The sequence below is a fragment of the Narcine bancroftii genome, chromosome 3 (genome assembly GCF_036971445.1).
Source record: "Narcine bancroftii isolate sNarBan1 chromosome 3, sNarBan1.hap1, whole genome shotgun sequence".
Classification (NCBI taxonomy): Eukaryota; Metazoa; Chordata; class Chondrichthyes; order Torpediniformes; family Narcinidae; genus Narcine; species Narcine bancroftii.
This window is the reverse complement of record NC_091471.1, coordinates 121,395,891-121,467,979: the sequence shown is the minus strand read 5'-3', so window position 1 is coordinate 121,467,979 and position 72,089 is coordinate 121,395,891. Positions and strand designations below refer to the sequence as shown.

The 72,089-nt window shown below is 40.7% G+C and overlaps 1 long non-coding RNA gene across 2 annotated transcripts; it reads right to left on the bottom strand.

Annotated features, from left to right (window-relative positions):
- Positions 1–16,056: 16,056 nt before the first annotated feature.
- LOC138756213 (uncharacterized) lies at positions 16,057–64,877 on the bottom strand. 2 transcript variants are annotated; one of them, XR_011352868.1, is made up of 3 exons: positions 64,789–64,877; positions 32,083–32,254; positions 16,057–16,152 (listed from the first exon to the last, which is right to left on the bottom strand). It is a non-coding gene; the product is annotated as an uncharacterized lncRNA (long non-coding RNA). The 2 variants fall into 2 exon arrangements; XR_011352867.1 differs by lacking the exon at positions 16,057–16,152 and adding an exon at positions 18,734–18,920.
- Between the last annotated feature and the right edge of the window lie 7,212 nt (positions 64,878–72,089).

The following is a 72,089-nucleotide window of genomic DNA, read 5'->3' as shown; positions in this document are numbered from 1 at the left end:
GTCACCATAATACCCAAATGTAAAACTGCCCAAAATACCCAAATGCAACTGTCAGGAGGCTACCTGAAAGTGGAGAACCTGTACCCAAGGTGCACTTACAGGGGAGGTATATTCTTCGCTTCTGAGCGCTCCCCCAGGCACATGAAAGCAGCAAGGCAAAGTGGCTATCAGCTTTCAGATGCCTAGCAGCGGGCAGGCTCTTGACAGTCAGCTGGCGACCCACTGATTCATCCTCCCTGCTGCCGACAGCTACCCTCCCCACTGCAGTCACCTACCCTTCCCGCTGCCGACAGCTACCCTTCCCACGAGCCGCACATTACATGTCAAAGAGCCGCATGTGGCTCGCAAACCGTGGTTTGGCCAACCCTGGTATATGCAGTTGAAATGTTGCAAGTGTGGACATCTGTTTCCTTTGTAAACTAAGAATCTATGGCTGACATAGTATACTTAGGAATGTGCTTTGTGTGCAGAAGGAAGCTAAGAGTTGTTTGTTCTCCTGTATAAAAATGTGCTGTCGGCCTGCACAAGGCAAATTTCTATCCTGGTATAGATCAGGACAGTCTTTCCATGATATCACATAATAAACCTCTCAAAGCAAACTCTGAAGTCTACATCTGAGTTATTGTGCAAAGAAATTTCCCCAACAGTGGTGTACCACCATGAACAGTCCCTTATAGGGAAGCTGTAGGGGTGGCGTGTGCATGCCTCTCCAGACAAAGATGTACTCACAGCCCTGTAAGTCCTTAGGTACAAAGGGTGTTGTTGTGCCATGACGGGATGTTGGAATAAGTGCCAATTTACCGAGATGCTCACGCAGTTTGTTGAGGTCCTACGCTCAAGCTGTGGGCACAAACTTTCTGGGTACCATGAGTGGAGTGCCATATACCAGCTCTGCTGATGAAGACTTCAGGTCCTCTTTGGGCATTGTTCGTATGCCAAGCAGCACCCAGAGTAGTTTGTCTACCTATGGAGGCATGCCATCAGGGCGGCCTTTAAGTGCCTGTGGAAGCACTCGACTAGGCCATTTGACTGCAGGAGGAAGGCCGTTATGTAGTTAAGCTATGTTCCCAGCAGATGCAACAGTGTGGTCAACAGTGTGGATGTGAATTGTGGACCCCTGTCCGAGGTCATGTGGGCTGACTCGCTACCCAGTTGGAAAGAAAGGCATGACTTTGTGGAGGCACCTGCAAGGGAAATTGCCTCCAGAAATCTCGTGAACATGTCCACCATGGTAAATAGGTACCTCAATCTCCTTGACATCAGTAGGAGGGCAACAGAGTCTACATACACATGCTCAAATCACTGCTGTGATGGCTAGAAGAGTTGGAGCGAAACCTTCACGTGCCATTGAGCCTTAGCAGTTTGGCAGTCTGTGCATGTTCTGGCCCAGTACCCAACCTGTTTTCGGAGGCTGTTCCACATGAACTTTTTGGAGTTAAGCCGAATTGTTGACTGGATGGAAGGGTGGGCTAAATTGTGCAGGGTGTAAAAATTGTGGCACTTCCATGCAGCGGGGACGATGGGCCAAAGCTGACCTGTAGATACATGGCAAAGGAGTGTTGGACCTCTTGGTACGATGGTGATGTTTTCCAGGCAATTGAGACCACAGTCCTGTATGCCGGGATCTCAGTGTCCTTTGCTGAGCCTCAGCCAGTGCTGTATAATCTATCCCTGAGTTAGGGAATGCCCCATTGCATGGAGGTGCATGACAGCGTGTTGGCAACTACATTGCTCTTCCAGGAGATGTGTCTTATTGTGGTGGTAAACTTTGAGACATAAGAGTGGTGGCGTTGTTGGTGGGTTGACCATGGGTCCAATACTTTGATGAAGGTGAAAGATAGAGGCTTGTGATCAGTGAAGACAGTGAACTTCCTTCCTTCGAGGAAGTACCGAAAGTGCAGGATGGCCAGGTACAGAGCTAGCAACTCCCTGACAAAAGTGCTGTATTTGACCTCTGGGCAGTCATAGGTTCTTGCTGAAGAATGCTGGGCTTCCATTGACTGTCGATGAGCTGTTCCAGGATGCCACCCACCACCGAGATGGAGGCGTGAACAGTGAATGTGGTCGGTACACCCACTTAAGGGTGAATCAGGAGTGTGGCATTTGCCAAGCTGTCCTTGGTCTTCTCAAATGCCATTGCCGTCTCTTGCGTTCACATAATCTCCTTGGCCTTGCTGGACATAAGACCAAACAGGGGTTGCATGGTGCGGGCTGCCGAAGGTAAAAAGCAGCGGTAAAAATTCACCATCCCCACAAACTCTTATAGACCCTTAACATGTTGGGCCTGAAGAACTGGCGGATGTTTTTCACCTTTTCCAGCAAAGGGAAAGTGCCGTGGTGGTTGATGCGGTGCCTTAAAAAGTCGATGGTAGGCAACCCAAATTGGCAGGGTTTATTGCGAGGCCGAAATCATGGAGGTGGTGACAGAGCAGATGGAAGTGTTGTAGGTGTTCCTTTTGAGAGTGGCTGGTGATGAATATGTCATCCAAGTAAATGTACAAAAACTCCATGTCTCGCCCCAACAAGTCCATCAACTGTAATCACTGCATGATTTCCATCTTCCTGCTGACTTAGGCACCATTTGGAGCAGGAAGGTCCATGGGCTGTCAGATCTGTGTACAATCCTCATCTCCTCCATCTTCCAAAACTCCTCTTTTGCAAGGCAGAGCTTGTCAGGCAACAGTCTGCAGGCCTGGGCATGGAGTGAAGGTCCCTGCGTGAGCATGTGTTGTGACATGTCATCCTTGGGTGTTGCCAAAGAGAACTGTGGTGTTATGATATCTGGAAACTGCAAGAACACTTGTGAATTAGTTCCCTGAATATATTAAGGAGTCTACTTGGGTAGCTTGTCCTCCCCCAGGAGAATGTCTGAAAATTCCTTGTATCTACTAACAGTCACCCTTTCAACTCAACCAGCAGTGAGCGGGCTCTGAGGAAATCTGCTCCAAGCAATGGTTGGGATACTGCAGCCAGTGTGAATATCTAAGTGAACTTGTTAGCCCCAAACCACAGTGGCATGGCTGGAGTACCATATGTGCAGGTGACACTGTTGTTTACTCCTGTCATTACTGGCCTTGTTTATCTGTTCCACATATTGTGGAAGAGGGAGGACACTGATTTAGGCTCTGGTGTCCATCAGGAACTTGCGCCCAGAGTGCTTGTCCCAGACAGAGAGTAGGCTGTTACAGTAGTTAGCCGTCGTAGCCATTAGCAATGACTGGCTGTGGCATTTTATGGAAGTCCACATGGAGATGGGCAATGGTGTACTCTGGAACCCCAATGGTGGTGGTAGAAACACCAAGAACCTGCACTGGTATCATCCCTGTTCGAGGATGCATACAGCCTCGCTGCTAGGGTGTGTGGAGCCTGGGCCCTAGGGCATGACGCAGCACTAATCTCAATGGTGCCTCCACCTTGCCTCTTCATGCGACAGAACATCTGAGTGGGTGGCCACCTTGTGGGGGTTGCTAACATCCTCATCAGCTTGCATGAGGCAGATGTGTTTGGGCATCTGCTCTAGAAAAATTTGTTCAAAGAGCAGGCAGGGCTTATGGCCATCTGCCAATGCCAACATGTCACTTATTAAAGCCAATGGTGTGCAGTCACATAGGCTGTCCATGTGGAGAAGCCGCACAGCTCATTCATGGCAGGAGAGACTGAACGTTTGGAGGAGGAAGGCTTTAAACATCTCGTACTTGCCGTTAGCCTGTGGCTGTTGTAGGACATTGATCACACGACCAGCTGTCTCCTGGTTGAGGGTGGTGATGGTGGCGTCTGCAACCCTCTGCCTGATTTGGAATTGTGCCTCAGCTTGTTCAAACCAGACCACTGGCTGAGTTGTCCAAAAGGAAGGCAGTTTGAGTGAGACTGCACTTTGTGAGACCGCGTTGTCCATGCTGGATCGAAAATCTGTTAGGCCCGTTGGGATCACCAATGTAGTGTGTTGCAGTGAGAGAAAGGAGCCTGACTCGAGTGGCATCCATTTGAAAAACTGTTTACTTGTTCACACCCTTGCATTTTAAACCCCCATGCATCTTGGGGCAGAAATGACATCACCTTCCAGCCCACAGTCAGATCTCTCCCAGTTACTGACATCAACAGTTCACCCATGACTTTCTGAGCTGGTTTGAACTGTGCTTAGAAGAGCCGCCACAAATACATTAATTGAGAAGGCAGAGAATACTACTGGCCAAATTCTGGAAAATGGTATACATATGATCACCATGAACAAGGTGGACTGAAGGACCTTTTTCTCTAAATAACACAAAGAATCTAAGAATTATGTTTAGCCTTACTTAATTGAACTTTTATTGGTCTTATTCAGAAGTTGCCAATGAGATAGGTTTGAGTGCACTTCAAGTGTAATATAATTCACTCTGAGAATTGAAAGGTACATTTATGGGTGTTCAGGCTGATGAATTGAATTGAATTGAAATGCACATGTACCAAGAGACAGTGATTCATCTTATTTTTCATGTAATTCAGGTAGGTTAACCTACAATAAGAAAGTCTATAGATAGAACATATAACATTACAGCATATAATAGGCTCTTCAGCCAACAATGTTGAGCTGACCTATATGTACATACCAAAAATAAACTAAACCCTCCCTACCTCATAATCCTCTATTTTACTTTCATTCATGTTCCTGTCCCCAATCATTATAGCTCTTCTTTTCTTTTCTCTTCCCTTAGCTGGAAGGCCAGACTCTGCTATAACCCTGACTACTACAACTTATCCCTGATAGATCAGCCAATAGAGAGATTTAAATGAGCACCAATTGTTTCTGCTGTTTTTTTAACCACTCCACCTTTTGTTTCAGTCCTGTTCTCCCAGTCTCCTGGCAAGATGCTGTGATTGTAGTGCAATATGCAAAGGTGCTGGAGAAACTTAGCTGGTTACACAGCATCCATAGCAAGTAAAGACATATCTTCATCAAAGTATGAGCAAAAAGCAGGCAAGCGCCTGAATAAAGGTGGGGGGAGGAGAGGAGAGGAGAGGAGAGGAGAGGAAAGGAGATAAGAAGAGTCAAGGGGAGGAGCACAGGCTTACAGGTCATAGGTGGATATGGGTGGGAGGACAGTAGAGAAAACAGCTGAGATGTTTTTCTCTATCTCTGAATGGAGAATGAAGGAATGGGAGCTGGAGGAAAGAAGAGAGGAATAGTGAAATATAGTGAGAGATGTGGAGGGGCTGAATGGAAACTGGAGGTTGATGTTAATGCTATCTGGATGGAGAGTGTGCAGATGGAATATTAGGTGTTGTTCCTTCATTTTATGCCATACATAAAAAAGGAAATGGTTATCCTTTATTTCATACAGATGCTGCTGACCTGCTTAGTTTTCTAGCATTTTTGTTTATTACAAGTTCACCTTTACATATGTAGTGCAACAATTATTTTAAAAAAACACAAGCATAGGGTGTGGTGTTAAAAAATACAGTTGAACAATGGAAAGCATAATCTTTTTCTTATGAGTTATCCAACCAGCATGAAAGAAACTGTCCTGGAATCTAGGAAGTGAGTGCTTTCAAAATCATATTTCTGTCCAACGAGACAGGAGAGAAGAGGTTATGATCAGGGCAGGATGTAATCTTTAATAGGTTGGCTGCTTTCTCAGGACAGTAGGAGATGAAGATGGAGGTAAGGGAAGGGAAGGTTGGCTTGGATGATGGCCTAAGCTGCATTCTCAACTCTACAGTTTCTTGTCGCCTTGAGCAGAGCAGGTTTCATATCAAGTTTTCATTCATCTGGTCAGGATACTTTCTATGGCAAATCTATAAAATTTGGTAAATGGATCTGAGATCAGGCCAAATGTTCTTCAGCTATGAGGATATAGAAATGTTGGTGCACATTCTTTGCCTCTTGGCAAGATCAGAACTGGTTGTCAGTGAAATTTACACCTTAAAACCTAAAGTTATACACAATCTCCACTTCAGAACCATTAATACAGACAGGGTCATGTGTTTCACCCTTTTGCCTGAATTCAATGACCATATAACCATATAACCATATAACCGCTTACAGCACAGAACAGGCCAGTTCGGCCCTACTAGTCCATGCCGTAACAATCCCCACCCTCCTAGTCCCACTGAGCAGCACCCGGTCCATATCCCTCCAGTCCTCTCCTATCCATGTAACTATCTAGTCTTTCCTTAAATGTAACCAATGATCCCGCCTCAACCATGTCTGTCGGAAGCTCATTCCACATCCCCACTACCCTTTGCATAAAGAAATTTCCCCTCATGTTCCCCTTATAATTTTCGCCCTTCAATCTTAAACCATGCCCTCTAGTTTGAATCTCCCCCACTCTTAATTGAAAAAGCCTATCCACGTTTACTCTGTCTGTCCCTTTTAAAATCTTAAACAACTCTATCAAGTCCCCTCTCAATCTTCTACGCTCCAGAGAAAAAAGCCCCAGTCTGCACAACCTTTCCCTGTAACTCAAACCTTGAAATCCTGTCAACAATTTTTTGTTTTTTTTTAAATTTTTCTGACATTGAAGGACATGCATGATATTATTCCCCTATATTCTCTATCTCTGTCTTGCACTCCATCTCATCATTATTTGCTACAAAAAATTGAGTAATCTGCAAACATATAAATAGAGTTAATGAAGTATTTGGTCCTACAGTTATTTGCAAAATGCAGCATTGTGAAGCAATGGATGATTGTGGAGAAAGTTTTGTCATCAATGCTACCTATTCTTTTCTTCAGGTCAGGACATAAAGGGTCCAGTGTTAGAGTATGGTGCTGAAGCTTAACCCAAGAGTTTGGAGAGGGGTTTGTTTGGAACTATTGTTTGAAAGTGCAGCTATAGTCAACAAACTGGAGTCTAATAAAATTGTCCATGTTATCTAGATGTTCAGGGCTACATTTATGGTTGGGGAGATGGCATCTGCTGGGGACCTCTTGCAGTGGAAGGCATATTGTGTGGGATCAACATTCTCTGAGATTCTGTAATTAATGTGAGCCATGCCCAGTCTCCTGGAATGCTTCATCCTGATGGACATCAAAGCCACCAGACAGTCATCATTGAGGCACATTGTCTTGTATTTTCTTTGACAGCTAGATGGTACAGTCTTCATTAGGCAGGTGGGAATTTCATATTGTAGTAGTGAAAGGTTGAAGATGTTCATAAATACTGAATCTGCTCTATTTCCCAGGACATGAGCAAGGACCCCATTTGGCCCAAACACCTTCTGCGAGTTCACACTCAAACTGGCTCATATGACACCTGTGATGGTAATTGTGGGTAAAAGCGTGGATGAAACTATCATGATTGCTGACAACAGCTCCCTGACCTTTTGTTCTGAGTAAGTGGAGAATGTATTGAACTTGTCAGGGAGTGATCCATCATTGCTTACTATCTTGACCAGCTTCACTTTGTAACCTGTAATAGTAGGCATGACTTGCCAGAATCAGTTAATGTCTGTGAGGCTTCTCTGGGATTTTCATTTGGTCTGGTTTGCCTCTTGGCATCATAAGGGCTTGTGGAGGTTTACCTGGATTTCTTGTACAAATTAGGATGGTGAAAGACATTATCTAAATTCAGAATGACTTTTATTGACTTTCACTCATAACCTTCTGTCTTAAGCAATGTTTACTTATGAAAGAAATGGATTGAACCAACTCATGTACCAATTAAGTTCATGCTCAAGTAAACACAATAACTCCTAGTGATATTCGTGTAACCTTCAGGAAGGGAAAACGAGAACCAAATGATTGGGGTTCAGAGGTGGAGAGGATAAGCAAATTTAAATTCCTGGGTGTCACTACCTCAGAGGACCTTTCCTAGACCCAACACACTAATATCATCATGAAAAAAAACATTCCCTTCTTCCTCAGGAATTTGCGGAGGGTTGTTATGGTTTCAGAAATGTGGACAAACTTCTACTGATGTGCAGTGGATTGTAAGCTGACTGACTGCATCATGGCCTGCTGTGGGAGCAATAATACCTCTGAACAGAAACCCCTGCAAAAGGTAGTTGACAGAGCATAATACATCACAGGCAAAAGTCTCCCCATCATTGAGAAAATCTACATGGAATGCTGCTGTCGGAGAGCAGGATCAATCATCAAGGACTCACACCAGCCAGGAGATGCTCTGTTCTCACTGTTGCCTTCAGCAGATAGGTAAAAGGTATCTCAAGATGTACCACCAGCTTCAGGAGGGATTGCTACCCATCCACCATCACACTCCCAAAAAACAAACTCAGAGTCTCATTTAAGTACTCTTAATTAGCACATTATTTATTATTGAATGTTTTTTTTTTTACATTGCTCTCTTTTGTATACATATTTTATTTTGAGTAGAGTATATTGCACAACTGATAAGTCGAACTTCTGCCGTGCCTGCAGGAAAAAGAATCTCAAGGTTGTATGTGATGTCATGTATGTATTTTGACAGGATGGTATTAGTGGTCGCCAGGAGATGTCTAGTTGTTACATGGAAGTCCAACTCCCCCCTTCTTATTATTCACTGGAATATGGACATGCAAAGTTGTGGCCCCTGGAAAATATAACAATTTAGAAAGAAATATGACATGTTTGCTAAAATATGGCAACCTTATTTTATCATACTGGCTTAAGGATATAATTAACTTCCCCAAAAAAAGTTTAAATAATATAGTTAGGTTAATAGCGTTGAATTCCTGAAGATCAGGCTATGGACTAATTAATGAAGACATGCTCAAACGCCCTTCTTTTCATTTTGGACAATTGATTATTTTTAATGTTAGCAGTTTGGGGGATGGGGTGTGGGGGGTGAGATTTGGGCAATGATATAATTTTCAATATTTGTAATTTTAAAATATTTATATAATGTTTGTAATAATGTTCTGTATGAGTCTTGGAAAATTAAAATAAATATTCAAAAAAATGTATGTACTCTGACAATAAATCTGAACTTTGAATGTTTTCAGGAAGATTGATTGGCATAATGTGAATATTGAATTTCAACTGTAATTACTGATCAAACTTTTAGATCTTTTGCAAGACCTACAAAGATTTTTCATTTTCTTTCATTTAACCATACAATTTCGCCATCTTTCATTCAGAAATAAGTCCATTTTAACTATCTATTCTTCAACTGTGTCAGCATTTACTGCACTAGGTGGCAGTGTGTTCCATTAGTTAACAAGTCTATTGTGAAGGACCTGATCTATAAATTAGCATTTAATTGTATCTCTTGATCCTAGATAACCATTTCTACAGAAAATATCTACATAGATCTAAATTGCTGAGACACTCCATCAAAATTTGCCTATTCTTTCTTCTTTTTTTCATTTAAAGAGAACAGATTGGTACTATCTCCCTTGATAGCTGACTAATTGTAGGCCTGGATACTTATTTATAATCCTGTCTGAGATATTTCTTACTGGTTTTCATAACATTGAATCAAACCTCTTATTCACTGAGACACATTTATGGGAATGATATCAATAAGTAATGAGTCAGTCATAACTTGAAAAGGCTGGTAAATATTAATCCTTATTCTTGACTCTTCTTGTGGACTCTTCCTTGATTAGATGATGTTCCAGTGTGTGTGTGTCAGTCAAACTAGCAAGAAATGAATGATTGAATATTGCTAAATTGCCAATTTGTTTAAAAAAATGATAGTTAATTAAGCAATATTAGGGAAAATGTCCAGGTGTACACTTCATATTGTGAGGTTAAACTGTTGAGGCCGTGATAAAACAAATGCAAGGGAGATTTCTGGAGATCTATTTTAATATCACTAATGAAAGCTACTGCTCAAAATCTACTGTGGGCAGCACGGTTAACGCAATTCTGTTACAACGCAGCTACCAAGACTGAGGTTCGAATCCCACACTGTCTGTAAGGAGTTTGTACATTCTCCTCGTGTTTCTTTGGGTTTCCTCCGGGTTCGAATCCCACAAAGTCATCAAGGAGTTTGTACATTCTCCCTGTGTTTGTACATTTTCCCCAGGTGTAGGTCAATTGGATGTACTTGGACAGCATGTGCTCGTGGGCCGAAAGGGGTTGTTACCATGTTGTATGTATAAAATTAAATTGCAATTATGTTGCACCTATATTATGAACAACAAGCCTTACAATGGGTGGCTATAATGAAGAATGCTGCAGAATGTGGCAAACATAGTTAAGTCTATCTCGGGCATCGATCTCCCAGCCATTGGACATCTATGTGAGGTACTGCCTCAAGAAGATTCCATTACTCTGGTCATAACCTGACTTCATTTCTCCTTTCAGGTAGAAGGTACAAATGCCTGAGATTCTGTATGTCTTAGTACAAGTGCAGAGGTTTTCCAACAACAATCAGCGTCTTGAATTCCCCATACCACATTCAGTCTCCCCCTAACCATAAACTACTCCAGGACCTACAAAAGATCTGTCTTTTTCCATTGCAGCATTACTTTTTTTTTTGCACTAACTGCAATTGTGAATATTTGGCTTTCCTTTTCTATTTATATCTCTTTTTCTGTCAATGTTATATTAAGATTATTTCATTTTTACCATTGTACATGATGTACCTTACATACCCATCTTGCTGCTCCAATATACTTTGGCATATTATACTTCCATAAATGACAATAAACTCTCATCTCATTTCATCTCATTTCAAGTATATCTCTCTGGACATCCTGTAGGTCATCCTGTTTGGTGTCTTCTTAAATCAGTTATAGGACTTAATCCTTTCCTGAAGCTATCTTTGGGTTATATCTAATTGGATAAAGAGCCATTTAGGCTTTGATCAATTTCATCAGGTATAAGCTGGTCAAACTAATAGTCCTCAAGTAAGTGCTGGAACATGCTATGGGAAAAGTATATTATTTTTAATTTTACTCATTGTGAAGTTAAAAGGACAATTTCCCACACTGGTGTTATACATTTCTTATCTGAGCCATAGCTCATCTGGAATTATTCTACCTCAGTAAGGTGGAATGTCTTAGAACAGATGACTGAACATAGTTCTTGACAAATAATCTAGTGGTTTCCTGAGTGCTGTGCTGCTGTTTTCTTGGCGGATGGTGTATATCTGGAAACTATTGGAGATACTTAAAAGGAAATTAGATTCATTTTTAAACATTGAGATATTCAAGGTTTTGGAGAACTGGGGCAGAGCAGCAGTTGAGGCAGTAGATCTATGACAATATTGACTGGTATAATGAGTTAGAGGGGAAAAGGGGGGTGGTCAGATGGCTTATACTACTCCAATTTTCTTCTGTTCTTGTGAAGCAATACTTTATTTTGGGAAGTGATGACATTCAGATTTTCTTTTTAAATTTAGAGAAAATGCACAGTAGAAGGTCCTTCTGTCCCATGAGCCCACATTGTACAAATAAACCCATGTGGCCAATTAACCTGCTAACCTTGTATATCTTTGGAATGTATGAGGAACCCAGAGCACCAAGAGGAATCCCTCGCAGACATGGGGAGAACATTCAAATGGTTGTAAAAGATCCAAAGGTACTGTGAATCATCCCTGTTACTTAACATTAGGCCTTGAACCAATCCAGATAAAGTTTGCCAAGTCTCCAAATTGTACATTTTACTCAGAACTTTTCTTAAAATGTTTGCAGAAACTATGTTAAACAACAATAAATAAAATGTAGAATACTACCAACAATATAATGCATATCATAAACTACAATGTAATGATGCAATATAAATGATTAAATGATGAACTACTCAACCTTCAATAAAGAGCCACACACTGCTGGTATTTTACTCTAACAATGTTACATAGCTTCTTATCCTTAACTCTTGCTATTATTTCAATTCTCAAATTGCCAGTCTTAACTCTGATACTAGATGAAACCCCCCCCCAGCTGATCCCACATTGCCCCTACCCTCAATCTGTGCAAGCCATTGGGATCTGTCTGCAGCTTCTTTGTAAGCTGTTTAGGCTTCTTGTCAAATCACTTTTCATGGTCCATTCTTTCATAATGAAAAAACAAAATTATTATACCCATGTCAATTGATTATTGCAAACTTGTTCCTTTGTGATTGTCCCTTCCCTGGGTTGATTTTTTTCCCCCTTATATAAATAACCCCATGCATCATAACCCAATTAGGCCTGTACCATTGATTTTTTATAATTTTTTTTATTTTTTACGCAATAAACCATATTGATGAAAATACGTACAGAAATTTTTCTCTTGAATATATACAGTGTCATTTTCTCCCCTTTTCCCCCCTCCCTTCCCTCCCTCCCTCTCCCCTTCCCATTTATTCGAAGTTCAATCTATAAAATACACTAAATCCGTTAAACAATGTCGTCACTTAATAAAATAAACAAGGAATTTTTATCTTTTACTTTTATATACTGAGTCAATTCATTTTGTTGTCTTCTCTTTCTGTCATTTTAGGTGGTGGAGGTTCATGGTAGGATTTCTCTATTGTATTTCATGTATGGTTCCCATATTTGTTCGAATATTGTGATGTTATTTCTTAAATTATATGGTTTTTTTTCTAATGGAATACATTTATTTATTTCTATGTACCATTGTTGTTTTCTCAAGTTGTCTTCTAATTTCCAGGTTGACATAATACATTTTTTTGCTACAGCCAGGGCTATCATAATAAATGTTTTCTGTGCTCCATCCAAATCGAGTCCAAATTCTTTATTTCTTATATCACTTAGAAGGAAGATCTCTGGGTTTTTTGGTATATTGCTTTTTGTGATTTTATTTAATATCTGGTTTAGATCTTCCCAAAATTTTTCCACTTTCTCACATGTCCAAATTGCATGTATTGATGTTCCTGTTTCCTTTTTACAGTGAAAACATCTGTCTGATACTGTTGGATCCCATTTATTTAACTTTTGGGGTGTGATGTATAGTCTGTGTAACCAATTATATTGTATCATGCGTAACCTCGTGTTTATTGTATTTCTCATGGTTCCGGAGCATAGCTTTTCCCATGTTTCATTCTTTATCTTTATGTTTAGATCTTGTTCCCATTTTTGTTTAGGTTTACTTCGCTGCACTATTTTCTATCTCTGCATTATCTGTTGTACTTAATTATGGGCTGACTTGTTTGGATAGCAAGCAAAATAAAATTATTCACTGCATCTCATGTCTGTGAAAATAAGCAATTTAATTCAATTCCAATTCAATTTACTGCAGGCTGTCTGGTCATTATTTTTGGATGCTTGTGATGTGCAGCCCGGCTTTTGCCTCCCTCATTACAATTGTGATTAAACATCAAAACATTACTTAATTAGTGGCATGGTGCTTTGGGGATTCCAAAATTATAAAATGGTGGCATATAATGCAAAACCTTTTTAAATAATTATGATTAAAAATTAGTCACAGCATGTTGTAGAAAAAGATGTAACTGCTTTCTTTCAAGGCAATCTTGGTAGCCTGTCCATCCAGGACAAAAGTACTGAGCAAACTGTTTGGAGTTGTCAGCTGATAAGACTTTGGGACTTGCTGGATTTCAATTTGAGATCTTAAAGGAAGTGACTAGTGAGTTGTAATTTCCAAATGTGTAAAATTACTGAAGCATTACACAGTGGAGAGAGATTCAAACTTGTATCATTTGGTGGTCATAATGGTGGCAGAGGCCAAGGTGACTAGCTACACTGACCATAGGCGAGGTGGCAGTTATTGGGAGAACAGGAGGGAGAAGTTATGGTGATGGAGGCTGGGTATGACTTCAGTGAGCTCAACAGTAACCAGTGTGGGTACCGAAGTCAAGACGGTAACTGAAACTATAGAGTTCACTTTTACCAGGACTATGCCTGACAGCATGGAGCAACTACTTGTGCTGAAAATCCATCCACTCACAATGACTAATTGACTCCTGGAATGGCAAGAAGCTGCTGTGAATGAATCTGATTTAAAGTGCCAGAAACCCAGTCTGACTGTTGTCAAGATTAATCTTCAAAAGTGCTGGAAAAACTCAGCAGGTCACACCAAATCCATAGGACAGAAAAGGCAATCAAGTGTTTGGGCCTGAGCCCTTTGTCAAAAATATAAATGCTTTCCATTTCCCCCTACAGTCTGTACTTACGTTGATCGCCAGTCTACTTTTATCTTCTATCCTACTTTTCTTTTTTAAAATATTTTTTAAATTTTGTTTTAATATTAGGATATAGAGGAGCAATCATTATCAGACTCCTACTTTTCTTTATCAAATTCTCAACTAAGTTCTACAATACTCCCAAGTCTTAAACCAAGTTACTTCTGACAAGTAAATAAATAGTTTTTTAATTGAATACTATCTTTAATTTCTCTTGATTAATTCACCTTTCTTTTGGAATTTTGCATTTTAAAGGGATATTTTACTTTTTTCATTATTTCAGTAAATCCCAAACTTTGCATGTTCATTGTCATACTTGCATTTGTGTTCTCATTCACCTCCAGCCGATTCTCCTTTAAAGCCTTTATAATATCCTTTGTTCATATTGTGGTTTGCATTGACCGACCACACAATGTAAAATCCGGAAAAATACCCAAAATATCGTAATTAATAGTTTATCAATCAATTAATCCACAAAATAAGAAACAAAATAACTTGTTCACCAATTGCTTCCTGATCCAGACAAATATTTTTGCTCATTCCATGAATTCCATGCTTTCATTTGTTCCTTCCATTCAGAGGTTGAACTCTTTTGTTAGGATGTAGGGAGAGCCCAATCAAAGATCTGCTAGATGTTTGCAGGATTTGGCCATGACATTTACAAGTGTCTGTCAGTTGGTCAACCATATCCTCCCTACCTGCTCAAGCTTATGCAGTGGTATGACCACCATGCTAATTATGAAAGAACTATGGGGATTTCAGCTGCTGACTCATCTCCAAAACATGGTGATGAACCTGGAGATACTTCCTGCACGAGTGCTGGTGCTACCAGTCTGGACACAACCAAGAGCTGGCTGATTACTGAAACAGTAAACTGCTCCAAGTTATGTACAAAAACAATCCCCTGAGATTTTGCGATGCAACAAACATAATAATCTAACAATTCACCTCTTGCCCTGCATTGCTTGTTAAACTCTGCACCATGGTGTTGTTCATGCCATTTGGAATTATGCTTGAATTATTGAACTCATTTCAAAGTGTTAATTTGACTTTGACCTTTCAAAATGGCAATGGTAGCTCGAAGACATCATTGAGTCAAAACAGGCAATGTATGTCTTTCATTCAAGGGCACAATATTTCATGACTTTTGAAAGCAACATAAAGTAAAGAGAGTGATATTCCTAAACTGCAGGGCTTTATTGATTACATACAATCAGAATTCTGAAGCAGCTTCTCTCGTCACCATCCTGGACTTCATTTCAAGATTTTTCACCTGTTGACTAGTTTTCCTGTCCACTCACCCTCACCACAGGACCCCATTACCTGATGAATCTTTGGAGCCTCTTTGCTGGGCTGCTTTACAAATCCTACCAGTTTGATGGCAGCGAAGCCTTAGATCCAACACTGGAAACATAGCAGGGTTTACAAAAACAAAAAGGAATGTTATATTTCTACTCCATATGCATTTTGGATAGCATTCATTTTCTTCTTATATGCATGTTACACTCTATACTGCAACTTCCTGAAACATGAAAGTCTGCAGTCTGTGGTGGAACACTGTAATACATGTAATACATGTATTGCACTGGTTGGCTTGCCCCTTATACCATACAGCCTTGGATTTTGGCCAACAGCGTGTAAGATATGCCTGTAAAGTTCATAGTGATTAAAGCCTATTAATCTTGACTTCTGGTTTGTTGGGTCTAATTAATGGCACTACACGGACACTGTGATTATAGTAAAAACACACCGAAATGCTGGAGGAACTCAGCCGGTCTTTTCAGCATCTGTAGGAGACAAAGATATATTACCGATGTTTCAAGTCTGAGCTTTTCTTCAAGGAATAAGCAGAATAAACCAGATGCAGTAGATCTTAAAGTGTCTCAGAGTTCAAACAATGCTGGCTGGGGGATGAATCCAGACCAACAAAAAGTGTTAATTGGATGTGATAAAGATCAAAGAAAGAATTTATCATGTTTGTGAGAAAGGAGAAGGAATGGAGAGACAGATAAGTAAAGATGACAGAGGAAGATGCTTACCATTGTAAACCACTGTGTGTATATGTTTGGCTGTTTGGTCACACACATTGGCCGACTTTGCATGTGGCTCCTCCCACCGACTCCAGAATGTTCCACAGCTCCCTGCTCAGTGCAGAACAGTAGATCAGCATGGGTGTACTTTGTTCTAGAGCTAATAAAAGCTTATCAATTTGTTCAACTTTAATCTTTTGGAGTTACTGATGGTGCATCACTTACCTTGACTCTGCTTTGTTCCCCTTGGTCCAGGATCACCCTACCTACATCCTGGACATGCATCACTTCAACAGCTTCCAGTTCCCTGAACTGGATTGCCTTATGTTTTCCATGGATATCTAATCCCTATACACCTCAATTCCCCATACTGCAGGCCTCAAAGCCCTTCATTTCTTTCTGAACAACAAATCAACCAGTATCCCTCCACTAACACCCTCCTCTGGCTGGAAGAATTTGTCCTCACCCTCAATAATTTCTCCTTTGACTCATCTCCCATAGGACCAGCTATTCCTGGCTTCATACTGTCTACGTGGAGCAATCCATGCTACAAACCTACATAGGCAAGGCCAAGGCCTCTCAATTCTTCCTCCGCTACATCGATGACTACTTTGGTGTAGCCTCATGACCCATGATGAGCTCATTGACATCATCCACTTTGCTGCCAACTTCCACCCTGACCTCAAATTCACTTTGTCCATCTATAGCAACATTCTCCCTTTCCTCGATCCCTCTTTCTCCATCTCAGTATGAAACTCTCATCAGTCATCTTCTATAAACTCAACTCCTATAGCAACCTCGACAACATCTTTTCCCACCTTGTCCCTTGTAAGAATTTCATACATTCTCTCCATTCCTCTGCACCCAAGATGAGGACTTACATGCCAGATCATCAGAGATGTCCTCCTTTTTCAAACAACGTGGTTATCCCTCTACAACCATCCAGTTAGCACCAACTGCATATTCTCCATTTTCCATGCATCTTTCTTGCCCCCCTCCCCACCATGCACAACAAGGGCCGCATTTCTCTTGTCCTCACCGACCACCCCACCAGCCTCTGCATATAACACATCCTCATCCATCATTTTCACCACCTACTACATGATCCCACCACTAGACACATATTTCTCTTTCCTCCCCTCTCCATCTTCTGCAGGGACTGCTCCTTCCAGAACTCCCTTGTCCACACCTCCCTCCCCACCAATTGCCCCCTTTGGCTACCCCTGTACCCCCTAACCCTTCTTCCTCTATTGCCTTTCCCTATGTCTGGCTCTCCATTCTATCTCCTTTGGCACAAACAGGATAAATTCTTACCTCATCCCTTATTATATGCAATTAACACCTTTTGTTGGTCTGGATTCCTCCCTGATCCAGCATTGTTTGATTTCTGAAACTTTCTGAGATTTTCTGCTTCTGGCTTATTCTGCTAATTCCTTGAAGATGGGCTCAGGTCCAAAACATCAACACTATTTATATGTCTCCTATAGATGCAGAACAGACTGGTTGAGTTCCTTCAGCATTTCAGAGTATTTTACGGTAACTTCCTTCCTCGAGCTCAAGAATTTCAGTCATTTGTTATTTCTAGTTCTTTTTACAGGCTGAATAATTTCTATCACCTAATAGCATGTCAAATGCATTTTGCCAAAATATCTCCTTCACAATGCAGAAACTAAAGAAAAATAAAAGATTTGGCTGACTATCTTTGGAACAAACCATGAAAGGAATCTCTTGTGTGGTTAATATTGCTCATCTGGAGTCAGTGCTTTTGTTTACTGTCAAGATTTTATTCCCATGAATAACTTCAACAGAATTTCACAAACTACAAAATACATATGTCAAAATGTCAGTTCTTTTCTTTAATATTATTTTAACACCCTGCATAATTTAATGTAACAGCATGAAGCATCCTCTGTTTTGAACTGATGCTGAGTATTAATCATTTAGATGTGAAATTAGAAAATTAAATGTGTGATACAATCTGCAACAAACCAAAATATTATGACAATTTTATTGTAAAATAGAATTTATAGTTTCAAAGTCCATAATTTGCCAAAATATACATCAGTTCAATTTTGACTATGATATGTTATAATATCCAAATAAATAATGTTCCCAATTATTTTTTTAATTATAACACCAAAGAGGAAACTTTAAAAAATGTGGTTTATTATTCATTAATATTTATCATCATTTATATATTAACAGGATTATTGATTTCCCGCATCCAGATTTTGCTGAATTATAATTGCAAATATGGGGAAAATGGGAAATCTGGTACACTTGTGTGCCTATTATTTAACAAAGCAGTAAAACTCCTGGGATCCATCACCTATGGAGATTGGTACCTTCCAGATAAGTGAATTTTCTCTTTGTTTGTGATTGTGTGTAGTGTGATTGATGAACTTACTGCTACGGGAGGATCATTTTAAACTTCCATATTTTTACTTATTTATTTGCTGCAATTATTTTTGCTGGTTGGTTGAGGCTGCTGGTGGCTTGAATTCCAGATAACAGGGATATTGACCAAGTGTGGCCAAATGGTCCGGTTCTATTCTCACCAGGCAGCATCAGTTGGAAGAGGCAAATCGAAAATTGAAAGAGATCATGGCCTTGTCAGCCAGTGTGCTCCAAGTCACATGGAACAGCAGGAACACTGAGTAATCAATAGATTTTTGCCTGCCTGGTATGTGTGAGTGAGCTTGCTGGAAGAACTGTTGTTCAGGTAGAGCAACAAAACAACCTCTGCCTTTTTGCCTCCAGTGCTTGCAATTGTCCGCTTCAAATGAGCTTGATCACAGTGGTGCTCCTATAGTAGTGATGCTCAATCATATTAATCCTTATCCGAAATCCATTCTTCAATATTTAAGTGCATTCCCAGCCTAATAAAATTCAGAAAAGTTTTTAATTATATCAAGTAACTTTGAGCCAAAACCTTTCTTACTGGCATGTACAATAACAGCTGTGAGTATTGAGTACCACTGAGTTGATTGAGACCCATCAATTATAATTATGTACTCACTTTCCTTCTGGTGACAGGTTTCAGGAAATCAGAAAAATCAGGGACTTTATGTTAATCTTAAATGTGTGTTGACTACTGGTTTCAATTGAATGGTTGCTAAAAGAAACCAATAGGAAAAAAACCCTCTTCTATAAACTCAACTCCTATAGCAACCTCGACAACATCTTTCCCACCTTGTCCCTCGTAAGAATTTCATCCATTCTCTCCATTCCTCTGCACCCAAGATGAAGACTTACATGCCATATCATCAGAGATGTCCTCCTTTTTCAAACAACATGGTTGCCCCTCTACTACCATCCACTTAGCACTAACTGTATATTCTCTGTTTTCCACACATCCTTCCTGCCCCCCTCCCCATCATGCACAACAAGGACTGGATTTCTCTTGACAACAGGAAAAAAAGGGTTGCACCCAGAAGGGATACTCTTGCTGCAAGAGGTTGGAATTAGCATCGCGATGGGCTTTCAATGTCATCATATTTAACCCACCACCACCTTCCACATCTCCCACAATCTCACCTTCAGCCAAACCCATGCATTCCTCCCAGTTAAAAATCACCTTCATTGTGTCAGCAAGACAACAACTAACATGTAAACAAAAAAGATGTGAAAAATGTAAATAAACAAGGATAAATAGAAATATATTTCATTGCCTTAACAAGTATCTCTCCATCACCATGTTATAGATCATGTCTGGTTCTGCTCTCCAGTCATATTTATCAAATTTATATATGAAGTGCCAGTTGATGAAGTAGACAAAGATGATGTGGTCAAACAATAATCATGGCTTTTATTAGCAGAAATTCATGGTACAATAATGAAAGACAATAGGTGCATTTACAGTTATATCCAAGGGGAGTGTCCTTAACAGTAGAGATAATGCACAGCCAACGTTTGTACAGCAAGGCTCGCCAGAGGGGAGACAGGCAGCTTGGCAGACATTCACCACAATATAAAACACTGGGTGAGCTACATTCTCATACCAATTGATCATTAATTCAAACAGAAATTGTAAAGTCTTTACACATACATACTGGAGGTCTGAAATTAATATGCTTTGATAATGAAAAGGGACTTTGAGCAGATCATCATGAAATGTGCCAAAACACATTTAATTTCTGATCTTTTCTTTGGAGCAGTGGGAACATAGGGTCATTGTAAATCTCATCATGCAAGTGGTTGAAGGAGAGACTTTATTTCGGCCATTTTCCCAGAATAGTATTGAAACAAATGATATTTGCAAACAAGTACAGAGTAAAGTTGAAGAGCTTAGGCAATCAGTTTATTATATATAAAATTGTATCCTTCTGTAATAAATTTAAACTGGATTTTACACAAAGGTGACATACTGATGTTATTTTGGCCCGGAGGTTCGTTGTGCTTTCACTGCCAGATATAAATTTGTGTATTAGGATGATACTCTCGATTTTAATCATCTCTCAGCACCAAAAGGGGGTCTGGCTTTTCCTCAAACTCTACCTTATTGCTGATAGGCACTACCAGTAACCACAGAGACTAGACTGAGGGAACGTGAGACTTTAATATACAGAAGAACCATGCAGGCCCGGATCCAGGTATAGGAATGGAGGAAAGGGAGAAGTGGCTCGACCTTTATGGCCCAGGCCCATGGGGGAGGAATCATAGGGTATGAGTCATCAGTGAGCTGGCCAGCTCCATATATATAAATATATATATATATATATATATATATATATAAATATCTATATACAACCGACAATGATGACCATATACAATGGAGGTAACAGATCGTCACAATCCCTCAACAGGCATACATTCCAGAAGTTCCCACATTAATGCAACATGATGATCCAAAAACTAACCAATTTTTGCCACTGACCTGTACCAGCTTTTCAATTGAATTATCCAACTAATATCATTCCATTATTCTTTTTTCCTGTTACACTGCTTCCCTTTACTCAATTCCTTTGTGAACATTGTGATTGATTCTTTGTGTCCAACAAGACAATTGTTTCCTTCATATTGCTGCATGGTCTTTTGTCAATCACATTAAACCTCTATCCGTTGTTAACTAAGCATTCTGTCACTGTGAAGGTTTTTCCAAAGATATCCTTTCAAGATTATGAATATTTGTAATCATTTTTAAAATTATTATATCTTGCTTAAAGTTTCCTCACATAATTGAGGCCTCCAATCTAAGTACCTAGTAGTAAATCCTATCTGGCTTCTCTCCAATCATTAATCTCTTCCTTCAATAGACCACTGTTCCCACTTGATTCAAGAAACTATCACATTTCAGTCCAAATATATGCATAATTACAGACTTAAATGTCTACTGACCGGTGGGTCTGTTATCTACCAACATGAGAGGCTGGACATCAGGCCTATTTTACCAGTCAGCTTTGACCCACTTTATTTTGTTCATTGTTCAAACAGATAGCTGGCAAATGTCATATTCCTGCTCTTCACTTGGCCTTCAAGCACCTGGATGCCAAGGACACCCATGTCAGATGACTGCTCATAGACTACAACTCTGCCTTTAAAATTACAATCCAAAACAAACTCATTTCCAAATTTTGGGATCCAGACCTCAGTGCCCCTCTCCTCAACTAGATTCACAACCTTCTGTCTAACAGACCACAATCAGCCAAGATGGGTAAGAATATTTCCTCCACTATCACACTCAGCATTGGCACCCTTCAAGGATATACACTCAGTCCCCGACTATATTCTCTCCATACCCATAAATGTACAGCCAAATATTGTTCCAATTTTATTTTCAAATTTACTGATGACACCACAGTTGTAGGCCATGTATCAAATAACAATAAGACAGAATATAGGAGAGAGATTGAAAGTCTAGTGGCAGGTGGCCAAGATAACAATCTTTCGCTCAGTTTCTGTAAGGAGAAGGAGATGATCACTGACATCAGAAGAGGAGGAAGACATCACACCCAGTCTACATTAATGGTACTGAAGTGGAAAGAATAAATAGCTTCAAATTCTTAAATTTCTTCACTGACCTCGCCTGGGCAAACACATTGAGGTGACAGTCAAGAAAATGCACCTATGTCTCTACTTTCTTAGAAGATGGAGTAAGTTTGGCATGTCACCCTTGTCCTTCAACAACTTCTACAGGTGCACCATCAAAAGCATACAAGCTGGATGCAATTCAGTACAGAATGGACCCAGCCTGCTGAAGAGTGGAAAAAGAGAAATAAAGTGAAAAATGCAGCTCAGAAAATGACCCAAACTTTTCACCCCTCCTTGAACTCTATCTATATTATTCACTACCTGAAGGCAGCCAATGTAAAGATGGACCCATTCTACCCAGGATACACTCTGTTTGCTCCCTTCCCATTAAGGAGAAGGCTCAAAAAAGTGTATGCCAACTAGCTTAGAGAGTTACTTTCCCTCAGCCAATAGGCTCCTGAATGAACCTCACTGTGCTATCTGCTTCTCTTTCTTGGGACAAATTGATTTTTCTTTTCAATGAAACACCAAACTCTGTAAATTGTGCTCATTAAATTGCTGAATGAATGTTGAAGATAACTTGTTAGAATGCTCATAGAAAAGCCCTTCTCACTGTACTAGGTGCAATGAAATATATAAGCTTAAACTTAATATCCTCCTTGAAGTGTGATGTTCAGAATTAAACCAAAGAACGAAACTGAAGCTTCAGCTTTGTTTTGGAAACATTTTGACATATTTTACTTTCTTTTAAAATCATTTAATAAAGCTAAGGTTTTTCATAAAGCTTTATCTATTGACCTGACGCCTCCACAGATTTGTGTCTGCATATCTCTATTTCTCTTGCTCATGCATCATATTTAAAATATTTCCATTTAACTTGTATCCAGATGAGATATTGAATTAATGTCTGTCTATTTGTGGTGGGGGGTGGTGGTGGTCGGGGGGAGGGGGTAGTGAAATAAGTTGAGCCACTGAATAAAAATTAGTCCCTAAAATTTGGAAGAAACTTCTTTACCAAGATATTAATTTAATTTGAAATTTTCTGCCACAGAGAACAGATTAAGTCTGTAGCACAGATACATGAAAAAGGCTGGAAGAGAATGAAAGGGATGGAATGGAGAATTACACTGATCAATTCAGAAGACTGGAGGAGAATGAGTGGAATAGGAATTGAGGAGTACACATCAATTTAGAAGGCTGGAGGAGCAAGAGGGGGATGGGACTGAAGGATTACACTGATTGATTTAGATGAGGAAAACAGAAAGAGCCTTAAATGGAACATAAATTCTAACTTGCACTAGATAAGCTGAAAGGTCTTTTTCTGTGTTTCCTATCCTATATAAACCTTTATATTGCCTCTTGCCAATTATTTCTACTTGGAGGTGGTCATTCCAAACATATATAAACTAAGTTACATCTGCTGTGGTTCAGTCTATTTCAACTATCTGTCCAAGTCCTCTTGAAGCCTGCTTCGATTCTCGTAAAGCCATATGAACACAACCAAGACTTTTGACCCACTGAGTCCCTTCTGATCTGCAACACCCATTCACACTAATTCTGCATTAATCCTATATTGTCTTCAATTCTCCCATTGACCCAAATTCTACTATTCTCATGTCATTCTAAGGGTAATTTAAGGCTAATTAACCTATGACCCTACGTATTTTAGATGTGGAAAGAAATGAGAGCCCTTGGTGGAGTTCCACACCATCATAGAGGGATTGTGCAAACTCCACACTGACTTACCAAGGTCAGGATTGAACCTGGGACCATGGTGGTGTGAGGCAGTGGCTCTGCCAGCTGCTCTATTGTCCTTCCCTCAACCTGTAAAACACTATATATCTAAATTCAGATCTTTACAATTTATAACTTATTACAAATAACATTACTAGCTACTCCCTTGGAATTGGGGATGACTTGTTCCCCCTCCACTTCAATGACAGCCAATGGGACCATTGTCGGACAGCAGGCAGCAAGGGTGCTTGAAAGGAAGATAATGCATTATATCATTTTGCTGGACTTCTGTGTACATTTAAAAAAATATTTTATAAAAAAAATTAGATCATACACGTAGTCAAATACAAAATTAAAAAATACAAATGCCCAAGTAGACAATTTTTTTGCTGCCATAAATCCCTCCACCCAGCCAAAACAAGTGTGTGAGAAAAGAAAAAAGAAAGAAAAAAAAGTAGAAAGCAAGGTAAGAATGGAAAAAAATTGAAGGTCTTTTTTCAAATAAAGTATTTATCTTTCTAGTTACTCCACCTCTCTTGTACATTCCTTCTTGATCTTAGAAGTATATATTAGAATTTGTCCTCTTAAATATGCTTTCAGCATGTACCATATAATAAGTTTATCAGTAGTTGAATTGCAATTGATCTCACAAAACATCTGAACTTGTCTCCTAATAAAATCACAAAAGTCTGATCTTCTCAACAGCAAAGAATTAAGACACCATTTATAGACTGATACTTCTCTATCTGACATCATGATAGTCAATATAAGAGGTGAGTGGTCTGACAAAATTCTTGCTTTATATTTAGAATCCATGATCCTACCCTATAATGGGGCTGATGTCAAAAATAAAATTTATCCTATAATGGGAATCATGTATATTTGAATAAAAAGAGTAATCTCTTTCTCTTGGATGAATCCTTCTCCAATCATCCACTAAGTTCTACTCTCTCATTATTCTCAATGTGGCTTTTGCTCCTTTTGTCCTTATCACTGCCCTTGTTGATCAATCTAGAATTGGGTCCAAGCAAACATTGAAAACTCCTCCCACTAAAATATTTTCATAGGCATCTGCTAAATTAAGAAATGTTTCATGGATGAATTTTTCATCATCATCTTTTTGCGTATATAGATTCATAAGTGTCTGGGATTTAGAATATATTTGACAATGGACTATCATACACCTAGCTGCTGGATCTGTTAGTATGTCCTGTAACCTAACTGGAAGGTTTTTCTGCATTAAGATCACCACTCTTCTTGCTTTTTAATTGAGCGAGAATGCAAATAAATGGCCGACCTAGTCCCTTTTTAGTTTTTGATGCTTTTTCCCCCACATAAATGTGTTTCTTGAAGGAATGATAGATAAACTCCCATCTTTTTTGATATACGTTAACACCTTTTAAAAATCTCTCCATTCAAACCATTGACATTAAAACTTGACTGTATTATTCATCTCAACAAAAGCTCATTATACTCTCCCCATCCCCTCTCTCCTCGAGCCTTCTCCAAAATGTTGCTTATTCTTTTTCTTCCATGGTGAGAAACACAGCCTCCAGCAAACCAAGTAGGAAAATAAAAGAAAGAATATTGTTAAAATAAACTTAACATAACTTATACTGTGTCCATAATAATTAAGTAACCCTGCCCCCCTCACTAGCATTGTTAATATAGTATACAATGCTATCCCCCAATAATGATAATTACTCAATCTTTTTATACAAGAGTAATATCTAAATTAAAGAGAAAAATGCAAAGTTGTCATGAATTAATCACTCCACTGGTCTAACATTCTGAAATGCTTTCACAAACTCTGCTGCAAGTTTAAAGTCTGGAAAAAAATGTATTTCCACCACCCGGCAGAATGATTTTCAAAGTTGCTGGATGTCTTAGCACAAACTTATAGCCTTTCTGGCAGAGAGAGTTTTTAACCAGATTGAGTTGTTGTCTTCACTTCAACAGTACACTTATACCTGTATAGAAGAATACTCTATTTCCTTCATATTCCAGTGGAACTCCTTGTTCTATTGTACCTTTCACCACTTCAGCCAGTATTTCTTTTCCCTGTCTTGATGCCTTAAGCATTTAATCAATATAGAACATGGTTTTTGATCTGGTGCTAGTCGTGGCATAAGCAATCTATGTGCCCTTTCAAATTCAATATTTTGTCCAACCTTTTCTGGTCCCTGCAGTTTGGCTATCCATTCTTTGAAAAATGAATAGGATCTGGACCTTCCATACCTTTTTTAAGTCCAATAATCTTGATATTATTCCTTCTACTAAAATTTTCCAGTGTATCCAATATTTCCCACATTTGGTTCCATTCAGTAGCTCATGTATCCGTTTCATATTCTATGTTTTCCACTCTTTCCTTTACTTCTTCCATGCCATCTTTTACAGTCGTAACTCTTGCATCCAAGTTACCCATGGCAATTTGCATATTCTTCACAACCTTAAGATATTTGTTTGTTTTTTTTAATTGAAATTCTCAGTTCTCTCAATTCTCTCATTATAAGTTCAAGGGTATGCTTAGTGCTCTCTGAGCCTTTTGGCTCTTTACCTTTACCAAGCAGTAGGGCTTTCTTCTGTGTGGCTTGTTGTTCTACTTCCTTTGCACTGTTATCGCTGTCCAGTGAGTCAGACTCCTCTTCCATGTCCTGTTGCAGTGGTTGGAATCAGTTTGTACTAGCAAAAGCACTAGCTGTGCTAGCAGGCAGTAGAGATGTACCTCCAGTCACTTCAATGGGCAAGCTACTCATGAGAGGGGAAGATTAAACTCCAGCCCCAGCCTTCATCTGGTCAGCAGGCCTCTGGTCCTGATCTCCTATGACTGCCCATTGGACTCTGGAAGACCCTGCAACAGATTTTTTTCCTCTTTGGTGACATTCTTGAAGTGTTTAGACAGATTTTTTTTTTCTTCAAGGTTGTATTTTAAAATGTCATTTTATTAACTCTTTTTAATCACTTTACTGGGAGGGTCAGGGTCTTGCTTCCTAAGCTTGCCACATCTTGTGACCTCCACTCACTTCTGTGTGCTCTTGGTGAAAACATGCAGATTTTACTATTGCCCTTCTCTACATTTTGAGTAGCAGTCAGTGTAAATACCTAGAAATCAGAGTGGATGATATATTTTCTATAATGATGGTTTGTTGCACTCTCTTGCCATGGCAGTGTAGAGTACACATTTTAGGAGCTTTGTTTCAGGCAATGAGGATATTGTGATTTGCCAATCAAAACCAGCTGATTGTAACAATTGCCTCAGTGCTCGGGATGTTGAGTTGGGATATGTCAACAACTACCTAGAATTCATGAACTCTACCTGACATGACACATACATTTACAGGAAATTATGTATAATTTTGAGCTTAAAACAATCTGACCAAATTAACGGACACTGTAAATAAACTGCTCACCCATGATACATGGATGAATTGAAACAAAAAAAGGCATCAGAAAGTGTGGCTTTGAAATAATCTTCTGAATGTGGGTAAAAGTAAAGAGCTGATTAAAAACATTGTAAAGTTAAATTTGGTACACCACAAGTCTGGTTGCTTGAAGATCAAGTGATCATAGGATGATGAAATATCATTTGTTTTAGTGAATAACAAAAACAAGGGAACTAAGAAGAGTGGTCAAAACTGAGAGATAAAACCATCAAAAAAATAAATAGTTTAGACATGTGCAATGGGAAATGGATGGTTGGTTGACCTACCATGGACTGATTATGCAGGATGCAGGCCGAAACTTTGAAGTAAGAAAGGCAATTATCTGATCAGCTGCTTGGATATTTGAATGGGAAGGGCTGATCATTCCTTGTTCAATTTCAAGTTCAAGTTCAAGGTTATTTATCATCTTGATGCAGAAGAATCAAGATGAATCAGCATTCTCCAGTCCTCAGTGCAAAACACTACAGATATATGAAGTAATTGGGTTGAAGATGTCCAATTTATGAACAACCCGTAGTTATGAACTGGCAAGGCTACCAGAAATAGAATGGTGTTCATTTCCGGTTCGAGCATGGTTGAGTATAATTTAAATTCAGATATGACACCTTCCCATCACCCTCCCCCTACTCCAACAAAGTCCCCACCCCCTCCCTCTGCTCACCCCGAAGCAATCGCTACTCCACTCGCTTTGATGCGGCCAGCACCCTGCTTGCTCCCCACTCACTCTGATGTGGTCACCACCCCCCCCCCCACCCATTCGCTCCATGTCAGTGGTTGTAAAATGCTGGAGTCAATTGTGAACAATGAGATAATGGAGTACTTAGAAGCACATGATGAAATGGAAGGCCAGCTTGGCTTTCTTGAAGGAAAATCTTGCTTAACAAACCTATTAGAATTCTTTGAAGAAGTGACAAGCAGGCTGGATAGATGCAATTCAGTGTATTTTGTGTAATTGGATTTTCAGAAGGCCTTTGACAAGGTAGTGCATGAGGTTACTTAACAAGGTAAGAGTCCATGGTATAACAGGAAACATACTAGCGTGAGTAGAGCTAATTGGCTGATTGACAGGAAGCAGAGAGTTGGAATAATGAGATCATATTCTCTTTGGCTTCCAATTTCTAATGGTGTTCCACAGGGGTCCATGTTTTTTATGTTCTATATTAATGATGTCGATTATGGAATGAATAGCTTTGTGGCCAAATTTGAGATGATACAAAGGTAGGTGGAGAAGCAGATAGTGTTGAGGAAATAGGGAGACCATAGAAAAACATATAAATGAGGTAAATGGGCAGAGAATTGGCAAATGTGGGAATAAGTGCAGTCATGCACATTAGTAGAAAAAAATAAATGGGCAGACTATTTTTTACATGAAGAGAATATTGCCAATACCCAGATCTGGGAGTGCACATGCAGGTTAGCTTGAAGGTAAGCTTACATGTTGAGTTGGTGGTTGTAGAGCACGTCAAAAGAACCAAGGACTTGTTGATCCAAACCAAGGCTTTTATTAACTAGAAGACTGGAGCATATTACATGTAGGTCAACCAGTCCTGAATGACCTGGTCTGGCTAGGAGCAACCCTTTAAGACCTGCTAGTAGGCGTGGCTATGCTCTCAGCCAATCACATTCATCCTATACTACAATCTGTATATATACACATTGGTGATAGAATCTGTACTGTCACAGTGGTGAAGAAGACAAATTCAATGCTGGCATTTATTTCAAGAGAAATATAATATAAGAGCAGAGATAGGATATTGAGGCTTTATAAGACAAGGATGTGGTATCATTTAAAAGGGTTCAGAGGAGGTTCACAAGAATGATTCTGGGATGAAAGTTTTATCATTTGTGAAGCATTTGAGAGCTATTGGCCTGTACATTTTGGAATTTATGGAAATGGGGGTATCTCATTGAAACATTTTGAATGTTGAAAGACATGGACAGAGAAGATATAGAAAGGTTGTTTCCCATGCTAGGAGAATCTAAGACTTTAGATTCACATTCTGAATTGAAGGACACTCACTTAGAACAGAGGTGTGAAGGAACTTCTTCAGCCAGAGGATGGTAAATCTGTGGAATTTGTTGTGGGGGTCAGGTCATTGGGTGTATTTAAGCAGATATTGATAGTTTCTTAATTAACCAGCTCATCAAAGGGAAAGGGGAGAAGAGCAGGCAGTGGGGAAGAGAGGGAAAATGGATCGCTCATGATTAAATGGTGAAGCAGACTTGATGGGCTGAATAGCCTATTTCTGCTCATAGATTTTATGGTCTTATGGTTTTAACACAAGAGCAACTCCTGGGATTTAGTTAAAGGCAGGACAATAAAATGGTAAATGCTCATGCTTAAAAATGCTTCTGAGTTCCTCTGTTCCTCTTCCATCTAAAGAGACACTTGTTGGAAGAAATTATTATGACAACAGAGCCAAAGAGGCTATTTGACCCATTACAAGATCTCATACCAACTCATTAGTGCTTGTCTATTCATGATTAACAATATAATTTAATTCAGAGATATAGCCCATGAGACTGTGCTACCCAAATACACCCATGTGACCAATATATTAAGAATTTGAAATGTTCTGTTATTTTGAAGACTTTTGTAGCTTCTGACTAATGGGCATCCATTGCCATCCATGCTTTATGCAAGCAGGCAGTGGGGTGCCCATTAATAGCGACAGAGCCAAACCAATCTGCCTGAAACAGGCAAATATTTTAATAAAGCTGTGTCTCTGGGTTCCACTTTCTTTCAATCTTAACCTTAGCTAACTTTCAAAGGGAAAGTGGTTTTCTAGGACTACTTGTTTGTGATTAACTGGTCTGTATTCCCAGAAAAAGACATAGGTAGCAGCAAAATCTTCTAAATTAAAAGGAATTTTAGAGATGAGTATGTATTTGAAATATCAAAAACTGTTTTTTTATATATATATATCTTAAGCATTGCACTTTTTCTGACTGTGCACCACATAGGTGCATAATATAAGATCATGGATCACATCTAGCCCAAGATATTTGGTTTACTCAGAGACTCCAACCAGGCAAGCTAGATTGGATAGATGGCATATCTCACTGGTCTGCTCAAATGACTTCCAGATGGATAATAAACCACATATTACAAGTTAAATACCTAAAAATATTGTTGCTTTTTCATGAAATTTAACTCTCCTCTGCAATGAACAACATCTCTTGTCAATTAACTGGAACTCAAGTATTCATCTGGGTGACTTTGTTGCTTCGATTTGTCCATATATCTCAAACAATCAAAAATGGTGGTGCATGAGGTTGCAGTGGCCCTTTGGGTCGGTACAACTGCAAAATTCCCAACCCATTACCTATTGTTTATGATTGTGTAACCCTAGAGAAACCAGATTACAAACTGGAGGATTGGATTGCTAAGATCCTGAGCAGGTTTACTTTACTGAAGAAAGTGATCCAGACTGCAGCAAATCCCACAACCGATTGCTGGAGATGCATGGGAAGCTGTCGGAAGCAGTGTGCATTAAGACAGAAGCACTGCAAGCAGGCCAGCATCAGGGCTGCATCTGAACCAGAGAGAACTGCAGGTCTGCTATACTCTTATTACAGAAACATGGCTTCAGGACTCCATTCCAGACTCAGCTTGATGGCCTTATCTTCTTTAGGGTAGATAGAGATGTTGCTGCTTCTGGCAAGATTCAAGTGGTGGGTGGGGGGGGGGGGGGGTGCATCTGTACATTCACCTCAGTGAGAGCAGAAGCACAAATATCTCTTTTGTAAAGATGTCCTGCACAACAGAGATAAAATACCTGATGGCAAAGTGCAGACCCTACTACTTTTGGCCATAATGATTACCGCAGTTTATGTTTGACTTTCAGCAAATGTGTATGAAGCTTTCTGGTGCCATCTGTGAAGCCCAGACGTCCCACCCTGATGGTATCATGATTGCTGCTGGCAGCTTCAATCACACCAAGCTGAAAAAATGTTCCGCACGGTTTCAAAAATATGTCACCTTCACCACCAGAAGAGAGAGCTTCCCAGGTCGAGTGTACACCAATATCCCTGGCCACTCAGTTCACACATCAGTCCCGATAACCTAACCCCAGCATACAGACTGCCGGTAAAATGAATAAAGCCAGTTCGCAGGGAGATCAGGATGTGGTCTGGGTGGGGGGGGGGGGGGGGGAGGTGGGCAGGCGGGGAACAGCAGTACTATAGATTGGCTTTGAGACTGAATTCTGGAACTGTTTCAGGGAAGTGGAGACCTACAATGGCTACACAAACATCAAGGAGAACATGAACTAAGTAACTGGTTGCATTGGCAAGTGCATCAAAGAAGTCATGGAGATCAAATGCTACATAATCAAGGCTAATCAGAAATCATGGTGGTACACAGAGGTCCATGTACCTCCCAGAGCTCAAGATGCAGCTTTTAGAACATGAGATAGGATGGCACTAAGATCAGCCAGAGGTGAACTTTCCTGTACAATCTGGAATGTAAAGCACAGGTACACACAGACGTTCCTTGATGATTGCTGCTGTTCTCTGACAGCAGAAATCCCCGTGAATGTTCTCAACGGTGGGGAAGGTTTTTACCTGTGATAACCTGGGCTGTGTCCACTATATTTTGGAGGGCTTTACATTTAGTTGTATTGGTGTCCCCATACCTGAGCATGATGCAGCAGGTCAGCACACTTTCCACCAAGTGTCTGTTGAAATTTGCCAGTGTTTCTGATGCCATACAAAACCTCTGCAAACTCCTGAGGAAGCACTAACGTGCGATCTTTGTCTTCTGTTGTGTCATCTGCAAACTCGATGACACTGTTGGAGCTGGATCTAGCAATGCAGTCATAGGTCAGGAACAGGCTGAGCACACATCCTGACCAGTGTTCAGCATGACGATGCCCTTTATTCTACTACTTACCTGGACAGATTGTGGCCTTTCCTTTAGGAAATCCTAGATCCAACTGCAGAGAGGGGTGTTGAGTTCCAGTGAAGACAACTTCTCCTCCAGCCTGAAGTCAGCAGCCTGATGTATGAGGTGTTGCTCACCAGATGTATCAGGAGAGAGTGAAGTGTCAAGGCTATGACTTCATCTGTCCAACATGCATTTAAATACAAAATATTTGTTATTTTTGAATCTCAATTCTCTCCTTAGTTTCAATAATAAGTATTCAAACTCTGTCAAGGCTTATGCATGCAATTAAATTTTCATGTAAACATAAATATCACCAGAATTCAGTGCTCATACTGGAATTTGCTGCTTTCAGTTTTATTGGGGCTTTAACAGCAACTATTCAAATGTGGCAGAATTAAACTGAAATTTGATCTGTTGGTGAGCTGGCCTTTGGGTGTTTTAATCAATTTTGTTCACAAAGATACACTCACAGTCAGGTTGATTCCTTAAAATTCTCTTGACCCCATCCCTCTGCCCAATTGTGTCAGAAAACTACATCATGGGGTGAATAGAGAATGGGAGCTCAATTCATGGGCTAAGTATTATAAAGTTGCAAATGCATATCTGCCGAAGGCAATAGATATGGAATAATTTACAGTCTATTATTAAAAAATATTATGCATAAGAAAGTATATAGGATATTATCCAACAGTGATTCTTATTTACTGTCTTATATTTATCAATGCCTGACTGAATGAACAATAGCAATAGCATCATGGCAGGGAAGAGGAAGAAAGTATAACTTAGTTCCAATAAACAATCACCACCATCTAAAATTGTTGTAATTTGACACTGCTTCAAATAACTTCAGAAAATAGTTAACCAAAATTCATAAGCTGCTCATGTTACTCTTTTGATAATAAAAATAGTTTGAATCTGAATGAATACTTTCATTGTAATCGTGATATTGCTTATTTAATGAAATGGTCCAATGCTTCCAAAACTAAAATGATTCAGACAGAAATTACAAATTTTATGATAAGCCATCAGTTCTTTTTGGATCTATGCCACTGTATAATTTTCAGATAATTCATTTATATTTTGAGCACATGGGTTAATAAAATTAAATGTTATATCATTCAGCTAGATGGAAAATGAATTCGTACAATAGAATTTTAAAAGCTTTTGTGAGTAGCTGAATGGAGAGCAGTCATTATTATTCCATCACCTTTGTCCACAGACTTTGTATTAGGGTTTTCTGTGGAATGAGTACCGGTTAGAAATCTATTTTGGCACAACAAGTTATTGCAGGGCCATCCAGGAAATGTAGTTCTTCTTTTACAAACCAAACAATATAATTTTTATTAATACAGTGAGAGTGTGAACCTGTAAATTGGGAATAGTTAATTCAATACTAAATCATCTAGAATAAACAAAATTGGGAATGCAATTGAGGACAAAATTCAATGAAATAAGGTTTTCATTTGTATTAAAAGGAACAAGCAAAATTAGAACCAAAGATTGCACTGCTCAGTTATTTTTTATTCCCAATTTATTTTACTAATTGGTCATCTGTAGTTCAGGTTTATTGAGTAATTTAAAACATAATAAACTTTGTAATGATAAACTTATGCATGCCCAGTCGAGTAACATCTGATCGCAGATACGTATGAAGTCACCATAGGGGCTTAATAAAACTTTATAATTTACCCTGGGACTGACTTTGGAGGGTGTTAGTGGACGTTAATTCACACATCACGCATTCAACAAAAGCAAAAACAAAGCGATTGCACAGCCTAACTTATAGAACAGTACATATATGTACAGGTACACCTCAACTTATGACCATAATTGGGACTGAAGGATAGATTGATCTCAAAATGGACATGTCCAAATTTTGCCCATGCGTGTGGAGTACTGAAGTCTTAAAGCAAACTTTTTAATAAAATTTTGCATCTGACAAACTATAACAGGGATACAGGCCATTTAAGAGCCAAAATGTGTACTCTTATTTTGTTAGTTGGCATTCCGGGGTCCATCTTGACTCCTGTGCGCATGCACGAGTCTTCAGTTAGCGCATGTGTGGTGGTTTGCATATTGCAGTTTTGTTTGCACAAGCGTGAGAGTTAAGCAACCTGACAATATTGAATTTGTTCCCTTAACTCTTGCGCATGTCTCAACCGAAAATTCGCGCATGCACACAGGAATCAAGATGGCCATGTCCAGCCTCTGGACCCCAGAACACTGACTAACAAGATAACTTCACACATTTTGGCTCTTACATGTCCTGAATTCCTGTTATAGTCTGTTAAATACAACATAAACAGCTTAAATTTTATATTTTTTTCTTATTTAAAAAATAAATTAGTTATATGTGCGGATGGACATAAGTCACAAAGGTCGCAAGATTGGGAATACCTGTAATTGAAATTTATAATATATATGTACATGTACCTGTGCATGTACAATACAGAGGTTTAGGTAAATATGTATGTGTGTAATGGTATCTTATGTTATACAGTATATTTCACATATAATGATCAACTTATGCCCACACTTATGCCCCACTTCCAGAACGTAACTCAGATGCAAGTCAATGCATGGCTGTATTTTCAATTATAATCAATTGGTGGCACGCATTTACATACAATTACAACAAAGGTTCTGCTTTAACAGGAAAATCAAATTGAAACAAATTGCACATCTAACACTGCGCGCCATTAATTGGTGATGTACTGTTTAGCCCTATTTACCGGAAGTCTCAATTTATATTCATCTCAGAATATGGGATTTTGCAAGCAACTGTTGCTAATAAAATTTCTAAAATTCTTTCATCAATCTAGATTTTGTTTTACTATGAACTATTTTCACAACAAATGTTACTTATACTATTCATCTTAATTGATTTTAATTCAAAATATATAAGAATGTTTTCTAACGTGTTTTCAATGGTGCATCCATTTGGAAAGTTCTCAATTAAAGCCTTCTGATGGCAGGAACAACTTTATTCCAATTAATCCAAATTATATTTTATTTTGAGGTTATTAAGCAATTCATGATGCAATGGAGCTCAGTAAAATAAATAAAACAATGCCAAAAGGTCTAGATGGGACATAGGTGAATATTTTATAATTTGAAATCACTCAATTTTGTTGCTGAGATCCTATAGTTATTGGTAAGCTTTCTTAGAAAAAATGGCATTGCTTTCCTGGTCTGGATTTGACAAAATGAATTTGCTCAACAAAGAGCTCCACCATCAATGGCAAACCCTAGGATGATATAGAGCCTCCTGAAAATAAAAACCATCATGCAAGAATTCCAAAATGAACCCTGTTTCATCTTGTATTCATATGTGTGAGTTCTTAGGCAATGTGTGGATGAAGGAAAAGGTTACAGCACATGAGGCTGCAAGCCTCCATTACAGATCTTACATAGTGCAGTCTCTTGCTCTGTGTCAGCCCCTGCTGGGAGTCAAGTATAATCAAACGGGAGCCATAATCCTTCAGGCATTGCTAGTTGCATTGCAACTATAATCACTATTATTACATCTCACTTTCTTAAAACCAAAGTAGCTTGCTTTTAACTAACATGTTTTCTTTGTGTAACTCTGCAATTTTAGATTTAACATCAGGGACTTACATTTTCATTATTATCAAAACAAAACTTGTTTTGTGTGTTCACATTGGCATACACTAAAACTTGAAGAGTGAATAAGATAGTACTACCTCATTCTATAACAGGAGTCTTTAAATTAGCTCAATGAGTCTCATAGGAGGACTCACATGTCTTGATGATCTCCTGCTTGATTGTCCTTGAATCTGAGTTGTTGCCTCAGCTGATGTCTTCTCAGCTGTGTATTCAGGTTGTTAAACAATATCCATCTTTCCATCTACTGGGGCTGGTACCATTTGAAGTTCTCATCAATTTCTTTGTTGAACATTACCTTCATCTATCTGAATGGTGTATGATTTTGGTTGGACTTCACTAAGATTAGTTCCCTTCTGAGTCCATATGTTTGTTTTGTCTTTTAGCCTTACTTAATCACCAGTGTAGAATTCCAGTAGGTTTTTTGCTCCTCTGTCAAAGTAACACTACTGCTTTTCTTTCTGTTGTTCTTCCTCACTTTCTCTCCTTCTTTTGTTTTTATGAGGTTCTTCTGAATGGGTAGGTTTGATATTAGCCTACGTCCCATGAGGAGCTGTACTGGGGACATACCATACTCAAGCAGCGTTGTGCATTATACTAGAATGCTCTGGTAGAAGTCTGTTCCATTGTCTTTTGCCTTGTGTTCATCTGTCTTTTCACTGACTTTATTGATGTTTCCACTAAACAATTGGACTGGGGAAAATGAGGACTTGATGTGGTGTGTAAAAAGTCCAACTCTTTAGCAAACTGTTGTAAATTTAAATTCCAAATCTGGGGTCTATTATCTATGAAGACATCACTTGCCACACCATGTCTGGAGAAAATGGCTTTCATACCTGTTATTACATCTGCAGTGGTGGTTTTCAGTATACACACTTCTGTATACAGGAAGTAATAGTCTGTAATGACAAGATAGTCCTTCCCTTGACATTTGAATAGGTCAACACCTACATTCTGGTAAGGTCTGTATGGTGTTAGGTGTGGCTTTAGTGGTTTTAAAGGATTGTTTGCTTAACATTTCTGGCATATTGTACAGTTTGACACTTCATATGAAGTGTCACCTCTCGTGCTCTTTTCTTACACTTTTCATTTCCGAGATGTCCACCATGGATAATTTTTAGCATCTCTTTTCTCAGACTCTTTGGGATAAGGATTTTGCTTCCTTTGTAGATGATGTCTTCAACCACTGATAGTTCCACCCTGCTGTTCCAGTACTCTGAAACATCATGTGAGCAATCCTGCTTCATGTTGGGTCATCCATCCAAGATATTTTTCTCATTTGTCTCAGAGTTTCATCTTTGTTTGTCTCTGACTTTATGAGCACGATTTTTGCATCTGATATGGGCAGTGCACTTGTCATCCTGTCCATGAAGGCATTCACATTTTCATCCATTTTGGTGTTTGCAGGTCAATACCTCTAGACAACATGTCTGCTGTACACATTAGCTTACCCGGAGTGTACGCTATATTCAGTGTATATTGCAACTTAATCATCATTCTTTGTATTCTAAGTGGACATTCATTTAATGGCTTTTGGAACAATGCAATCAAAGGCTTATGGTCAGTCTCTACACTGATTGCTTGTCTTGACACAAACTGATGAAATCTTACACAGGCGAATGTGATGCTGAGTAGCTCCTTTTCAATTTGAGTCTCTGTGTCTGTCATTGAGTGTGATGCATACACAATGTGTTGCCAATCATCATATTTTTGCAGAAGAACTGCACCACACCCACTATGTGATGCATCTGATGATATCTTGATGGGTGTCGCTGGGCGGTAAAACCTCAGAACTGGTTCCTCTGTGAACAGTTCCTTTAGTTCCCTCCATGACTTTTCATGGTCATGATCCAACTCCCATTCAATGTTCTTTTCTGTTTGTCTTCTCAATGGACCCATCTTTTTTGAGAGGTTGTATATGAATTTACCCATATAGTTGACCATTCCATTAAACCTCTGTGCATCCTTTTTGCATTGTGGCCTTGTTCCCAATGGTGGATACCTTTCTGGGATCTGGTCTGATGCCCTCACTGCCAATAATATCTCCTACAAATGTTCATTCTGTCACCCCGAGCTGGCATTTCTCTCCATTCGTCTTCAAGTTTGCTTTCCTTTTTGCTTCCAGGACTTTCCTTCATCTCTCATCATGCTCCATTTTCATGATTCCCCATACTATTATGTCATCCATTGAGGTATCAACTCCGTCCAGGTTCTCGTAGACCATATGGATAGTTTTGTGATTTACTTCAGGAGCTGCGACAATCTGAATGGTAATTTAAGAATCGGTACCTGCCAAATGGACTATTGAACATGCACAGTCTTGAATTTGGTTCATCCAATTTTAACTGTCAGAATCCTGATGATGCATCTAAATTGCTGAAAACTTTACATTTGTAAATTGTGACATGATTTCTTCACACGTTGGAAGCTTAAATCATTTTCTCTTTATATCTCTTGGATCCAAGCAAATTCTAAGCTTTCCATTCTTTTTGTCCACAACAATGAGTGAACTCACCCACTTGTTGGCTCATCTATCTTCTGAATCACATTTAGGCTTTCCATTCTGTGCTTTTAGTTGCTTTTGAAGTGCAAATGGAACTTTTCTGCATGGATGTATTATCAATGGCACATGTTTATCCACTCTGATCGTGTGTTCTCCTGGAAGGTAGCCTAGCCTCTGAAATAGGTCATTGTACTTTTCATGAGTTTATCATAGACTGTCTCTCCTTCGCTTTCCATAATGAGGACCCTTTTTACTAGGTTCAGTTTCTCACAGGCTGTTAAGCTTTGTTTGGCCTGTACATCCTTTGGTATCATGATGAATGGTAGCATTTATTCTTTGTCCTTTGACATGCTTTCTCCTTGCACTGGTATCTGGTATATAAGTACCTGAATATCCTGTCACCTTCACTTTTGTTCCATACATCTTTGGTCTGGGTCTAATCTTTTTAGAATCAGTCTCTGATATTACATTAATTTGTGCTCCACTATCCAATTTAACTGAAATGTATATGTCATTCACTTTTAATCTCAACATCCAGCGTCTGTTTGCTTTCTTGTTTTTAGTCACAACATCTACATAGAATTTCACTATCTCCCTTTCATCTGCTGCATGAACCTTGCTTTGTTGTATTTGGTTCCTACAGCATCGGGCATAAAGGTTCCTTTTGTTGCACATATAGCATGTTTTACCATATGCTGTACACATTTTTGGTAGGCGTTGTATACCGCATCTCTTTCATTTTTGTTTGCTGGCCATGCCTCTCTTTCCCTTTGGGTGTTCTTTTTGTTAAACTGTTTATGTCCATTTTTGCAGCTAGTTTCACTGAACAGCTCTTTTGCTGCAATTTTCAATCTCTGCTGCTCTACAGAGTGCTATGGCTTTTTCCAGGTCTAGTTAATGCTCTGTTAACAGTCTTTCTCTTAGACTATTATCTGGAATATCACAAACAAGTCTGTCTTTTATCAGCAAGTCGGTCAATCCACTAAATTCACATGTTATGCTTTTGATTTTTTTTTAAATTCAGTCACATACTGATAAATACTTTCTTCCATTTTCTGTATACATGTGAAAAATCTGTGCCTCTCAAATGTCATGTTATGTTTAGGTATGCGGTATGCTTCACGCTGTTCCATTATTTTTCCAGTTTTGTTTTGTCTCCTTCAGCAGAAAATGTGAGGTTGTTATACATCTCCAGGTCTTCATCACCCACAACATGTAAGAAAACTAACTCTTTAAATTTATCACTTTTCTCATCAGCTCTGACTGCCACTAAATACAACACAAAATGCTGTTTAAATCTGTTCCAAATTTCAGCCACATTTCCTGTCAGCTGAAGCTTCACTGGTGGAAGTAATCCTTTCACTTGCTTACCCAGTTAACCACACCCTCCTCTAAATTATTAATATAAATGATAAACAACAAGGGACCCAGCAACGATCCCTGAGGCACCCTGCTTGTCGCAGGCTTCCAACCTGACATACAGTTATCCACCATGGCTCTCTGCTGTCTATCTCCCAGCCACTCTGAACCCATGTTACAATCTCTCTACTAATTCCTAGTGACTGAACCTTCCTTATTAACCTTCCATGCGGAACCTTATCAAAAGCCTTACTAAAATGCAAATAGATCACATCAACTGCTCTACCTTCATCCACCTTTTTTGTCACTTCCTCAAAAAAACTCAACAAGGTTTGTCAAACATGACTTTCCTTTTAAAAATGCATGCTGGGTGCCCCTAATCAATCACTGCCTATCCAGATAGGTGTATATATTATCTCAAAGAATACCCTCCATAACCTTCCTCACCACCAAAGTCAAACTTACTGGCCAATAATTACTTGGCCTACACCTAATGCCTTTTTTCAACAATGGAACTACATTTGCAAACCTCCAATCCTGTGGTACCACCCCATCCTCCAGTGATCTTTGAAAAATCACTGTCAGTGCCCTCACTATTTGTTCCCTGACCTCCCTTAAAGTCCTGGGAAAAAATCCCATCAGGACCAGGAGACTATCCACCTTAAATGACCCTAGAAGCTTCAAAACCCTCATTTTACTAATCCCTATCCATAACTAAGCCCTTTGCCTCTCTTATCTTATATAGCACAAAGTCCCTTTCACTCGTGAATATAGATGAGAAAAAATTGTTCAATATTTCTCCCATCTTATTATGTTTCCTGACATAGTTCACCGGTCCCATCATCCAGTTGACCTATTCTATCCTTAACCTTCCTTTTACTGTTCACATATCTGTAAAAATCCTTAGGATTCACCTTCACCTTATTAGCTATGGACACCTCATACCTTCTTTTTGCCTTTCTAATTTCCCTCTTAAGATTCTTCCTGCAATCTAAGTAACAACCATACATCTCCTCAATCCCTTGGTTTTTTTTAATATATATTTGGTATTGCCTCCCTCGTGTCCTGAAACAACTTCTTAATTTTACCAGAAAACCACGGCTCCCTCGAACCTTTAATCTTCCCTTTCGGCCTGACTGGAACAGAAAGATCCTGTACTCTCAAAATCTCACCCCTATATGCCCCCCTAAATTTCCTCTACATCCTTTCCAGCAAAATGATCAACCCCACACAACTCTCTGCAAATCCCTTCTCGTTTCTCTAAATCTGGCCTTCCCCCACTCGAAGACCTTCAACCTCACACGTGACCTATCCCTTTCCATCATTAAGCTAAAGCTAATGGACCCATGATCCCTGGATCCGAAGTTCTCTCCAACGCTTACCTCCGTCACCTGCCCCATTGCATTCCCAAACAACAGATCTAACATCGCTCCCCCTCTAGTTGGCGTCTCAACATATTGCTGCAAAAATCAATCCTGAACACAATGCGTAAATACTAAGCCATCCTGTCCTTTTACTGACTATGTTTTCCAATCTATGTTTGGAAAATTGAAATCCCCAACCAACACCACCCTATTTCTCCTGTACATCTCATCTATTTCCTTGCACATTTGCTCTTCTAGTTCCCTCTCCTCATTTGGAGGCCAAAAATATACCCCCATAATAGTAACCTCACCCTTCTCATTTTTCAGCTCTACCCACGCTGCCTCCCTTGACGAGCCCTCCAGTCTATCTTGCTTCATGATAGGTAATAGTTCCATCAACCTACCTTTTCTCCTAAAGTTTTTTCCCCCTTACCCTTATTGTTCCAACCTCCCCTGCCCTCAGGGGAAAGAATCTGTTTATGTCTAGTCTATCTATTCCTTTCATAATTTTAAATACCTCTATCAAGTCCCCTCTCAGTTGTCTACGTTCCAATAAATAAAGTCCCAGTCTCCTTAATCTCTCTCTGTAATCCAGATGCTGTAAACCAGGCAACATCCTTGTAAACCTTCTCTGGACCCTCTCCACCTTATCTATAAGGTGCAGTATCAGCACCCACACTACCACCAATCAGTTGTAATATCCTCCCTGACAAGTAATGCCACACCTTCCCCTCTTAATCTACCAACTCTGTCACATCTAAAACATCAAAATCCTGAAACGTTCAACTTCCAGTCACAACCTTCCTTCAACCACATCTCGCTAATGGCCATAACATCATAATGCCACATGTCAATCCAGACCTTTAGCACATCCAGCTTCCTTACTACGCTCCTCGCATTAAAATAAATACATCTCAGGGATATCCTACATCCTACTTTCTGCATATCCTCCTCTCTACCATTCTCACAATTTTCACTACAACATCTTTTTACTACTTCCTGCTGTTTCTCCCTCAAATTATTTAAACTTGTCTCTTTCCTTAGCCTACAAACCCTCTCCCTGCTGTTCTGCCTATCTTGAAACCTTGTCCCCAACCATACTAGTTTAAAACCTCCTGACAGCCCAAGCAAATGCCCCTGCCAGGAGACTGGTCCCTCTGGGATTAAGATGTAACCCATCATCCTGGTAGAAAGAGCATCAATCAAAGTGATAACGGAGCATTTTACCTGGACATGCACCTGGACTTGGTAGGCCAGCTTCCACCACCTTGGGGATATACTTATCTGCTCATGTGTGAACTACCAGGTGGCAGGAAACCATTCCTATCACCACTGCAGAGATGGTCACTAGGGCTTTTATAGATTGTTAAATTCAATCTTTCTGTGTTCTGATCAATATTACAACAGATTGAGGGTCGCAGTTCAAGTTAGCATTTTTCGAAGCTCTCACTGATCTTATGAGCACTACCTGTAGTTGCACTACAGTTTACCAACTGCAGGCCAATAGCGTTGTTGAGCATTCCCATCGACAATTGAAGTCTACATTAACAGCAAGTGATGATGCATCTACGTGGAGCAAATATTCACCTATAGTTCGCCTTGGAATGCATACAGCTATTAAAGCAGATCTTGGATGTTCAGCGGCAGAGCTAGTACATGGCACTACATTGACATTGTCAAGTGAGTTTGTGAATCTGAGTCCAAGCACAACATTCTATGATCTGGCTAGTTATGTTGATCATCTTTGGGAAAGCACGCGATTACCCCAAACTACTCCTACATGGCAGGTGTCACCTGTTGTGTATGTGCTGAATGATAGGCTGTCACGGACAGGTACTTACCTTCATCAGGAGGAGAGTGAGTATCAGGATCACCCATGTGGCAGTGAGTCAAGGAGAGGTCAGAGGAGTTTAGCTGGGTGGAGTTTGGGGAGTTGAAAAATCCAATGATGTGTCTAGTGAATTTAAAAAAAGAACGTCAATTTTGTGGTGTGCTGACAGAAATGAGTGAGTGTATTCTTTATTTGTTTGTAAGCTGTGGTAAATCAGTGCTGTTATGAGTAAGCTGTGCTTCATCTTCTGACTCCTCCCACTGAGGGCAGAGAAACACACTTTGAGGATCATAAACCACATTGGTGCATTATTTATAAAAAGAGGGGAATCTTCAGTTTGACCTCCCCAACTGCTCCTGTTAGGGGTTTATCCTCTTTACCATCCATTTTAAATTTGAAGGTACTGTGAACTCATGGAGTCACCACCTGCAACAACACTGTTTTCCCACAGCTTACAAACAAATAAGGAATACACTCACTCGTTTCCTTCAACACATCATGAAGTCAACTTTATTTTATTATTCACTAGAGACAATGTTGCATTCTTCAACTCCCCAAACACCACCCAGCTAAACTCCTCCTACCTTCTCATTGGCTCACTGCCACACGGGCAATCCTGACACTCCCACTCTCCTCCTCATGATGAAGGTAACTACGTGACCGCGACACACTAAAGTACGCTGCAACACTTATAAAAATTAAAATTCTGTAAAATGTTAGTTAACGAATATGGGTCCCTCAGAGCTGTGCCTGCCATTTGCAAAGAACAGATGCATTGCTTCAGTATATTAGGTTTGCTAAATAGATTATGGGAGTGTCACAACTTTGCAGCCAACCCTTTACCAAAATTTGATGAACCAGCAAGTTTTGAGGATAAAAAAATGCTCAATGTAAACAGTTCAGAGAATGGCTGAACTTCATCTTATACAATTTTTAAAAATATATTTTTATTCAGTTTAATATATAAACATACAAAATTCAAGGAGATATATAACCAATCATCTCATATATGAAGAAAATCTGAAGGAATAATATAACAGCGTTGGTCAGTTGCCTATTCACATGATAAACAAAGCAATTAACATATTCTTAATGAACATAATTAAATACTTTTACCAAATAATTTGGGTGAAAAAAATCTTATACAAATTTCAAAGCTGATTAAAGAGGAGCCTAATTATTGTTTGAAACATAGACTACAATGAATTGTAAAATTCTTTCCTAGTTTCTTAAAAAATGGTGTGATTAATGGCATTTCAAATCAAATTGGGTCTAAGGTCATTATTGAACTGATTGGTGGTAGTGTGGGTGCTGATACAAATTTCTTTAAGTGCCATTCATTCATAGACGTGAACTAAAATAATTAAAATTTCTAAACAAATAGAACAATAGGTAATAGCTCAATCAGCCTACCTTTTATCTGTCAATAACTGAGAAATTTCAATAGGAGCCACACTGTGTTAACCGCTATGCTAACTGTGCCGTCCAATTATTTTCCTTGAGAAATCATCTTCTCCTTAAGTAATCCCTTAGGCTTTAGGATAACTTGCTCCCATTTCAGTTTGGTGAGTTGTGAGGTGGCTGATGAGGCCAGTGTAGGAACTGTGCAGATGCGATGAGGTTGGTTGTGAGCCAGTGGACACCTGCATATTTACACAGGATTTCTGTGTCCTCTTGATAAATGTTTTCAAAATTTTCTATACCAATTCAAATGATCCTTTTCCATTTTGAGCTATTATTATCCAGAGATTCCCATAAACCAATCAAAAGGTTGCATTTTTTTCATGGATAAAATGTATGGCCCTGTCTGAATAGTTACCTCTTCCTGGGATTGGAGCTTGGGATAAAGTGTCAATTTGGAAGTCAGGAGTTGGGCATACAGCAAATGAATAAAAATTGAATTTAACTCTTTCTTTCTGTGATTAAAATGGGGTAAGTTATGTTCCATTAAATAAGACAGGCGGTTAAAGTGTTAAATTCACTGGTCTGCATGAGCAGTATACTGAACACACAGAAAATGCTAGTAAACAGCTTTCAACATGTGCAAAAATAAATGCTTGTGTTTGGAAGCTTGGAGTTCTGAACTTGGTGGCATTTACATGGAGAATTGTTGTACCTTCATTTTTTTTCTTTATCTCAAGTATGTTATTTTAGCACAGAGGATGGTTTAACACAGAATGCCATTATTTGGTTTCATTGTCACATAGATTCAAACCAGAGTTGTACTTGCACTCCTACTTTAGGGTTATAATTATTTAAAATGTGTTGTCCTTGATTTCTGCCTGACTAATACCCTGGAAATCCTTTTGCTCTTGTCAGAGATATTCTTTCATACCATTAAATGTATCTTATCCATGAGCCTCCACTTTCGAGTTAAAGTCTAATTAGTCCCACTTGCCAATCCAAAAAAAGGTCTCAGAACATTTAGCAGCCAATTTAATCGTAAGTCCTTTTACTTATCAGCTTAATCCTTGGGGCAGGGTGCCATTCATATTATTCAGATTGAAAATATTATTAATAAATGCTTCATTGAAAAGGTTTTTTTTAACATGGAATATTTAACATTACAGCACAGTACAAGTCCCCCAGCTCACGATGTTGTGCTCATTCATGTAAACCTGCTCCCTAACTATCTAATCCTTCCCAACCTCGTGGCCTTATTCCTATATTTTTCTTATGTCTATGTGCCTATCTAAGAGTTTTTAAGATGTCCCAATTATACCAGCCTCCACCACCAGCCCCACCAAGACATTTCAGGCATCTGACATCTCCCTAAAAGATCCTTCCATTCACATTACACAGATGTCAGCTGGTGTTTGCTGGCTGACCACTCTATCTATGCCTCTCTGTGAGTGGTGCTGTACGAATAATTCTGACACAAAGTCCACAAACTGTACAACAGGCTTTAACTAGCTTAAATTTGTGCACACTAGGGCTCAGTACACTCCTGGCACCACTGGAAGTTGAACGTTCCAGGATTTTGATGCTAAAGATGTGACAGAGTTGGTAGATTAAGAGGGGGAGGTGTGGCATCAGTACACTCCTGACTTCTCTCAAAGGTGCCAGCTCGAGTCTTTATATGGGCCGGTGATTGACAGCAGGCAGTTGGGGCCAGCCTCCCAGGTTGACTACCTGCAGGTACAGTGGTTTCCCCCTGCAATAGGCTGGTAGGAGTGTGGCCAGTGTCATGGTTGTATCACCACATTCACCCCCTTCTTAAAATGAGTCCTGGTAGGAGTGCACGGTGTTCTTGGTACTGAGTAGTATCTACAAATTCAGGCAATCCGACAGTCATCTGTGCCTCTGGGACCATCTCAGGACAGGATTCTGGTAAATGGTCAGTAAGGGCAGGGCCGCCTGAAGGTCGGCTGGGTGCGGGTGTCTGTGGCAGCTGGTGTCTGCAGAGTGGGAGTTTCTCTCAGTGTGAGGGTGTAGGTGTGGGGCAGGACTGCAGGGAGCGAGGACCTCTGAAGGGGCAGAGTGAGGGTCTCAGCTTCCAGGGGATCCTGGATAGGCCATGGGTGCCCGGGGTCCCTGGTCGAGATGCTGTCCACACGTCAATTGGCGTACCTGATGTAGGTATAATTTGGGTTCACATGAAGGAGGTGCACCTGCTTGACTAGGAAGTCAGATTTGTGGGTCTTCACATGTTTACGGAGGCGTACTGGTCCCTGAGATGTTAGCCACACTGTCAGGGAGATGCCAGTTGCCAATTTCCTAGGTAAGGAGAAAAGGCATTTGTGAGGGATCTGATTAGTCGCTATGCACAAGAGCGACTGTATGGTGTGGAGTGCCTCAGGGAGGGCCTCTTACCAATAGTTGATGGACCAGCTTTTCGACCTCAGGGCCAGCAGGACTGCCTTCCAGATTACCCCATTCCCACATACCACCTGCCAGTTACCCCTGGGGTGGTAGCTAGTCTTGATGTAACTAGACATGATACATCGCACCGCCAGGTACTGGTGCAGTTCCTCACTCATGAAGTTGGACTCCCAGTTGCTGTGGATGAATGCCGGGTATCCGAATATGGTAAAGATCTAATCCAGTGCCTTGATAACGGAGGTAGTGGAGGTGTCAGGCAAATGGGAGTATTCGTCTATGACCAAGAGGAAATAGATGTTCTTATTCATGGAAGGCAGTGGTCCCTTGAAGTCGATGCTGACTCACATGTAGGGCTGAATGGCCTTTACTACATGACCCTGCAGAACTCAGTCATGGTCCAAACTTCTGGGATAGGATCTGAGACTTAATAAAGTGGTACAGGCGCGTGATGCCCAGGTGGCAAAAGGTGTCATACAGTGCCTGAGGTGGTTTGGACTGCGCACTGGAGCAGGTCCGGGACAGAGTATCGGGGGAGTCATTGAGCTTCCCTAGCCTATACTGGATATCATAGCTGAATGTGGCCAGCTCAACTCTGCAACGCAAGATTTTATCATTTTTGATCTTGCCTCTGTGGGTGATTCTCAACATGAATGCCACTGCGCATTTGTCTGCGACAAGGGTGACCTTCTGCCTGCCAGGTAGTGGCACCAGTGGCAGATCGCTTCCACGATCCCCTGGACCTCCTTTTTGATGGTGGAGTTTTCGAACTCTGAACCGTGGAAGGCCCTGGGGAAAAAGGCCACAGCTTTTCCCCTTGATTGAGAGTGGCAGCGAGAGCAACGTCAGAGGCATCACACTCCACCTGGAATGGGGGGTGGTCTCGTCCACAGCATGCATTATGACTTTGGCGATGTACTGTCTGAAGCAGGCACATTAGCTAGAGGGGAAAGGTGGTGGCTATGGCCAGTGGGTGTACCTTGACTGAGAAACAGGGGACCCACTGGGAATAGTAAAAGTGCCCTAGGCACCTGGAGGGCCTTGAGTGTGTGGGGGAGGGGTAGTTCCATCAGAGGGCAAATGCATTTGGGGTTGGGACAGATGATACAGTGTTCCACGATGCACCCCAAGATAGCAAAGTGGGTGGTACTGAACACACACTTCTCCCTGTTGTAAGTGATGTTCAGTGCTTCTGCCATCCAGAGAAATATCTCCAGATTGGCATTGAGGTCCTGCTGGTCATGGCTGTAGATGGTGACATTGTCCAGGTATGGCAAAGTTGCTCTTAGATTGTGCTGGTCTACCATCTCCTGCTGAAACAAGGACACTCCATTTGTGACCCAAATGGGACCCGGCAGAACTGGTAGAGGTGTTCATCTGCCTCAAAGTTGGTATAAGGTTTATCCAGGGCATGGATGGGGAGCTAGTGATAGGCTGACCAGGTCAATCGAGGAGAAAATCCTGTAGTGGGCTATCTCATTGACCATGTCGGTAATGCAGGGTAGGTTTCCAGATGGGTCTATTGGATCATGGTCTGATTATAATCGATGACCATATTCTGTTTGCAGCCACCTTTTATGACAAGGACCTGGGCTCCTCAGGGGCTGGTGCTGGACACTATAACTCCCTCTGCCAAAAGCCATATCACCTCAGCCTTGATAAAGGTCCTGTTGGCTGCATAGTAGCGCCTGCTGTTGGCCACTATAGGCTTGGAGTTCGGCATCAGGTGGTTGAAGAGGGATGGAGGGGGCACCCGTGGGGTGGAGACCCCATAAGTGCATTGGAGGTGGTGGCTGCCCTTTGTGCAGTGGATGGTGAATGGGGGGAAGTGGGCCACTGAAGGAAAGGGTGAGGCTGTGGAGATGACATTGGAAGTCTAGTCCCTGGATAACTTGGGTAAAGAGCTTTGGCATGACCTGTACCCTGAACCCTTGGTATGTCTCCCCTCCTATTGTCACCTTCACTGAGCAGCACCCCACTGCCATGTTGGAGTGGTTCTGGGACGCAAAAGTAATAGCGAGTTTGCTGGGTATACTTTGAGTGTCAGCGTACGGACCACATTCAGTTTCATAAAGCTCTCAGTACTACTGTTATCAAACATGTATTTTATTACCCTCCCATTGACAATAATGCCCATCATGAGTGCCCAAGTCCATGGGGAATGTCCTCCATTTGCGTAGTGAACACTAGGACCATCTCGGGATCCGAGTCACTGCTCCCAGACAGCTGTGGTGACTAGCAGTCTGTGGCCATCTTTCGGTACATTGGCTGAGATGAGTGCATGGTTTTGCACGTGCACATGTTGACCATGTCATCTGGTTGGCGAACAGGGTGAGTTGGATTCGGGTGAATGGGGGTGGGCTGGCCCATGATGGTAGCGTTTTAGAGATGCACATGGTGTCAGCGTGGTCCAATGACCCATGTGCAGGTGGAAGTTGGATGATGAAAGATGTCAACACCTGTGGTCAGCACATGGCGGCGGCATGAGTTGATGGCCGGGCCAGAAGTGACTTCATCGGGGCAGGTGGAAATGGTGGGCAGAGTAATGGCACTGCCAGGCATTCATATGTGGGAGTGCCCAGTATGTTGAGAGGAGCTTCTGGTTGGTCATGGAGGGCCGCAGTGCTCCCAACGGATTTGGAGAGGCACACTTTAGCAAAATGGCTTTTCTTGCCGCATCAGGAGCAATGTGAGTTTCTTATGGGGCAGTTATTTTGGGAGTGACTGTCTAACTCACACCAGGACCTGCAATACTTACAGCGTCAGAAGTCTTCTATGTAGGGCCCCTCAGTGACTGCTGTCATTGCCATCGACCAAGTCACAGGTTGGGGGAGGCAAGCATCGAAAACTTCAATGTGGTGGTTGCACTTTCTAGGGAGCGGACCACTTCAATGATCCTGTCAAGGAAGGCATTATTCTCCTCCAACAGCCTCTGTCAGGTTGCCTTCGCACGCATGCATCTCGGTTGAGTTGCTCCACTTCCCCAGCAGTCACCCCAGCTATGATCTTGCATGGGTGTGCTAGCTCTCGCAGTGCCCTCAGGGAAGCTGCTGCCGTCTCACCTGGCTGCTATACCCTGATGCTGAGCAGGTACCCGACGTACAGTATATTCATTGTGGGCTTGTACATGACTTCCAAGACATTCATTGCTTGTTCAAAATACATGCGGTCTCGGATAGCCTGGAAAGTGCACGGGCCCAGCTTGGTGTGTCGTACCATGAGTTTTTTTCTGGTTTGTACTGATGACCTCAGCCTGTGTGTGGATGATCACCTCGATCACATGCTTCCAGATTTCGAAGTATGTTGGAGCGTCCAGATGCTGAGGATTGATATTCAGCCTCTCGATGGTGAGTAACTTCTTCATGGTCCTTTAATTTTAAGCCAATTAAATTGTGAGCACTGCTGTGTGAATAATTCTGACACAAAGTCCACAGACTGTACAACAGGCTTTAATTAGCTTAAACATGCACACACCAGTGTCAGTTTACTCCTGGCTCCATGTGTCTGACAGGCCAGAGATTGACAGCCAACAGGTGGGCCCAGCCTCCCAGGTTACCCACCTGAAGGTACAGTGGTTGCCCCCTGCAGCAGGCTGGTAGGAGTGTGGCCAGTGTAGTGGTTGCTTCACCACACTCTCATAACGTGATATACATCTATTAATTCGCCTCCCATCCTTTCTCACTTTCTAGATAATAAAATATTAAGAGTCGCTTTGCAGATTTGAAATAAAATTGAAATTGTACCACATTAGCAGATATCAGAGCAGTTAAGATGATGTGCATTGACCTGCATTAGGCTGCTGTTCATTCACACAGCTCAACAATTAACACCATCATGCCATCAAAATAATTATCCGACTGGAATCTGGGACTTTGTTCCTCCCTTTGCATTTGCATCCGACTTGCTCATTGGAAGACCCCAATCGGTGCAAATTGGCAGTATCCTTGCTAATAAAGCCGGGCCATTGCAAAGCTATGTATTAATTACTGGCTCTGATTCCACTGATTGAGTAGCAAAGTTTGGCTGCCACACAATCTATAAATTTGCTGATAGTACGACCACTTTTAGATGAGTAACGTGTAATGATAGGTCAAAATATGACATAAAGTTATGTGGTGCCAGAGTAATAATCTTGTTCTCAATATCAGCAAAACCTTGAGGCTGTTTGTGGTCTTTCAGAAGGTGAGGCTGAGGGATCATGTTCCTGTCTTCAATGATAAAATTGCAGTGGAGGTAGTCAGTAATTTAAGTTCCAAGGTGTCCACATATCGTGAGATCCCTCCTGGGGCCAACACAATGAAGTGACTGGGAATTCAGTTGCTTTATTGTCTGAGGAGGTACAGCATGTCGTTGAATACTCTATCAAATTGCTGCAGGTACAGTGTATAAACTGAAGAATTTGGACAGTGAAGTAGCCCAAAATGTAGAACATAGCAGAAAAAAGGCAAACCGGCCACACAACATCCTGGGCACCAACCTTCTCTCTGCTGAAAACATCAACTTAGGGAGTAGCCTCAAAAACACAGCCAACAACATGAAGGATTCAAGCATCCTGGTCACAATCATTTCCAATGGCTACAGCAAGGCAGAAGATGCTAAAGCTTGATGTTCAGCACTTCCAAATTCAAGAGCACTTGTTTCTCCAAGGACTATCATGTTTTGAACCTCCGTGTAGCGTCACAACAAAAACTTGTCTACAAGGACCACCAAAGAGTTGGAGCCTCTTGTAATGTCAGATTTTTGCAAACTGCAACTCTGAATATTCGTCCATCCTTTTATATTTATTATTATTTTTTCTTGTGTGGTGATACAATTTATACTTATTGTTTATTAATGCATTTTATGTACTTGGCTGCAGAAAGCAAGATTTTCAGTGTCTTTAAATTGCATCTCCATACACGACAATAAACTTTCCTCATCATCCTTTAGGAGTGACTTTCTGTCTGCATATATATGAAAGCAGTTAGAAACAACTGCTTAAAGTCTCACAGCCATTTCTTCATTCTCCACTATAATTTATTAAATAATTTTGCAATAAATATAAAATAATTCCATGCATGAATATCTTCAGGATCTTCACAGTGTCTTTGCCTCTTGAAATGCTCCCAAACCCTGCTGCCTCAGTGGCTGGGGATGCCTGGTGGAAAGGCACTGACTTCAGTGGTGAAGAAACAAATGTCTCAAGAGCAGCAATGCACATTGGGCCTTCTGATCTTAGCTAGGAACCTAGCAGTGAGTCACAGCAGGCAGAAAAAATTGGAGCAATTCACCTGCATTTCTCCTCTGTGCCTCTATATGATCTATATATGATATATGATCTATATGCCTCTATCTGCATCTATATGATTTACATGGCAAAGAGTAAGGCATCTTGGAGTGTGGCTGAACAGAGGGATCTGGAAATATAAAGACATGATTCTTTGAAAGTGACATCACAGATAGATAGGGCTGCAAAGAGATAAATCAATGTATTGATTACAGGAGTTGGGATATTATGTTATTGTTTTATAAGATATTGGTGAGGCTAAATCTGCAGTTTTGATCACCATGCTACAGGAAGGATGCAGGTGCATTGGAAAAAGTACAGAGGAGATGCCAGGATGTTGCCTGACTAGTGGATATTGGATATAGGGAGAGATTGAATAGGCTGGAGTTGTTTTCCTTGGAATGAAAGAGGCTGAGGGGTGATATGAAATAATTATAGATAATGATAAACAGCATCAATGGGGTAGGCATTCAGAATCTTTGTTGCTTGGGTAGGGCATCAAAAGCTAGAAAGCATGGTGTTAAGGTGAGAGGAAGGAGGTTTTATGGGAAGTTGAGAGAAACTCAGATAATGGTTGATATCTGGAGCTTGGTGCCAGAGGAGATGGTGGAGTTAGATACAATCACCATGTTTAACACATTTGGACAAGCATTTAAATAGGCAAGGCTTAGAAGGATATGGGCATAGTGCAGGCAATGGAGATTAGTGCAGATGGCCAAAGGTTTCGACTGGATTTGGTTGGCCAGTCTATTATTCTGCACAACTCTATGATCCTATTAAGGCAAAAATGATGTCTGAGGAATGCTAACAAGTTTTTGCTGCTTTGCCAGCCTCTTCAATGGTTAATTCTGCACTACCAATTTGAAATAGCATTGAGATGATTTATGAAGATGTTGCATAAAACAATCTGCTGGAGGAGTTCAGCAGATTGAACAGCATCAATGGGCCAGAACCTTTCATCAAGGCTCGAGATGTAGCCTTGATGAAAAGTCAGACCCAAAACTGTTATATAGTCAGGTTAATGTGAACTATTTTGTAACCACGTAAGAATACACCCTTCTCACTGTTATGCACCTCTGTGGGCGTATGTATATGTAGAGGAGAGAGAGTGTGAACAGTTTCCTGAAATGATGGAAGGCAACAGTGAGTAAAGTCTCTTTTGTTATTTAAGAAGCCTCCCAAGTAACACAGAGACATAACCTGGTGATAGTGGTATAAGAGAACAAGAATAAAGCCATACAATTGATTGTAAGTCACTGAATTACGAAGGGGAAGAAGAGAAAAAAATGTTACTGAAAAAAAATGGCTGGAACAACAACAGTTCACCAAGTGATGGACTGGGAGGCTGAAGACATAGTTGAATAATTTAAAGGTTTCCACAGAAGTATAATTTAGCATTGAAAAGCTATTTCAAAAATGCAACATCAGAGGAGAAGGTCAGTTATATACTTTTCTTGACAGGGGAGCAAGGTCTTGTCTTATTTAATAGCTGGGAGCTTACAGAGGTGGAGAAAAATGATCCAGAGCAGATATTTGTAAAGTTTGCTTCTCATCTTGAACCCAGGTCTAAACATAGAATTAAATGCTATGAATTTCAATGCTTAATGCAAGAGACTGATTAAACTGTTGATAACTTCCTCACGAGACTAAAAATTGTTGCTCCAAAATGGAGATTTAAGAATAACAAGGAAAGATTAATTGATCGACTAATAAAGGGGAGTGCCCATCCTGAAGTGCAAAAGTCTCTAATAGGGAAGGATAGCTTGAAGCTCGCCGAAGCTATAGACACAGCTAGAGCCTTCGAAGCCACGAGGATGCAATCTATTTAGGCCCACCCACAGCAAAGAGAAAGAATGTGATAAAGAACACTATTTTTTCTTTATCCTGAGAAGGAGGTATGTTATATAGTCAGGATAATATGAACTAGTTTCTAACTGCCTAAGAATACACTCTTCTCACATGTATATATATAGGAGTGAGTGTGCAAACAGATTCCTGAGATGGTGGAAGGCACCAGTGAGTAAAGTCTCTTTTGTTATTTGAATGTTGTATCTGTAAGTTATTTAAGAAGCCTCCCAAGTAACACAGAGACATAACAGAAACATCGACCATTCTTTTTCTCCCACTGAGTTCCTCCAGCAGATTGTTTGTTGGTCAAGATTCCAGCATCTGCCATCTCCCATCTGCATCTCCAGTTTACTAAGATATTGTCTGAGATTGATATATTCAATTTCTTACGTGGAGAGACTAGCTGGATTTGTTTTAGTTGAAACAGAAGAGGCTGCAGGAAGACCTCATCATATTAAACACAGTAATGTGGGCATAAATATAGAAATTGGGAGAGGACTTCTTCCCATTGCTGACTTGATAAGAAGGCTTGGATAATATTAGAGGGAATCTGAGAAAGAATTTATTTTCACTTAAAGATTTGTTGAGCTGTAGAACACACTGCCTGAATGGATGGTGAAGGCTGGTAATCTCACAGGGATCAGAATCTGGACAAGCATTGGCATTAGTATAGATGGGTGCTTGATGGTCAACATGGAACAGTGGGCTGTAGGGTCTGTTTCTGTAAAAACATCCAGAAATGTTGAAAGAGCTCAGCCAGTCTCGCAGCATCTACAGGAGATAAAGATAGATTACCGACATTTTGGCCTAGCCCTTCTTCAAGGAATAAGTAAAGAATAGGAAGGCATAAGAATAAAGACTGAAGATTGGCCAGGGGAGGAGACCAAACCAACAAAAGATGTTAATGGATATGATAAAGAGAAGAGGTGAGAATTTATTTTAGTACTGTGAAAGGAGACAGATAGAAAAAGAGAGAGAGACACTGAGCTGGAGGAAAAGTGATAGGGATAAAGAAGGGGGGGCTTTAACTGAAACAGGAGAACTCGATGTTAATGCCACCCAGTTGGAGGGTGCTCAGAAGATTAGGTGTTGTTCCTCCAATTTCTAGGTGGTCTCAGTCTGGCAGTGCATGAGGCCATGGACACATATGTCAGCAAGGGATTGGCATGGGGCATTGAAAAGGGTGGCCACCAAGAGATCCAAATTATTGTGGCGGACAGAGCCGAGGTGCTCAACAAAGCAATTTTCCAATCTGTGTCCAGTGTCTCTGATGTACAGGAGACTACCATGAGAGCATTGGATGCAGATTCACCACTGAAATGTCACTTCACTTGGAAGGAATGTTTTGGGCCCTGAATGATGGTGAAGGAAGCCATGTGGGTGCTTGGAGCATCTCCTGCAGTCACAGAAGTAGATGTCAAGGGGACAACCGAAGATAAGGGACAAGTGGATATGGGAGTCACAGAGGGAATGGTCCCAGCAGAAGGTGGAAAGGGGAGGAGAGGGGAACATGTGTTTAGCTGTGGGAAAGCCATGGGCCTGCTTCTGTCTTCTGCTACATTATGACTCAAATTGTATTGGAGGCCTGATTACTGGAATGCTGTGACACTTTGCAAGTCTCTAAAGACTGCAAATCAATGTCTTTGTGACAGAAGTCTGAGCTTGCATGATGCAAGCTAAATTATTACCTTGGCACTGTGGCCATCATTGGTACAGGCACAAGAACACAAAAAAAAAGCAAGGCAGGAGTATGTGCACAGCTGATCTAAATGGCCTCAACTTCTCTTTCAGTTTCTTATAGCCCTTAATTACACAATTATTCAATAGTTTATCTACCTTAAGTATACAAGAAAATCTGCAGTTGCTGGGGATCAACATAAGTATTCCTTTAAACTCTGCTATCCACCTTAAGTATTTCTGACACACTGATAAATACTGTCGATAACCTGTGTTTGTGTTGAAAATGTAGTTGTCACATCAGTCAACAGACCCATCATAATTGAGTACACAAGTTCAGGAACTGAGTTGGCCGCCACTTCCACACTGGAAGTAAAATCAAGCCTTTTCACAAAGCCTGGTACTAATGTGGAATGAAAATTCTCAATGGTCCTTCATGTTGAGCATAGGCACTCTGACAGACATCTCAATGCACAAAACCTTGATCACACAGTGCCTTTTTCTACAGAACCAATGTGCCCATGTAGCACCACTTGCATCAGGGATCTTTTAGCAATTCACTCTTCTCTTTTCCCTGGCTGCAGGCCATTCATGTCCTGTGTCACACCTGACATCGATCTGTCTATCCTCTATTCACAGTGACTGTCAAGAATTTGATCTGACAACCATATATAAGAAATGAAGCAATGATAAAATGTTGCTGCATTCTTACTCTCCCTCCACTTTATGCTTCCTCGGGTGACTGAAAAAAAATTGCATCATCATGCATTTATGTTGAGAGCTGATGCACAGATATACTGTATGCCTGTCCACCTTATTTGGATTTGGATGTGAGAAGATAACATAACATAATAACATAACAATTTACAGCACGGAAACAGGCCATTAGGCCCTTCTAGTCCGCACCGAACCAAACACCCCTCTCTAGTCCCACCTCCCTGCACAATGCCCATAACCTTCCATCTTCTTCTCATCCATATACCTGTCCAACCTTTTCTTAAATAATACAATTGACTCCGCCGCCACTATTTCTCCCGCAAGCTCATTCCACACGTCTACCACTCTCTGAGTAAAGAAGTTCCCCCTCATGTTACCTCTAAACCTCTGCCCCTTAATTCTTAACTCATGTCCTCTTGTTTTAATCTTTCCTCCTCTTAACGGAAATAGTCTATCCACATCCACTCTGTCTATCCCTTTCAGAATCTTAAATACTTCTATCAAATCCCCTCTCAACCTTCTACGCTCCAAAGAATAAAGACCTAATCTGTCCAATCTCTCCCTATACTCTAGATGCTTAAACCCAGGTAACATTCTGGTAAACCTTCTCTGCACTCTCTCCACTCTGTTTATATCCTTCCTATAATTAGGCGACCAGAACTGCACACAGAACTCCAAATTAGGCCGCACCAACGTCTTATACAGTCTCAACATCACCTCCCAACTCCTATATTCCATGCAATGATTGATAAAGGCCAGCATACTAAAAGCCTTCTTCACCACCCTATTCACGTGAGTTTCTACTTTCAGGGAACGATGTACCGTTACTCCTAAATCTTTCTGCTCTTCTGTATTCATCAATGCTCTCCCATTTACCACGTATCTCCTGTTCTGATTCTTCTTACCAAAATGAAGCACCTCACACTTATCAGCATTAAATTCCATCTGCCATTTTTCACCCCACTTTTCTAAGCAGCCCAAATCCCTCTGAAATCCTTGAAAACCTTCTTCATTATCCACTATTCCACCTATCTTAGTATCGTCTGCATATTTACTAATCCAATTTACCACCCCATCATCTAGATCATTAATGTATATAACGAACAACAATGGGCCCAATACAGATCCTTGAGGCACACCACTGGTCACCGGCCTCCAACCTGACAGACAATTATCCACTACCACTCTCTGGCCTCTTCCTTTCAGCCAATGTTCAATCCATTTGACTATCTCAAAATTTATACCTAAAGGCTGCACCTTCTTAACTAACCTTCCATGTGGTACCTTATCAAAGGCCTTACTGAAGTCCATATAGACAACATCCACTGCGCTACCCTCATCCACATTCCTAGTCACCTCTTCAAAAAATTCAATCAGATTGGTCAAACATGACCTTCCTCCCACAAATCCATGTTGAGTGCTCCTGATCAGACCCTGTCTATCCAGATGTTTATAAGTACTATCTCTAAGAATTTTCTCCATTAATTTACCTACCACAGACATCATGTTGAGAGATGAGAAGGAAATGGAATGCCTGAAGAGGTTTAGGTGGTGTGTTTTTCAACAAAAAGTTTTGTTTTGTGAGCCCTACAAGTGAACAGAGTCAAAACCAGGAAAGCTTCCATTTAAAGCCACCACCATCTTTGAGTGAGTTCTCCTGACTTTAATGAGCAGCTGAAGCTACTTCTGGTGTTCACTATTTTTTTCCTAAAAGGTGAACCAAGTGTTCCAGTTGGTAACCTTGCAGGGGTGGCATGACAGCCTTGGGTGAATAGCTGGCAACATTTGTCAACTGTGGGATTTAGGAAGGTCACTCAGCTGTTTTTAATTTGTGAAGATGAGATGAAGGATATCAGCGGTAGGTCACAATTAACAGAAATGGTTGGTAGATAAATATTGGGGATGTAGGAGAGTGTTCTCCAAGGCTCTGCCAGTTTTCACTCATTTTCTTGTCACGTTCACTTTGGTCACATCTTCCAACAGTTTCTTCAACAACTGAGCACCTCTGCTTCAGGCCAATTTCAAACAATGAAGTTGAACTGTAGCTGGTGGTAGCAATTCATTGTCTTTGGAGCATTACAAGTGCACGGAAACAATGAACGATACAGCTCGAGCTAGTTGCATTTATCAGTGATTAGAATGAGCAGGCACTAAACTGCTGCCATGCTGACTAAATTTAATTCAACATGGGATTGTATTATAGACTGTTCAATAGTCAACGACAATTGGAGCAGAAAATCTGTAGAGAGATAGCAGACAGCTGCAGTAAAAATAAGGTTTTGATAGTGGGAGATTTTAGTTTTCCATGTATTGACTAGGACTCCCAAATTGTAAAAGTTTTGGATGGCTTGGAGTTTGTCAAATGTATTCAGGAAAGTTTTCTGAATCAATATACTAACTAGAGAATACTGGATCTCCTATTAGCAGGGGTGCAGTGATAAATTTTAGGTGCCAGAGCTCATCAAAATGGCAACAAGGAGGTCTCATAAGTCCTGGCCTTGGTGGCTGCCATTTTGTATTTGGTGCTGTATAATTTACAGCGACTTGTAGGACTACAAATTAGAATGATCGGCCATGAAATAATCTGATTTGTCAAGACTTGAAAACAGGAAGTGGGAGGGGGCAGTGCTGTTGCTGCCAGTGTGTTGGGGGGGGGGGTGGGAGGTTTGCTGTCTCCGCCTCTGTCAACACAATGATCCGAAGCACTTTTGTAGTGGTCCAAAGTGGCCAGGTGAGATGCTGGAGCAGCGCTCCAGTGAATCCTGGCAGCACTACACCCCTGCCTATTAGGGAATTAGACAGGACAGATGACAATATGTTTATGGAAACATTTCAGGTCTAGTGATCATTAGTTTCAAGTTAATTATAGAGAAGGCCTTGGGTTGAGATTCTAAATTGGAGAAAGGACAATTTTGAGGAAATAAGGATCTAGAATGCGTGGATAAGTTGTTTTCAGGCAAGGATGTGTGGGGTAAGGGGAGGACCTTCAAAGGTGACATTATCAGAGTACAGACTTTGTATTTTCCTGTCAGGATTGAAAGCAAGGTTAGCAGATATAGGGAACATTAGTTGTTGAGGGATATTGTGGATCTAGTTAAGAAGAGAGAGGTGTACAGCAGGCATAGGCAACACAGAGAAAATGAGGTTGTTAGGAGTATAAAAATACAAGAAAAACCTAAAGAAAGAAATCAGGAAGGCTAAAAGAAACATGAAGATGCTTTGGCAGACAAAGTGAAGAAAAATCCCAAGGGTTTCTACAGGTATATTAAGAGCAAAAGGACAAAATTGGACCCCTTAAAGATCAGAGTGGGTCGGCTTTGTATGGAGCCAAAAGAGATGGTGAAGATCATAAATGATTTTTTTTCATTTGTATTCACTCAAGAAATGGGCATAGAGTCTCAGGATGTAAGTAAAACAAGCAGTGAAGTCATGGAACATATATATATAGATTAAAGAGGAGGAAGTTGTTGCTGTCTTAAAGCAAATAGGAATGGATAAATCCCCACGGCCTAACAAGATATTCCCTCAGACCTTGAAGGAGACTAGTGTAGAAATTGCAGGGACTCTGGCAGAAATATTTAAAATATCCTTAGTCATGGTGTGGTGCTGGAGGATTGGGATATAGCTCACATTGTTCTTTTGTTTAAAGAGGTCCAAAAGTAACCCTGGAAATTATAAGGCTTTGAGCCTGACATCAATAAGGTAAATTATTGGAATGTGTTCTAAGAGGTCAGATATACAGTTATTTGGTTAGTCAGAAACTGATTAGGTGTAATCAACATGGCTTTGTTCGTGGTAGGTCACGATGAATGAATCTTATAGAGTTTTTCAAGGAGATTACCAGGAAAGTTGATGAAGGAAAGGCTGTGGATGTTGTTTACATGCACTTTAGTAAGACCTTTGACAAGGTCCCATATGAGAGGTTCAAATGCTAGGTATTCATGGTGAAGTAGTGAACTGGATTCAATAATGGCTGGATGGGAGAAGCTAGTGGATGATTGCTTCTCAGATTGAAGGCCTTTGACTTGAGATGTGCCTCAGTGATCAGTGCTTGGACCATTGTTCTTTGTCATCTATATTAATAATCTGGATGATAATGTGATAAATTAGATCAGCAAATTTGCAGATGACACTAAGATTGGAGGTTCTGTGGACAGCGAAGTAGGATATGAAAGCTTGCAGGGGGATCTGGACCAGATGGTAAAATGGGCTGAAAAAAGTGCAGATGTTTTAATGCAGACACATGTGAGGTGTTGCATTTTGAAAGGATAAACCAAGAGAAGATATACACGGTAAATGGTAGGGCACTGAGGAGTTTGGTAGAATAGAGGGAACTGGGAATACAGATACATAATTCTCTGAAAATGGTATCACAAGTGGATAAGATTGTAAAGAGAGCTTTTCACATATTGGCCTTCATAAATCCAAATATTGAGTATAGGAATTGCGATGTTATGATAAAATTTTATAAGATATTGGTGATGCCAAATTGAAGAATTGCATGCAGTTTTGATCACCTAATTAAGAAAGAGTGCAGAGAAGATTTATTAGGATGTTGCTGGATTTCCGGAACTGAGTTACAGGGAAAGGTTAAACAGGTTAGGACTTTATTCCCTGCAGCATAGAAGAATGAGGAGAGATTTGATAAAAGTAGTTAAAATTATGAGGGGCATAAACAGAATAAATGTAGATGGGCTTTTTCCACTGAAGGTCAGTGAAATACAAACCAGAGGACATGGGTTTGGAGTGAAAAGGGAAAAGTTTAAGGGGAACAAGAGGGAAAACTTATTCACACAGGTAGTGGAGAGAGTATGGAACAAGCTGCCAACTTAAGTGTTGAATGCATGGTAAATTTTTAAAATTTAAGAAGAATTTGGAGAGGTACATACATGGGAGCGATGTGGAGGGGTATGGACAGTACAGTCAGTGGGATTGGGGGAAAAATGGTTCAATACAGATAAGAAGGCTTGAAAGAGCCTGTTTCTGTGCTTTAATGATCTACGACTCTAACATTGACAGTGTAATGGAAATTAATACAGATACACAATCCTTTATCCGGACATCTAAAATTCGGAAAGCTCCAAAATCCGGCATTTTTTTTGCTGCTATTGGTATAGTGCAGGGGGAGAGAGAGAGAGAGAGAGAGAAAGAGAGAGAGAGAGAGAGAGAGAGAGAGAGAGAGAGAGAGAGAGAGAGAGAGAGAGAGTGAAAGAGAGAGAGAGAGAGAGAGCAGCCCGACTAGGTTGGGGTGGGTTGGGGAGAGAGATGGCAGCGCAACTCGGGTGGGGCGAGGGGGAAGAGACAGCAGTGCGACTCGGGCAGGAGAGGGGGAGAGAGATGGCAGCGCGACTCGGGCAGGCGAGGGCGAGGGGAGAGATGGCAGCATGACTCAGGCAGGCAGGGGTGGAGGAGAGAGACGGCAGCGTGACTGGAAGTGGATGGATACAGCAGCACAATTCGGGTAGGCTTAAATCTGGGGCAGCTGGCTTCTGTTCTGAAATCTGGAAAAATCTGACATTCGGAACACACTGTCCCCCAAGGGTTCTGGATAAAGGATTGTGTACCTGTATAAATATATATTATTATATAAGGGGTAATTATGCATCATGGTCTCTCCCCAGGTTTTCAGGATTTATATTTAAAAATTAGATTGATAAAAAGCAGAGAAAATGGAATATGATTCTAACCAGCAGGTATAGCAGCTTCCATGACCCTGAACAAATATACAGACTGACTGAGATCATCAACCTCCTCTGGTGATTTCTTTGCATTGCTGTCTTATCTAAAAGTAAATCATTCTCCCTTTCCCAAACTTCTTAGTTGTCATGACTTCTAGTGATTCATGAGGATCTTTCATTAGTTGATCCTGCTATTTTACCGCTGCTGTTCTTTTCTGCTGTTCACCAGTTCAACACATCAGAATATTGTAATGCTTCATTCAATATTATGTTCAATCTTAAGGAGACCTGATGAGGCACTTACTGACAATTGATTCAGACAGTTCCAATTGTTCTTCTCCATTCCTTAAAAAGGGATTATTTTGTGATTAGCATTTCCTCCCCCCCCCCACCCACCCCTGTCTTTTTATGACGTTCATCATTCCTGATGAAGGACTTGGGCCTGACGCATTGACTGCCTTTTCCCTGGATGCTTCATGACCTGCTGAGTTGCTCCAACATCTTTGCATAATGCACAAGACCCTAGCAACTGCAGATTTAATGGAGTTCACCTCCATTATTCTGTGATTGAAGAGTTACTTGAACAAGTGATTTAATGCAAGCATATGTATTTGCGCTGAAGAAGATTGAAAAGAGGGTTGGTGCGAGAACGCAGCCTTGCTTCATGCCATTGTTAATGGAGAATGGTTCAGAGAGCTCATTGCTGTATCTGACCCGACCTTGTTGGTTTTCGTGCAGTTGGATAACCATGTTGAGGAACTTTGGGGGGCATCTGAGGCACTCTAGTATTTGCCAAAGCCCTTTTCTGCTCACGGTGTCGAAGGCTTTGGTGAGATCAACAAAGGTGATGTAGAGTCCTTTGTTTTGTTCTCTGCACTTTTCTTGGAGCTGTCTGCATGATGCTGAACCAAGGCATAAAAGACCTCAACAATGAAGATGCTGTTTACATCCGGTACCGTACGGATGGCAGTCTCTTCAATCTGAGGCGCCTGCAAGCTCACACCAAGACACAAGAGCAACTTGTCCGTGAACTACTCTTTGCAGACGATGCCGCTTTAGTTGCCCATTCAGAGCCAGCGCTTCAGCGCTTGACGTCCTGTTTTGCGGAAACTGCCAAAATGTTTGGCCTGGAAGTCAGCCTGAAGAAAACTGAGGTCCTCCATCAGCCAGCTCCCCACCATGACTACCAGCCCCCCCACATCTCCATCGGGCACACAAAACTCAAAACGGTCAACCAGTTTACCTATCTCGGCTGCACCATTTCATCGGATGCAAGGATTGACAACGAAATAGACAACAGACTCGCAAAGGCAAATAGAGCCTTTGGAAGACTACACAAAAGAATCTGGAAAAACAACCAACTGAAAAACCTCACAAAAATTAGCGTATACAGAGCCGTTGTCATACCCACACTCCTGTTCGGCTCCGAATCATGGGTCCTCTACCGGCATCACCTACGGCTCCTAGAACGCTTCCACCATCGTTGTCTCGACTCCATCCTCAACATTCATTGGAGCTACTTCATCCCTAACATGGAAGTACTCGAGACGGCAGAGGCCGACAGCATCGAATCCACGCTGCTGAAGATCCAAATGCGCTGGGTAGGTCACGTCTCCAGAATGGAGGACCATCGCCTTCCCAAGATCGTGTCATATGTTGAGCTCTCCACGGGCCACCGTGACAGAGGTGCACCAAAGAAGAGGTACAAGGACTGCCTAAAGAAATCTCTTGGTGCCTGCCCCATTGACCACCGCCAGTGGGCTGATCTCGCCTCAAACCGTGCATCTTGGCGCCTCGCAGTTCGGCGGGCGGCAAACTCCTTTGAAGAAGACCGCAGAGCCCACCTCACTGACAAAAGGCAAAGGAGGAAAAACCCAACACCCAACCCCAACCCACCAATTTTCCCATGCAACCGCTGCAACCGTGTCTGCCTGTCCCGCATCGGACTTGTCAGCCACCAACGAGCCTGCAGCTGACGTGGACATTTACCCCTCCATAAATCTTCATCCGCGAAGCCAAGCCAAAGGATGTATTTGCGCTACTTTTGATTAAGTGATTAAAATAAAGTCAAATTGCAGAAAATCAGATTTAAAAGGATACCAATTGGTTGCTTTAGTGACGATGTTGCAAATGAAAGAGTATGCCCTGTCAACAGAACATCTTTCATTGAAGGTAGTAACCTTGCAGAACATCTAGTTGGCAGTGCCAAATGTATTACTTGTTTCACCACATATGTACACTTCCTCTTTGGGGAAATGCTAAACCAAGAGCTCTGTACATACATTAAAATATACTGTGCAATAGCTGTCACATGGTAGCATAGAAGCAAATTCAATTGATTATAAACTCTTTCATCATGGAACAATTGAACTTGTCTGCAAGCTGTACATCTCTAAAATGTTCTCAATACCTTAGTACATTTAGCAGATTACTTCTTCAACTAGGACTCACATTCCTTGCTCCACATTCTGAACTTCCTTCAACATAACTGTCTTCATATTTTTTGATCATCACTTTCCTGGTGAAACATGTATGTTATCCTACTGTTCATGTAAAGCGCACAGCGCCTGTCCATTACGACAGTAGCTACAACTAAACTTCATATGTGATATGGTATCAATCATTTCAATTTGTACTTTGCTTATTTCTTAAGACTCTCCATTGCTATGGATGGAAAAACTCCTGAAGTCTGAAAGTAAAAAAAGAAAATACTAGAAACTCATCAGGTCAGGCAGCATCTATGGAGAGAGAAGGACAGACTTAACACTGCAGAACTGAAACATTTTGCCCACTCCAATGAATAATTTCAGAAGTGAAACACTAAAACCCTTTCTCTTTCCGTAAGTGCCACTTGACCTACTGGCCTGGGTGCTACCAATATTTTCTATCTTGAGCATTATATTGCATGCTGAATTTCATTCTGATTCCCTGCAGACAAAGGAAACTTATTCCTTCTTAATATCCATTTCGATCTTATCAAACTATCTCCATGAACTTTCATTTCTGGAGTCTCCATAGCTTCTAACCTGATTGCTTTCAGAATTTTGGCTGCATTGAGTACATGTTAGTAAGTTCAAGCCTGCTACGGCATCTCTCAAAAGATCTTAGAATTGTCTCCATATTGCAAGCAGTCCTCTCTTAAAGTAAAAGATAAAGGTAAAGGTTTCATTATTGTTACATAATAATACATTTAGAATGTAACATACATAAAATTCTTTAACTTTTGTCTACCATAAGGCAGAAAGAGGATTGCTACTTTGTCCACTGCCACTCAGAGAAACCTATAACACCTGGTTTTCCTAGAAGATCTCCCCTCGAAGTTCTGGCTAGTCCTAAAACTGCTTAGCTTCCGAGATCAAACAATCTTACATACATTCAGGCTAGTAATCAACTTGAATCAGGCATTTAGCATCTCTGTAAACACAGGTTTTGTTGGCACCAAGCACATGTCCAGAACATCTGCTGTTTTCACCTTCATCAGTAATGTGTATGCCAAATTCCATCAGCATCATCTTAGAAAAGCATTTTCTGTTGTTTTTCCTTTCTCATCTTGGTGGACATAGCAGTCCAATTGTTGCCATGAAAAGCCTTGACTAATTTTAAAACACTCCAACTATCCTTTTGGTTCTAACTTTGTGGACTAATCTCTTTTTTTAATTTTAAAAACAATGTAGACATACAGCACAGTAACAGGCCATTTCAGCCCACAAGTCTGTGCCACCCAATTAACCTACACCCCAATGCATTTTGAATGGTGACATGGGGAGAACGTACAAACTCCTTACAGATAGCTCAGGATTTGAACCCCAGTGTCAATTACTGGGACTGTAAAGGTGTTGCGCTAACCACTATGCCAACCATGCTGCCCCAATCTGTTGAAGTCCTGCAACAGCTTGATTGGTTTTTAATAATGTGGACTAAGATTCAACCTCTTCCTACACTGTTCGAATACTCATAATAATCCTTTCTACATTGACTCCATAGAAGATCATGTGCATATCAGGAAATCTCCAAGCATAAGGATGCTTTTAAACCTAAATTCATGAAATGCCATCTAAATCCAAACATTTTCAGGGGAGGTATCCCTCAAAAACAATGAGAGTTCCTCTGTATTTCTTTTCCTGATGTCTTTTACAGGCATTAGTCATTGACATATCCACAAGTGCCTCCTGATGAGTGTTTCTGATCTGTCAGACATGCATAGAACATAGAACACTACAACATAGTATAGGCCCTTCAGCCCTCAATGTTGCACCGACCCATATATTCCTTAAAAAGAAAGTACTAAACCCATCCCGTAACCCTCTACTTTTCTTTCATCCATGTATCTGTCTAAAAGTCTCTTAAATGCCCCTAATGTTTCATCCTCCACCACCATTCCTGGCAAGGCATTCCAGGCACCCACAACTCTTTGTGTAAAAATAAAACTTACTCCTGATGTCAGCCCTAAACTTCTCTCCCTTAGCTTTGTACATACTGTATGTGCTCTGGTGTTTGCTATTCCTGCCCTGGGAAACAGGTGCTGGCTATCCACCCTATCTATGCTTCTCATAATCTTGTAGTCCTCTATCAAGCCTTCCCTTATTCTTCTATGCTCCAAAGAGAAAAGTCCCAACTCTGCTAACCTTGCCTCTTAAGTCTCATTTCCCAATCCAGGCAACATCCTGGTAAATCTCCTCTGCACCCTCTCCATAGCTTCCAATTAAGAATTGAACACAACACAATAATATTACCAGAGATTTGTCAAGTTGCAAAAAGATGTATCTGCTGCTGAACTCAATCCCCTTATTAATGAAGCCCTGCATCCCACAGGCCTTCTTAACAAACTTATCGACCTGTTCTGTGTCCTTGAGTGATGTATGAATTTGAACTCCAAGGTCCCTCTGTTCGTCAAAACTCTTAAGTAACTAAACATCAACCCTGTTATCAGCCTTCAGTTTGTCCTTCCAAAATGTATCACCTCACACTTATTTGGATTGAACTCCACTTAACACTTTTCTGTCCAACTGTGCATACTGTCTCTATTCTCTTGTAACCTTCGACAACCATCACCTCCATCCACGACTCCTCAAACTTTCATGTCATCCACAAACTTACTGACCCATCCATCTGCCTCCTCATCCAGGTCATGTATAAAAATCACCAAGAGTAGAGGTCACAGAATAGATCCCTGCAGCACTCCACTAGTCACCGACCTCCAGGCAGAATACTTTCCTTCCAATACTACTCTCTCCTCTCTACTAGCAATCTTTTTTTTTAAAATACACACAGGCAAGGTTCCACTGATCTCGTGCCTCATGACTTTCTGGATAAGTCTCTTGTGGGGGATCTAGTTAATGCCTTTATAAAATCCATGTAGACCACATCTACTCCCCTACCCTCATCAATTTATTTTATTACCTCCTAAAAAACATAATTACGCCTGTGAGGCATGACTTTCCCTTCACAAAATCTTGCTGACTATCCTTGAGTAGACTGTATTTCTCAAAATGCTCATGAATCCTCCCCAATAGTTTGCAAATCACTGACGTTAAACGCACCAGTCTATAATTCCAAAGATACACCCTATTACCTTTTATAAACAATGGAACTACATTTACCATTTTCCAATCCTCTGGCACCTCTCCTGAGGCCAAAGAGGATTCAGAAATCATAGCTACTGGCCCAGCTATCTCTTCTTCCACTTCCCACAACAACCTGAGGTACATCGCATCCAGTCACGGGGACTTAACAATCTTGATGTTTTTAAGAAGATCCAACACTTTTGCTTCCTTAATCTCCACATTGTCCAAAACACAGGCCTGTTCTATTTTTTTTTTTCACACAATGAACCATATTAATCAAAATACACACAAACATTTTCCTCTTGAATGTACACAGTGCCATTTTCTCCACTTTTCCCCCCTCCCTTCCCTCCCTCCTTTCCACCCCTCTCCAAACCCGTTAAGCGTTCAATATATACAATACAATAAACCCATTAAACATGGTGACCTGAAACACTCTACCCTAATCTCTGCACTCACATTCTGAAACCCACTCCCCTGCCAAACTATGTTTGGGGATTTTTCTTCATTATGATGAGAATTGTTCTGTCATCAGCTGTGGAGGTCTTCCTTGGCCTACCAGTCCCTTTGGGATTACTGAGCTCACCTGTATGCTCTTTCTTCTTAATGATATTACAAACTGTTGATTTTGATAATCCTAAAATTTGGGCAATGTTTTATTGGCACAATCCTGGTCCTCATGTTGAAAAGTGATAACTACATATTCCAAAGGTGATCAATAGCTTAGAATCAAGCCTAGCTCTCTTATACCTGCACCAATGAAGCAATTAAACATACCTGAGTCATCATAAGTAGCTGTGTAGTAAAATGTCTTAAAATTATATTGCACTGAAATGAGAGAACTATGTATAAAAAGAGCTGTAATTTCTACATGGTCAAATCAAAATGTATTCAAATAACCTTAAATAAAAACAGGAATGTGCACTTTAATTTCATGTGAATTGTTTTATTATAAATTTAAAACTCTAGAGCACAGGAGCAAATAAAGTTAAAAAAAAGTGTCATTGTGCCAAATATTATGGAGGGTATCAACCTGTCATGGAGACCTCTGGTACAAAACCAATGAGGTAATGTTTAAAATCTTCTTGGAGTATTTTTTCACAATAAGAATGAAAGCTGTAAGCTTTCAGAGGTTGTTTGTTTTTTTCTTAGTCAAGGATTTAATTAACTTTCCTTAATGTGCATTGTTAACTAGTAGCACTCATAGTGTTCTTATAGCTTTAGGTTTTTTTCAAACATAGCAAGTATGTTATTTCATGTGCTGCTTTGAAACTGCTGATTCAAAATTATGCAAGTCACCCTTGAAACCAGTGAGAGCTATGGTTCCTCCATTTCATGGAATTTCACCATTGATTCAAATGGACAGTTCAGGTTCCCTGAATCTTTTGATATAGGATAGACGATTGGTTTTGCTATATTCCAGTATTTGATCTTTGGAAGATCATAATTTAGCTAAGTATTTGAAGTGAGAGTAATGGAAAAATGTGCACAACAGTACATTGGAGAATTACAGGTTGGATCTTGTATGCCTGGACTTGTTACCTGGAATCACAATGTGTTATCCATACACTCCATACCCTGGCTGGCAATAGTTGGCCAGTCTCATGCCCAGCAGTGAGTTTAGTATGGCAACTGGGCCAGAGGCAATGTGGTGAAGTGAGTTCTGACCTGAAACCTTAACTACTTTGGAAGGAAAAATAGTCGAGCAGATTGTTATTTAAATCAGACATCCACAAAGTTTATGTGCCCCCTTCCCTGTGAAGCAGTCATGTTTTGGTTTCTTCGATAGTGCTCTCCTACTGACTAAATAAAAATAATTTATGTGAGGTGGAAAAAAAAAGACTTTCACATGAACATGCTATGGTCCGAGGGGGTGGGGATGGGAGGGAAGGATGCATAGTTAATAATGCCTGATTTAAATGGTGAAAGATTGCAGCATGCTGTTGTGCAGAGAGGTCTGCAAGTGTGTGCATAAATCACAAAATTGGTTTGCACATGCAAGGGGCATATAAATAAAACCCAAAATAAATGTTGCTGGAGGGATTGAGTTTACGAGTATCTTTTTCCACATCATCTTCTTCACTTATCAATTATCTTTTGAGTCTCCACTTATCATTGCCAGCTTCTGTCTGCACCTCTATCCTCTGCTCCTCCTAACTGGATCCAACTGCCTTCTTGTTTCTCTCTTGCTTGAACTGTCTTAACCTATCACCTACCAACTGCTGTCTCCCAACTCCACCCTTTCCCTTCTCCCCAACATGTGAAAGAAGCTATTTTTAAGTCATCCAGAAACAACAATTATTAAGGAAAGCATGACTTTATTAAGTGTATTAATACAGAGTCCTCTTGCATTTAATCCAATGTTTTCAAAGAGTTAATGTCGTGTTTATTGAAAGCAGAACCCACAGGCCTTTTTCCAGTCAGCTAGATTAGCATTTAAACTAATCATTTGAGGACACTTTAAATTGTGCATTGTTAAACAGGTTGACAGAAGTTTTAACGGCTTAACGATCGTTCAGAGCTTGTCAGAAGCTACTGTTCCATTCAAAAACATTTATGCAGTGGGCCACAGCTGTTCTCCATTCATAAATGCCAGCTGTCAATATGGCCCTTTCATGTCCGGTCTCCACCTGGAGGCCTGCAATAAGCGGAGAGGGAAGAGATAAATCTACCTTTCATGGAGCAGCCCCAAAAGGCTGCTCCTGTGTCGCATTCATGTTGAGTGGCACCTCGTGGCGTCCTCCAGAGCTGATGGAGGTGGGGTGAATGGTGCCGTAGCGCCACCCATCAGAAATAAGTGACAGAGCTTTGGCCATCTTCTCTACCCATAATCCCCCATGCAGCTGGACCCACTCTGTTTCCCAGAATGGTTTCAGCTGCATGAGGGATTATGGTTCAGGAAGACAGCCGCTGATCTGCTGCATTTTGAGCCGCTGACAAATGGCCCCAAATGTCAAAGTGGTCCGGTGAATGCTGGAATGGCCAGAGGGACTCTCATATCCTGCACCAGCCACCCTCGCCCTGACAGATCCCACCAGCACCCCCTGTCCTGAGCACTCCCACTGGCCGCCCTGCCCTGATGACCCCCACCCTGACAGCTCTCGCCAGCCACCATGTCCTGACAGCCCCTGCCAGTTGCCCCTGACCTGACAGCTCCTGTCAGCCGCCCTTAATCTGACGGCTCCCGCTGACCATCCATGCTCTGAGGGGGCATAGATGGAGAGGGGAGAGTGGGTGGGAGAGAGGGGGAAGATGGGTTGCTGGCTGATGATGTCATTGCCCCACCCCTAGTCAGCCACTTGCAGCGTCTGTATATTCATGTGAGGTGGTGGAGCGCAGCGCTTCACCGATTATCCTTTCCTTAGAGGGTTTGCTGTCAGTGCCTTGGAGCCAGCCACGGGGCATTCATAGAGGTAAGTCTCCTGACATAAGGGTGGAGAACCTCTGTCTTTACAGTTGGGTTTCTTCACTGCATTAAAAAGCCTAAAGCTACTACAGAAAACATAGGCTTCACATCTCACTATCTTTGGTTTTTGAACCTTAAGAAAAAGCTTCCTTTTTTGTGTATCTTATAGATTCAATTAATTCTCAAGACTAATGATTATCATATGATAATTAAAAACATGAATCAATTATACACAAGATGCAGATGTTTGATATGTATTGAAGGCAAACCCTCTAGACATTACCTCAATTGTTTTAAGTCATGAAACTTTAACAGAATTAATTGTTAATATGGGTAACTGATTGACATCAGTGATTTACATTTCTTAAGAAAGAACACAATGACAAAAATTAACAAGGAACTGTAACAATATATCTCAAATGAATTCAAAAATATATGCTTATCAACTTGTAAGAGAGATGCTGCAAAAATATGGCATAAATACTGTAACATTTCACTGTGATCTTTAAGTGACATTCTATATTGAATAAGGTGACATTGTCTATCTGAACTTAATATTCCTCACTTCCACGAGCATATTTTAATAAATCTGTATTGTGTACTATGTGCTTCTGCCATGTATTTTTCTATCTTAACAGCGTGGCCTGACTATCACACACGTGGCTCAATCTGCCCATCATTTCCACCTCACCTTGTACCACCCATCACCTGCCACCTCCTTTCTCATTCCTCCCTCACATCTCTTTATACTAGCTATCCCCCGACAACACTATCAATCCTAATGCAGGGTCTTATCCTGAAACATTACCCTAACTCTTTGTCTTCACAGATGCTGAATTCCCCCAATTCCTGTTTTTGTACCAGATTCTGGCATTTACTGGTCTCATTTTTCCACTGTCTTCTGTCAATCCTGTCACCAAATGTATATGTTTCAAAATATCTGTGACATTAAAATAAGTACTTTAAAATACTAAAATGTGTTTTAAAAATAAAGGAAAATACAACAGGGGTTCTGACTGAAGTTTATAATTCATGACTACAACATTGACAGATTGCTTGAGATGCAAGAGAGTATGGATGCTGGAATCAAGCAGAATACACTCTGCTGGAGGGAACTCAGCAGGTTGAACAGCCAGTGGAAAAATAGTGATCAATTCTGGAACCGCTCATCAGTATCAGGTTGTTGGTCAAATAACCTGAAGGACACAGCACTGGAAGAAAAACAAAGGCATTTCAATTGCAAATGCACTGATCACCACGAGGTCTCTTAATTGTTGTTTGGTGAAGAACATTGTTGGTTGATGTGTATATATATATATATATATATATATATATATATATATATGGCACAGTAATA